Source organism: Rhagoletis zephyria, unplaced genomic scaffold (genome assembly GCF_001687245.7).
Source record: "Rhagoletis zephyria isolate East Lansing unplaced genomic scaffold, Rhagoletis_zephyria_1.1 Rzeph_scaffold_00104, whole genome shotgun sequence".
NCBI classification, from domain to species: Eukaryota; Metazoa; Arthropoda; class Insecta; order Diptera; family Tephritidae; genus Rhagoletis; species Rhagoletis zephyria.
In genome coordinates, this window is record NW_016157188.1 from 459556 (window position 1) to 514093 (window position 54538).

The 54538-nt window shown below is 34.0% G+C and overlaps 9 protein-coding genes and 1 long non-coding RNA gene across 11 annotated transcripts in view; 6 read left to right on the plus strand and 4 right to left on the minus strand.

Moving 5' to 3' along the window:
• Positions 1–7469: 7469 nt before the first annotated feature.
• Mo25 (calcium binding protein Mo25) lies at positions 7470–10044 on the plus strand. The gene has a single exon (XM_017633436.1). The coding sequence runs from the start codon at positions 7956–7958 to the stop codon at positions 8976–8978; it is 1023 nt and encodes a 340-aa protein (XP_017488925.1). The 5' UTR covers positions 7470–7955; the 3' UTR covers positions 8979–10044.
• Positions 10045–10863: 819 nt separating this feature from the next.
• Positions 10864–11835, minus strand: Prosbeta6 (proteasome beta6 subunit). Its single transcript, XM_017633444.1, has 2 exons — positions 11618–11835; positions 10864–11564 (listed from the first exon to the last, which is right to left on the minus strand). The coding sequence occupies exons 1-2, from the start codon at positions 11698–11700 to the stop codon at positions 10952–10954; spliced, it is 696 nt and encodes a 231-aa protein (XP_017488933.1). The 5' UTR covers positions 11701–11835; the 3' UTR covers positions 10864–10951.
• Positions 11836–12080: 245 nt separating this feature from the next.
• Positions 12081–13717, minus strand: Su(P) (prostaglandin E synthase Su(P)). The gene is made up of 3 exons (XM_017633428.1): positions 12867–13717; positions 12380–12786; positions 12081–12313 (listed from the first exon to the last, which is right to left on the minus strand). Exons 1-3 carry the CDS (start codon positions 13592–13594, stop codon positions 12225–12227), a joined length of 1224 nt encoding a protein of 407 aa, XP_017488917.1. The 5' UTR covers positions 13595–13717; the 3' UTR covers positions 12081–12224.
• Positions 13718–13804: 87 nt separating this feature from the next.
• On the plus strand, positions 13805–15296 carry LOC108377213 (parkin coregulated gene protein homolog). The gene is made up of 6 exons (XM_017633473.1): positions 13805–13905; positions 13985–14117; positions 14177–14247; positions 14312–14494; positions 14565–14755; positions 14821–15296. Exons 2-6 carry the CDS (start codon positions 14064–14066, stop codon positions 15096–15098), a joined length of 777 nt encoding a protein of 258 aa, XP_017488962.1. The 5' UTR covers positions 13805–13905; positions 13985–14063; the 3' UTR covers positions 15099–15296.
• Positions 15297–15946: 650 nt separating this feature from the next.
• Positions 15947–17467, plus strand: LOC108377221 (protein anon-73B1). 2 transcript variants are annotated; one of them, XM_017633492.1, is made up of 4 exons: positions 15947–16222; positions 16305–16364; positions 17018–17176; positions 17230–17467. In XM_017633492.1, the coding sequence occupies exons 1-3, from the start codon at positions 16043–16045 to the stop codon at positions 17075–17077; spliced, it is 300 nt and encodes a 99-aa protein (XP_017488981.1). In that variant the 5' UTR covers positions 15947–16042; the 3' UTR covers positions 17078–17176; positions 17230–17467. The 2 variants fall into 2 exon arrangements, with proteins under 2 accessions (XP_017488981.1, XP_017488973.1); XM_017633484.1 differs by lacking the exons at positions 15947–16222; positions 16305–16364 and adding an exon at positions 16802–16948.
• A 2172-nt stretch (positions 17468–19639) lies between these two features.
• LOC108377015 (uncharacterized) lies at positions 19640–20293 on the plus strand. The gene is made up of 3 exons (XM_017633276.1): positions 19640–19679; positions 19769–19996; positions 20082–20293. The coding sequence occupies exons 1-3, from the start codon at positions 19640–19642 to the stop codon at positions 20201–20203; spliced, it is 390 nt and encodes a 129-aa protein (XP_017488765.1). The 3' UTR covers positions 20204–20293.
• A 2722-nt stretch (positions 20294–23015) lies between these two features.
• On the plus strand, positions 23016–23650 carry LOC108377236 (uncharacterized). The gene is made up of 2 exons (XM_017633502.1): positions 23016–23155; positions 23225–23650. The coding sequence occupies exons 1-2, from the start codon at positions 23116–23118 to the stop codon at positions 23533–23535; spliced, it is 351 nt and encodes a 116-aa protein (XP_017488991.1). The 5' UTR covers positions 23016–23115; the 3' UTR covers positions 23536–23650.
• A 1407-nt stretch (positions 23651–25057) lies between these two features.
• LOC108377244 (turripeptide Pal9.2) lies at positions 25058–29093 on the minus strand. Its single transcript, XM_017633511.1, has 3 exons — positions 28865–29093; positions 28620–28787; positions 25058–25320 (listed from the first exon to the last, which is right to left on the minus strand). The coding sequence occupies exons 1-3, from the start codon at positions 28908–28910 to the stop codon at positions 25247–25249; spliced, it is 288 nt and encodes a 95-aa protein (XP_017489000.1). The 5' UTR covers positions 28911–29093; the 3' UTR covers positions 25058–25246.
• A 5646-nt stretch (positions 29094–34739) lies between these two features.
• Positions 34740–35711, minus strand: LOC108377255 (uncharacterized). The gene is made up of 2 exons (XR_001849313.1): positions 35345–35711; positions 34740–35030 (listed from the first exon to the last, which is right to left on the minus strand). It is a non-coding gene; the product is annotated as an uncharacterized LOC108377255 (long non-coding RNA).
• A 13331-nt stretch (positions 35712–49042) lies between these two features.
• Positions 49043–54538, plus strand: part of LOC108377025 (laminin subunit alpha) — a gene marked incomplete at its 3' end in the record, with an annotated part of 18562 nt that continues 13066 nt past the window's right edge. Inside the window, exons 1-2 of the mRNA XM_017633284.1 lie at positions 49043–49578; positions 52361–52507. Coding sequence (XP_017488773.1) covers positions 49321–49578; positions 52361–52507 — 405 coding nt within the window. The remainder of the gene's footprint in view (positions 49579–52360; positions 52508–54538) is intronic.

A 54538-nucleotide genomic window follows, 5' to 3' on the forward strand; every position in this document is an offset into this window, starting at 1 on the left:
GAAATGTCAAAGCATACTGAGCATCTTTCTCTTTGACACCATGTCTGAAATCCCACGTGATCTGTCAAATACTAATGCATGAAAATCCTAACCTCAAAAAAATCACCCGTTATATACATTCATACATATGTATGTACATATGTACGTCACATATTTAGTGCGTTGTGTTAAATTCACTTTTTTTTTCTTACATTCTAATTCTATCACATTCAAGTGCCAAAGATTCACAAAAGTTGATGCCTAAACTGAAACTGCCTAGGGAAATCCAAAAAAGTTATGACTTCGTCGGTTCTTGTAAGAGCATACAACATTGCCCATCAACTGCTAGAGTCACAGTGATCTTCTCCATGACATACCTACATACATATATTCTAAAGTAATTTCGCAATAAAATAAACATTTATCAAACCTACGCTAAGCAAGTCTGCTTTTATGCATAAAGTTTGGTATCTACTTCGCTACAATTTATTTTAAAGGCGAAACACTTTGGTAAGACCTTGCCTAAAAATTATTCCAGCACACGCATTTATCATCTCTCATTTTCACTGAAGAATAACTTTATTTTGTCTGTGATACATACTTTCTGGCATTATTTTCTTCTAAAATTTGCAATCAAATTGTTGGAATGTCAAACTTTGCTTTTAAGATAGTTATTCTTAGAAGAAAGACTTAGAATGTTTACATATCGTTTAGAGAAATGTAGAAAGGGGCATAACTGACATTTTGTATAACATCACTTTTAAGGCTGTAACCTAGTCGGCAAAATGGGAAGCGCTTCTAAACGCGTTCAGGCGGGGCTTGAATGATCTCCAAAAGCCCTTCCATTCGAAGGCGGGTCTGTGTTTCCAAAACAACGGATGTCAAATAAAGGAAATAATCGCAGTAGGCATGTCGCTGAAGCAAAGTAAATGTGCGCTGTGCCAATATTATTTGGTGCAAGTTTTCCCTGCTAAGAGAAGTTGAATCAAAAGACGTGAGACCCTGGTCTTAAAATAAATAAATATTTGGCGCTTCTACTTTTGCTAAGTATTTGGCCGAGCTTCTCCTTCACCTTCGGTGTGTGTCTTGATGTTACGCCGCCTCCGGATGGCAAATGGTTGCTTCTATGAGAAGCTTTTTCAATGCAACCGCTGTTAGAAAAAGACATTTTCTAATTTTAAATGGTGTTCCTACTAAGGATCGAATCCAGGCCCTACGGAGTGGTAGTACGCATCTCTATCCACTCAACTACAGGCTAAAGAATCGAGCACTGAAGCTAAGGACTCGTAGAAGACCTCCTTTTCCCTAATTTACATTTTTCGCTTTTTCTATAAAAAACGGAAATTCTCAGATAGGTCATTTTCCATTTCAACAACAACATGTAATTGCTATTATTATCAAAAATATGTCAATATTTTCTTATATTATTATGTATTTTTGTATATTTTAGTAAAATAAATAATTGGCTAAGAGCTCTTGGTGGCTTTTCTTGAAATTTTTAAATGTGAAAGTAAAAGGTGTTTTAATATTAACTACATAATTTTTTATGGAAATTCGAAATTAAAATAACAAAAAAATATTTTATCATAGATTGCATCATAAAAATTCAAGATCCTTTGAACGTGAAATTGTACATACATATATAGAATGTTTGTTTAAATTTACTTGTAAGAGAAAAAATCACATTTGTATATAAATCCTTTTAACTATGAAAAACAAAATCCAGCAATTTTCTCTTATTTCTAATTAAATCATCACAATGCAAAGACAATGGGCGTCTATAAATTGATTTAAAATATACAGGGTAATCCACATTCTCGATGGAAATTAAAGTTGAAAAAATCACGCTGAATATTTAAGTTTCGATGGCATTTTTATTTCATAATAAAGTTGGGAGATGCCATTATGCATGCATACATACATACATAAGCCCGTGAAAAATCATATCATTCAACGGTCCTCTATTTTCAGGACCTTTTGATATAATTTTCGACAACTGTTTCATACAATTCAGTCAATAACTCGGCTTTAACTTGACGCATATTGCTTCTCACTTGTGTCAAAGTTCTGGAATTTACAGCTTTTTTTGTCATGCAATTAAGATAGCTGCAACAACACATGTAGTCCTCACTCTAGGCGCAAATATATTTTCTATTACTGTTGTGAGAGCATGTTACCACCCAACTGCAGGTGTTGGAGGTTGTGTTTAGGTGATACGACTTTTATCGAGTATTTGACCTTCCTTTTTAATTTCCGACTGCATTTATTCTAGTTTACATTGATATAAAAACGCTTTGACTGTTGGGGTATTCACATCGCTGTGAATCTCTCATGTGTATCGAGTACATACACGCATACATATAGTCACCTGAAATGCAAAAAGACGTAACAACATCGTAAATGAAATGGAAAAAGTCGTGATTCTTCATAAAAGTATGTGGGGAATCAAAAAGTGAATTTTGAATTTTTTATTGGTTATGACTTTTTGCATTTCAACGATGATGTTTGTTACGTATTTTTGCATTTCAGGTGACGATATGTATTTATGTACTTGTTTTATATTCTTAAAAATATGCTCTAAAACGCATAGAAAACTTTCTCACTCACACAGCAATTAATGCGCGTGACTAACTTTGGCAACCCTTAAAATTAACATTTCCCTTCAGATATTTCCTCTTTTTTGTTAATTTAGTACTATTTTTTACAAATACTAGTTCTAAAATTTTTCGCTTAAAAATTATCTAATAAAAGAAAATACCCAAAGATATTTTTTAAATACTAAGGATGTACGCATGTCTACGATATTTAGTTTGAAAGCATACCTCGTAAGTTTGTAGGATAAAGTTAATTATTAGAGCTGAGTACGCTTAGTCTAGGTTGCATATGTAGTATGTTTATGTGAATCTAATTTAAACCCGCTTTTCTAGCAGAGCCTATAATGAAAAATTATGAAGACAATTATTAAAGGGCGAACATTTTTAATTCGAAAATAATCAACGATAATGTTACAATGATATATAAATGCATACATATGTATATGAATAGCTACATACAAATATGTGCTCCATATTTAATTTTAGATATTTTTATACAATTATAAAGTGTATGTATGAAAAATTATTTAAATTAGCAGCCGCAAAACTATTTATGTATTTATTTTTGTTGCTAGTTTGTCGCTATTTTTAAGTAAACGCTTTTAAAATTAAAAATAAAGTCAAAAAATTAGGTAAACACATATACACACTACATACATACATACATACATATAAATGTACATATATGTACTATGTATTAGACAAACAAAAAGTGAAGTAATAAAGTCATCATAGGTGGAACTACTAAAGCAAAAAACCAAATAAGTATTTTAAACAAAACAAAAAATAAAAATAAACAGTCTAAAAACCAGCGTATGTTAAATATTTAATTGAAAAATTATGTATAACAAAATCTTATAAGCGAATAAAAAATACATAAATTATATCTTACAAATCATCATATTTATGTGTGTGTGTATTATTGACGTACGTAATGCTCAAATCAAATTGATATACCAAGTACATACTTACATACATGCATATGCAGCTAGCATATAAAATTTAATTACGAATACGTTTCCCAAAACTACATACATACATACATACATAATTTTGTAATCATTAAAAGCAACCAAATGTGTTGATACACATGTGGTGAATTTGGTAATGGTAAAGTGTTTATTTTATTTTTTTAATTACTTATAGACTAGTAGCATTATTAGCATTTAGAATAACATCTTAATCTTAACTCATATGAATATGCAACTACATAATAAAGTATCGCAATAATATCTAATTATACGCAAAAATATTACAAAAACAAAAAACTATGATAAAGAAAAAATAATTTATGCGTATATTATATTATCTACAATTACATTCATATACAATACATTTACACATATACAAGCATCGTAAAAATATACATACATGCATACATAAAAGAAGTTACGCAATATTTCTCTACATTATACTGGAAATAATAATAAAATTAATTAACTAAAGTAAAATATAAACCATATTTTATCGTATTGTATGTTATAATGGTCATGCATATGATTATAATTTAAAAAGTTCATTGAAATAAAACAAAAAAAAAGAAATAATTTTGTCATACCAAAATACTATACATCATAATACTGTTTCATTGAGTTAATTTCAAGGTAAGCACTGTTGTAACAGAGTAACAGTTTTTTTGGGGAATCATGCTGGAGTGACAGTCCTTGACCAAATAAGAATCTTGGTCCTTCCTGTTGTTGTTGTAGCGGAACTACTAAGCCCCGCCTGGGTCGATTTGCCCATCAAGCGTTGTCGTCAAGTTAAAGTATGATGGGGTCGTACTAAAGGGAGAGATTTAGATTGAGCTGACATGTGAAGGGGTGGTTGGTGTCATGCGGAGAGTGTCCACATGCCGGACACTCATTGGGGATATCGGGGGTCGAGTCGGGACAAGCTATACAGCCCAACTCATAATATTCCCGAGGAGTTTATTCTCCGGGAATTTGTTTCTGCCCGAGAAAGAAATCCTCCAATAATTAACATCCAGGGAGTAGCATTTTCCCTGAACATTTGGAAGGTGGAAATTTGAACTTCGAAAAAGCTGTTCGACATTTTTTTGACAGCTCATTTCCGCCATTTAATAGGTTCGTTCGCGTAGCTGTTAATTGTTCATGTTTAACCAAAACTTACAAGTTTTNTGGTTTGGAAGATAAAAATTACAAAATGCGACTAATTAAACTTGTAAGAAATAAGTAGTTATTTGTTTAATCAATAAACTGTGTCAGTATAACACTTTGCGATGACTTTTCGTACGTTTTAAATTTTACACTTTTGTATGTAAACAAAAATTATATCAGCTGTTCGTCTAACTTGCAAGTTTCTGCAAATTTTCTGTTCTCGTACTATTTTGGATATTTCTCTCTTGTGAGAGACCAGATGACATTTCGCCGGAATTTTGACAGATGGTTGGTTTCTGCTGGAGATTTTAAACGAACGCACCTAATATAAAAAATCCTCTGGAAATGTTTATTCATGATAGGAGGAAAGGGAAAAGAGAAAAGAGAGAAAACTCCCGGGGAGTTTCTGTTCAGATTCAGCCTGATATTATCCTGACCGTAATTTGGCCAGAGTAGCGTGGGTCTCTCGGGGCAGTCTCAGTTTCAGAGTCTGCAATATTAAGGTGGTGATTGGGCTCCGATCACGACATTCATAGCTCGAGAGTCATGCTAGGTGGTGACCGGCTCTCTATGAATGCAGTTTATCACTCGTCGGTACGTCGTAGTGCGTAGTGGTTGGTCGATGTAAGTCTGGAACGCGTCCATGTACCCGGAAAGAGGCCTTATGACGAAAGCGGCTTTGAAGACGAGAAATAGGTGGTGGGTTTCGATCCTTTTCGAAGATTTGCCGTATTGTGATACCTGGTCTATGGTCGATTTTCCAGGTCTGAAGCTACTCTGATAAGGCCCAATCAGTTCGTTGAGGTTGGGCTTCATTCTTTCACACAATACGCTCGATAAGACCTTGTAACCTATGCTTAGAATGCTGATCCCGCGGTAATTGGCACGAATGGCGGGGTCGCACTTACGTAATGTGTCTGCCAGGTTTGAACCGGTAGCTGTACCACTTTGCGGAATGTACGTCTTCCAACTCGAACGTTCGTGGAAATAGGAAGGGTGGAAAGGTGTTGTCCGTGAAGTTCACAATGCCGGCCCATTTGCTTTGTTAATGTTTATGTATGTGTGGACTTGAGGTGTTCCGTCAATACGATGTCTGCAGGTTTGTCGATAGAGAAAATGATGGTTGTAGTTGTTGTATGTAGCAGCGGTACCCAGCCCCCCGGTGTTTCGCCATGAATCATCCTCTGACGCTGCAAGCCTGAGGCCAAAAAAGCAGGCGAAGTCGATAAGCGTGGTCCTTAGTGCTTCTGGTGCCACGGTCTTAGGGTTAGACGTGCGTGCGGAGAGATTTCGGGCGTTGTGTCGACCCTTCCTCCATGCTAAGCTGGTGTCTGCACGTCTGAGTTCAGCCGGGAGAGATAGCTGTTTATCGTTTACCACCACCCTTGATGGAGTTGAGCTAGGGTGCATCTGGTCCCTCCGGCAGTTCTGCTTCTTCAATGGAGATGAGCGAGGGGCGACCACCTGAGACGAACATGTCGCCTCCGGGTGCTGAGAGTCTACCGGACTATTGTTGACCGCCGCCCGGTATTTTGCTGCGTCGGATGGATGGTTTATGTATGGCTCGTTGTCGGGTTTGCGATCGTGCAGAGGTCGTCTGACGTATAAGGGGCGAATAGTTTAGAAACAGGGTGTTATAAGGGGGTTTGCACGATGGGAGGAACTGCTTCGATAGCAAGGTGTTTTGTTCTTTTACCGCCAGTATGTGGCTTTCTTTGTGAACGTTATGCTCGGACGACAGGAGATGGCAGCCTGTATCCATGCGTACAGCTGGATTCTGGCAGTTTTTTATGTTTCTCCACTGCGTATCGTCCATACCTATCTACCACACTGGCGCTGCGTAATTGGCCACTGACCGGCCTATCGCTTTATATGTTGTGAGCAGGGTGTCTTTGCTGGCTCTCCAGGTACTCCCGGCTAATGACTCGAGGATTTTGTTTCTGGAAAATGCTGTCGAACGTTACTCCCAAGATTTTGTCATGGTTGACCGTCAGCATGCTGCTGCCATCGACGTGGACGTAAAGTTCCAGAATAATCTATTTAGTCTACGTGGTGAGAAGTGAAATACCAGTTCTTGGTCGGAAGGCCCCACGTTGACAGATCTTGGACTTGTTGCGGGCCTTGTGATGAGGAACAGTTCGTTCCCACGACAGCCGGGTCTACATAACCGGAACGAGCTATATTTATATGGTGTCAAAAGCTGTCGCCTCAGAAATATTCCCCTAAAACGGCTTGGTCAAATTTCATGCTCTTAGAGCAACAACAACATGAGGAATATTTAAAAAATGGTTGTTGCGCGAGGAATCCAAAACGGTGCAAATATGTATGGCAACGCTTGTTCTTATATATTTCGACATTCGCAATCTCTGTCAGACTGGCAACTCTTATATGACAGCTGAAGGTGAAATTAGGCAAGAACGCAGAACTTATACTTAAACGCAGTCTGTATACGCAGAAATTCGTCGATTACTGGAGCCCTCAGTGTTGATTACTAGAGTATTGCCTTTTCATAAACTTACCCTTTCAACTACAATTTTTCATGCTATATTAGATGCTAGCTAAATATAAACTACTTATTTTTCAACAAAAAACCTTATTCGATAGCAAATTTCTAATATTTTTAACGTATTTAGAATAGGAACTTATAACTAGTTTACCATCTGTAAAACTGACGAAGTGGCAACCATCTATAGAAGGAAGAAATCAGCTGACACGGAAAAATCTATATTCCGCAGATTTCTGCGCTGGTAAGACACATCGTATCAGCTGACTCGGGTTTACGTACCGGTAGGTTTACGTTCTTGACTAATTTCACCTTAAAGATAAAAGTCAAAAGAAAACGAAAACTTTCCTTTTATTCAACTACACCCAAGAACGACAAAAGTAGAAAATTAACAGAATAAAAACTGGTAAAACCGATAAACCACACGTTCGGAGAGTAATTCCATTAAATTTGCAGAGCTGAAGAACAAATCGAACAACACAAACAACTTGCCCAGAATTGTGCGATTATTCCGGCAATAGTACAGCGAATAGCAATTAGTCGCGGAACGCGACGAGCCAATTACAACAACAGCAACAGCGAAAAGACACATCTACCATAGGAACAGTGGCAGCAGTAGTAAAACCGCAGTGCAGTTTCATAGCCAAACAGTTTTCGAGGAGCACAAGCGCACGCAACAGTCAAATAGTCAGGTGTGTCATTGCGAGAATATAAGGTGTGTGCAGTAAACCGGGTGTGAGCTATCAGTAAAGTGCCAACGTAATGCCCTTGTTTGGAAAATCACAAAAGACCCCCGCCGAATTGGTGCGGTCGCTCAAGGAGGCAATCAATGCCCTCGAAACGGGTGGGGATCGGAAGGCAGAAAAGGCACAAGAGGATGTTAGTAAAAATCTTGTTTCAATAAAGAATATGCTGTATGGCAGTAGTGACTCAGAACCGCCAGCTGATTATGTTGTTGCCCAGTTGTCACAAGAGCTTTACAATAGCAATCTGCTGTTGTTGCTCATACAGAATCTGCATCGCATAGATTTTGAAGGGAAAAAGCACGTTGCTCTTATATTCAATAATGTGTTGCGAAGACAGATTGGTACACGCTCGCCCACGGTGGAGTACATTTGTACAAAGCCCGAAATCCTATTTACGTTAATGGCTGGCTATGAGGACGCACATCCAGAAATCGCACTAAACTCCGGTACTATGTTGCGTGAGTGTGCACGATATGAAGCATTGGCTAAGATAATGCTACACTCAGATGAGTTCTTCAAGTTCTTCCGCTATGTAGAGGTGTCAACCTTCGATATTGCGTCAGATGCATTCTCCACTTTCAAGGAATTGCTGACACGCCACAAGCTGCTATGTGCTGAATTCCTCGAGGCCAACTATGACAAGTTCTTCACGCAACATTATCAACGATTGTTAAATTCGGAAAACTACGTAACTAGGCGACAAAGCCTGAAACTATTAGGCGAACTATTGCTTGATCGCCACAATTTCACCGTGATGACACGATACATATCGGAGCCGGAAAACCTGAAGCTCATGATGAATATGCTAAAAGAAAAGTCACGTAATATACAATTCGAGGCCTTCCACGTCTTCAAAGTGTTTGTAGCCAATCCGAATAAGCCCAAGCCCATATTAGATATCTTGCTCCGTAACCAATCTAAATTGGTTGACTTTCTGACCAATTTCCATACGGATCGTTCAGAAGATGAACAATTCAACGATGAAAAGGCGTATCTGATTAAACAGATAAAGGAACTGAAACCGCTGCCTGAAGCTTAGTAGCATAGAAGTCATCAAGGCCGAATCGCCAACCAGCATGTACAGCAACAAGAAAAACAGCTAAAACACAATTTCCAACAACTTCAGCAATCCCAAAGTTACCATCACCTTCACCGCCATTATCGGTGCTACCAACTTCATCCGTTCTGCCAATATAGAAATTATGAACAAACCATGATCAGCGGGTACTGAAAGATGATTTTAACTACAATTCAGCACGGCAGTAGGGTTTATATGAAGCATGAATGGATGAATGATTGATAATATAGCGGCATCAGTGGTAAACGAGCAGTGTGTGTTTTAAATAAAGAAAGAAAGTAGTCATTAGTCAACACCTAAAAACATAGTTATCTAGGACAGAAGTAAATATGCAAATTAAATTCAATGATTTTCATATACATACATATTTTATTTCAAAAAATTATACCTCGGCTAAGATAAAACAACAAATCGATTATCCACACTAACCGAATCTTGCTGCGTTATTTGCGAGCAATAAGTGTATGTCCGCTTGACCAAATTTTCAAGGATAAGGTGTACTACTACGAACCCTTTAACTCTCCTGACTTTGGAAAAGTTGGTGGCATAAAACAATATAGTAGGTACATACTTTTAAATAAAGTTTAAAATAATTAGAAATGCAATAGCGTGCTTGGTATAAAATATTTGGGCTTGATTGAAGTAAAAAATAATAATAATCGTGGATAAAAACAAACAAAATATACATTTATAAAAAATCAAATTATTAAATAGGATAATGATAAAAACACAATACGACTTACATACAGACATATGTGAAAGCAACTTTATAAAGCGGCTTACGATTGACACTTTTGTTTTTGTTCTTTGTCATTGTTTTGTATGTTTGTTCATTTTACTATGTTTAGGAATGCAATTCAAATAAAACTAGTTATAAACTGCGAAAAAGTTATATATATTGCCTTCTTTTAAATTTTTCGACCTTAAAATAAGAGTAGAGGAGCAGCTGAGTGGGGTGAGCGAGTGCGGGACATGATTGCAACATGTCTATGCCGCCCTAAATAACATAATCAAATGCATAATACAGCAAAGAAAATAATATGAAAAAAATTTAAACACACACGACACACATACGCATGAAATATACAACGTACATACACCTAAGCATACATACATATATAAATATATAGTATATAACGATTACAACCCTACATGCATATACTATTACTATTATAATAAACAAAAAAAATTATTTATATTATGCCTAAAACTGAATGAAAAATTAAACAAAAACTCTAAATAAACAATGCGGTTAGCAGAAAACCCTCAAATGTTTTTTTTTACTCTTTTACCAATCAACGCATATTGAAACTTAATAGTTGGAATCACGTAATACGGCAAGTCCAAAGACGATAAGAGAATCGACCAAATATATGCAAATATGTATGTATGTACATATATGCATACGTGGTTATACATACATGCATACAAACATATTTAAGTAGAAGATAGCTTATATCTTTTGCGATGGCAGAAGTTGACTAATTCAGGGGTATGTAAACGCCGATATGTGATTCTTGGTTGTTGTTAAACGAATGGGGAAAAAGCAAAAACTAAAAACTGCTACCGGACTTCCATAGTGCTTGAGTGCACATTAGTATTACGATCAGGATTGAAATGGAGTATTGTGAAACGTTTAGAGAAGAATAAACATAAATACTCAAACCCTTTCGGAAAGCATCACTAGAAAAGAAATAACAGCTGAATAGCCTCCTCACGGCAGTCGGATTTACGCTACCAGTGGGAATCAAATCAGTTTCTCCCCTCAGCAGTATTCCGCAAGATTTGATTTTTGATATTAGATCACTTCAAAAGAGCAGCAACACAAAATAAATTTAAGTTTCCTATTTAAATAAATGTTTGTATTCAAAATTATAGATTTATTATTAATTAAAAAGTTTTGAGAAACAAAAATTACCAAACCCTTTACTAATTTAATCTTTACGTAACTGCACTTCCTCTTCGATAACACCATCTTTGGTGATGACTTTTAAAAGTACCGAATCGCCAGTGTATATATCACGTTCTGCTGCTGAAATAAAAGCATCCTTAGCTACTTCCTTGGCTTTCTCCAACGACACTTTGGGTTTGTTTTTTACATCCTTATCTTTACCGCCGATTTGATTATCCAACACTGGCTGCAGTAGGGTGCCAGCTGAACCACCGGCACGATATGTGGTGCGCTCGCAGTGTCCAATAGGATCATATGAATAAACTACACCCTTGCCTTCGGTGTCTAGCCCAGCCAATACATTCGATACATAGTATGGGAAGAAGCGTCTGTTGTACATGAGAATGGACAACATTTGGGCAACGGCTTCTGTAGACATGGTTTTCAAGTGTAGATGTTCGTACATTTGCATACGAGCATTTACCAAACTGGTAAGCGCCAAGGTATCGCACCAACATCCCGTTGAAGCGAGTACAGTTTTCTCAGACAATTGAAATAATTTGTTTTGTTTGCGTGTGTGGATGGTGTATCCACTGCTTAAGCGAGTATCTGCAGCAATCACTACATAGTCCTCGCCGGCAATGGCCACAATAGATCTGAAATTGACAATGCGCTTCAGCGTGAATTTTGGAAATGTTTCTATACATACCCTCCATTCGATTCGTAAGGTGAAAAATCTTGATGCTGTGCGCCGGGCACTTGATATTCAGGAAACGATTGAATTTTATGCATGATTAGTCAAAGCAAAATACGTATTTTCGTTGTTTCCAAAAATGTTGTTTCGCCAAGTGATTTGCAGAAATTCTCCGTAGAATGACGTTTATTAAATTTATTTGACAGCTCTTGTGCAATGCTGCCACATTTTTTATTTGCACCAGCCAGCGGCAGACCGTCGATGTTACCAGAGTAAAATAATGTATTTTTAAGAACGTAATTTTGAATTTAGTAAAGGGCGAAGCTACAGTAAATAACGGGTCTAATTAGAAATTAATAAAAACTGCTTTAAAATTAAATAGTAGTGTTGTCCATGGACTTAAAGTATAGGCGGTCTTACTGGGAAATAGTAGCATTGGGTATGATGCATCAACATTTTCTTTACCCTCTCCAAACTCATTTTGAAAGAAAATCGTATTTAAGCTTTAAAATTTGTATACTGACTTGAAATATTTAATATATACACGTTCAAATGTTATAGGTACTTTTAAAAAATAATTAACAAACAAAATAATTTAAGATTTTAAGAAGCGCCTGTAGTACTAAGCATGGAGTGGAACCAAATCTGTTCGTCTTATTAAATCGCCGCGATTTTTATCAACCAATTCTCTTACATTTGTGTACCAAACGCCTGCAGATAAAAAATAAACGAAATTTTAATAATAACGACTCTAGTTAGCATTAACGAATATCTTACCAATTTTAGTATTTTTCATGCAATCCCCAAAAGCTTCACATCCTTCCATACTGTTAAGTACTCCGAAAACTGCTAGATCTGCAAGATTTGGCTGCTTACCTCCCATAAATTTTTGCTTGCGCTTCTCCAGCTCGTTAGTCCACTTATTTAGTGCGTCATATATATGTGATCGCACATCGTCGGAAAGGCCATGTCGGCGCTTCAACATCTTACTTATACCCCACATTGCAACAGCACCTACGTTAACCATTAAGTTACGTTCCCATTTGGGAAAGTAAATATCCCATTCTCCAGCCTTCGAGAACCATTCAAAGGTTTCACGGGCTTCGGCTAAAGTGCGGTAGCAATTGGGCGATATTAGATGCACGAGGTGGGAATCCGCCCATGTGCGCCATTTACGCTCGTTTCTAAAACAAGAATGCAAATTAGTTAAATAGATAAATTGTAGTTATTCCCCTTGACTTAGTTATCGCATCTAGATACTTACTCCTGCATGTCTTGAGTTACATTCTTTGGAGTTTTATCTTGATACATTAGGAAATATTTGTTTAGTATGTCAAGCCGTTTTTTAGAGTCGTCATCGAAAAAGGATATTGCAGGGTAGAAACTTGCAAGATATCCTATATCGGTATCCTTGTCATTTAAGTAAGAAGCCAATAGCGAGATGATAGCGCTGGAGTCTGTCATCTGTATATAACGTCCATCGCCTTGTTGCACCAATATCATAGGAACTTTCTTTTGGTCGGACCATTTGATATCTTGTCGCAATACTGCATCCACTTCAACCACTGAATACGATATGCCCATGTAATCGAGGAAAGCTCGTACCTTGCAACAGAACGGACACGTTTGGTATTGAAATAGTATTATATTCAAATCGGAATCATCAAGTGGATTAACGTATTTCTTGGTTATCCTGACATCGGGTAGCTTCCTTAGAACTTTCGGCGGTATGCGTTCATGTTCCATATGCGAATTCTTGTCCCTCCAATTTCCATATATTGAATATGCCGTACCAGAAGCAGCACCAATGCCTGCACCAATAAGTGCTAACTTAAATGTACTTGTGCCTTGTGATTTCGGCGTAACAGGCGAGCCATAATGTCTGCAGGGTGGCCCAAATGAGCGATATAAAGGCAACGTGTTCCTGACGTTTGGGCGCGATCCACAATGTGTCCCCAAGTGCCGACTAATTGCAGCTCGTAGAGTTGACATTGTTGTTGATTTTATCACCACAATGTGTTACTTAATACCCGGCGGAAAGATTTGCTGAAACCACAATTAATCTCGAACTGGCCTTCCCATCGATCAGCTGCTCTACGGCCCTTGGTGATGCCACTGCAGTTATGTCAATCGGTGACATTTAAAGAAAAACTCATTCACCATAATTTGGAGGTATTTGAAGTTTATTTAATTTACAATTTTGGAATTAAAATTAAAATAATTGCCAAAAAGAAGCAGTAACGTTTATTTTTCCATTTATTCCAGTTAGCTCTTATTTTAGACAGTAAATACACACTTCCAGTGTCAGTAACAAAATTTTCTAAGGGCATTTATCTTAAATTTTCTAACACAACAGTTTCGGCATTTTTTTTTTAATTTCAGTAAGAAAATAACGTAGGGAAATCCAAATAAAGCATCGACGGGCTGATCAAGACTTATATTCATTAAGGACACGCAAAAAATGCACATATCAGGAAAGGAATGTCGTAACTTTTTGTATCGTGGAAAAAAGTTTGTAAGGATTATAAATAGTATCAAATTCAATCTTTAATTTTTTAAACATTTATTTCCAAGCCCCCACGTGCGGTTCCTGCCTTTACATATCAGGCGCTGCAAAAAAATACCATAGTGGAATCACCACCAAGGTGAGCTTGATCGGTTCTACATAACTTATGAAATGCAAATTCTTTTCGTTTAATGTTCGCAAAGGATATATTTATATAAAAAAAGGCCTGTAAAAGAGACACTTTTCAAAATGTATTTTCGTCGTGGTGATATACCAGTAGCCAAAGGGATTAAGGGCAGTGGAAAGGGTACTTCAGGAACAGTCAAATGGTTTTGTGATCCAAAGGAACTCGATTACTGTTACTATTTGCCAATATTTGTAGATGGGTATGTAATGGCTCATAATAAAGATATATATATTTTTTTAAGATTTTATAATTATATATTTTAAATTTAGTTTAGCAGATATTGATGTCGACATACGTTTATTGGCACAAGAAGCTGCCATGGATTTAATACTGAAAGCACCACACAAAATATTACCGGTACTACCAAAGCTTATTCTTCCATTGAAAAGGGCATTCAATACGCGTGATAAGCGAATTATTATATCAGCTCTAAAAGTACTACAGACTATGGTTTTAGTTGGTAGGTTAAGCACTTTAGAACAACAATATAACCGAAAATGTTTAAACAAATTTTATTCATTATAGGACCATGTGTTGGACAAGCTCTTGTGCCATACTATCGCCAACTTTTAGCTGTTTGTAATTTGTATAAGAACATTAATGTTAATCTTGGCTCAGGTGTGGACCCTGACCGTAGTCGCCGCATTGGAGATGTAATTGAAGATACGCTTTCATTGCTAGAAACTTGTGGCGGACCAAACGCATTTATCAACATTAAATACATGATTCCAACTTACGAGAGTAGTACCCATCCGATATGTGACAAGTCGGCAGATAAATCTGGTGTTGAGGCAACCATATGAAATAGGCTTGAATTGAGTATTAGTAGTAATAGAGGTTTACCATCAAGCCGGAACTTATAAAGTTTAACCTCTACGTACAAACTTATACACGTTCATAAGTATCTTCAAATACATTACAAATTTAAGTAATAATATTTTCGAAATTTAGCAGCTGTTGTATTCTTCATTACTACAATGGATGTAAAATTTAAGGGACAGTTTAAATTTCAGTCCTGCTTGTTTTAGGCTGATTAAAATAGATTAGTAGTTTGACATTATATATTATTTACATATACACATATATTTGATGCTCTTATTGCCAGGCATAACTGTAATGTATCGAAAAACAGACAAATTCAAAATTAAGAACCGTTAAGTATTCAGATTTTTATTTCGATAAATAAGCTTTTGCAAGTTTGTTGTAAAAAGTAGACTTTTGAAAACAAGACTTAATTTATATTAATTTAATAAAAATGCTTGACCGGATACGCATGTAAACAAAATTATGGCTACCAAATCGTGAATGCTCCGGTTTGGACCTGAGATGGGTTAAACTGACCGGAAGCCCTTTTGTTTTTTAAATGGGACTATGCCTTTATGGGACTATGCAGATTTGGATTCTGGTTCGAACTTCCGGTCAGTTTAATCCATTTGCGGTCGAAACCGGAAACCGGAAGAAAAAACATTTCCCTCCATATTAGAAGGTGTGGACGGGTGGTAAGGGACACCCTATATAATTTGATTACTCAGAGCTCAATATATAAAAAGTGCTAAAAACATTTAAGAGATTTTGAAAAAAAAACACATTTATGTTTATCTCGCTTCAACCCTATACCCATGGGTTAATGAAAACTATTGTAGTTGATTTGCTTGCATCAAGTAAGAAGAAGCACGCTATGTATTAAAAAATTTCGCTTGTATACAAACAAATTTGTAAATAACTAAACAAGTATTAATTTTCAACAATGAGCACAAATACTTTCGGAAATGGTTTAGGATTAGACAAATATAGTAGTGAAGATTTCTTCAATATGCTTTTGCGTTATGGATTATTTGCAGGAGCTATATTTCAGCTTTTTTGCATCGGAGCATCGATTTTCCTACCGCCAACTTGCGAAGAGTCAATTTGTGCAGAGGCAAATGTGGTATAGAATCAAAAGTGCATTAATAAAATGCTATTTATGTATGTACGTACAAATAAATTATAACTTTTACTTTTTACCAAAGGACTGCAAGGTTCACGGCGAAACGGCCAATAATATACGACAACAACAACGGTTGCACAAAGTACGCAAGCAGGAAAAAAAGAAAAGGCGCTGATTTCAGCTTCTCCAACATACCTACATATATATATACAAACATGCACAAATATGCTGTTAAATAATATAATTATTTAGATTAATAACATGTCAATATGCTTCGAATTATTTAATATGTATATTTAATTAGAGTATAGATTTATTTGCTGATTATATGCTTGACATATTTGCTGATCATGCAAATTAAAATGCTGCATTTACCTGTTCAATACGCTAATAATATTCCAGTATGTATTTACACGTGTAAGCTTCTTATCTGCATTTGTTAATAAACTAACCGTACACAGTAGAATGCAACTGATTCATTAAACAAATTACTGGTACTGTGGGACCGACGCCAATTTCATTAGTTGACGAAAACGGCGTCAAGCGTATGTTTATTGCTTATTAGCAAACGACACAACAAAAATATAATTTTAGCTCATTTTGTAAATTACCACTTTTAAGAAAACGAGTTTAGTGTTTTTATGTTCATCGCACGTACTAGTTTTATTTCAAATATGCGCTTCTTTGCACTGTTATTACTAATATTAAAAGGAGATGCATCGATTTGTAGGTCAAATTAAAATGTATATATATAAACAAATATATATGTATGTACATATTCCTTCTTTTTTGAAGTTATTGCTTGCAACGATGAACAAACCACTGATTGCGGTATCGTATCTGATTGTGTGGTAGAAAACACAAAAATTTGCGCAATGGGCAAGCAAACTGTTTGCTTCAGATATTTTGAATCTATGTGTCATCTAAAGTATGAGGAATGCAAAAAACAACAAGGTTTGTATCTCATTTTAATCGTGTTTTTAATGAAAGTTAATCCTCATTTACAGAGTACATCGTTTTTTTGGACGTATACTGTGACAACCCAGCTTTTATGTGTAGTAAAGAAGATGAAGATTTTGATTGAGTGATTAAAAGGAGCTCAAATATATTTATATGTATCTACATGTATCTACTTCGTTAGTGTATAAGCGCACCGCTCAAGAATTTTTGTAACTGCATATGTATGTGTGTTTGTATATGCACACAAGTAATTTATGCAAATAAACACGTTTTGAGATAATCTTATCTGATGCGGATATGAATTCGTGGGAGCCCTTTAATTTCTACATATGTTCTATATTTATTGTTGGCAAACAAGGAGATCACTTAAAAAAAAGAATACAAAAAAATAGTGGTAATTGTACGAAGTCCACCAATACTAAATCTCTTCTTAAACTATATGTAATGACTTTTCGTATTTTCTACCATAAAAAATTTGCATGAAAAAGGTCTTACCAATTGAAGTTCCAAGAATCTCTGCCACTAGGAAAACGTACTCGCACACAAACTGGCAGTCTCAATCATATTCGTGAAAACATGGCTTGTACTGATTTAAAGTACAGTCTATTTCATAGATTTGATCTCTATTAACAACTGCTTTTTTCTCCAGATTTCTTCTTTTTTATTCTACTAGTTTTTAATTTAAAAATCATCTACAAAAACAAAAAAAAAAAAAAAATAGGGTCACATTAGAATCTTGCATGAATTCAAAATTTATAATTTTTACTAGGATTCTGTATGTACATATGTCGATATTCCCTTTGAATAAATTAGCTTCAGTATTTCGTATTTTTCTAAATTACCGTTACATGGGATGTGGGCGTGGTTATTGTCCGATTGTAAAAATTTTCAGCCGTTTGGTTTGTTGTACCAAGGTCAACAACTGTGCCAAGTTTGGGAGAAATTGGAGGAGCGGCTACCGAGATATACACACGTAATCATAGGTGGGCGTGGCTCATTTTCCAAAAATTTATAATATTCTTATTTCTCCTCTCAAAACCATTGTAAAATCAATTTTGAGTGAATAATCTCCAGTACCGTTATATGGGAGGTAGGCGTGGTTATTGTCCGATTTTGCTCATTTTCAAAACCATCCGTCCTACGCTGAAAAGAAGTACACATACCAAGTTTTGTTAAGATATCTAAATTTTTACTCGAGTTATCGTGTGCACAGACGGGCAGACGGACGGACAGACAGTCACCGCTTAATCGATTAATTTTTCCATCCTGATCATTTATGTGTAAATTTCTCTATATCTATCTCGACTCGTTTCGCCTGTTACAAACAACCGTTATGTGAAAAAATCTATAATACCCTTGTGCACAAGTGCGCTCGGGTATAAAAAGTCTCTCAGTGCAAAAGTCCCTATTTGATAGTTTTTCGGATATGTGAATTTTCACATTTTCTCTTAGATACACCATTATACTAAAGTTCAAAACTATGTCTTAAAACGGCGGGTGTTTTTAGCATTCTTAAAAAGCTCAGTTAGCATTTTCTTTAAAAGTTCTAATGGGGCTTTTTGCTTTACTGGTGACGATTTGTAGGTATATTGAATATCACTTCTTACATTAGGACGGATCAAATTTTTTTTGTACTTTGTTTCGGCGATTGACGTATTCTACTGGCAATTCTGAATAAAAAAGTTCCGGTAAATTTAGTTTTAAAACGTATTTTGAGCCTTCTTATTTCTAATTTTAGTTATTAGTTATTACTATTTAAGAATAAATTAAGAATTTGAGGGGGTTAGAAGAACTTTGAAAACAGTTTCGTGAATTATTCGGCCAGCTCTACGACCTGTAGATACTAGGTCACTTAAAAAGTTCATGAATTTTTTTATTTAGTGACACTGTGTTATTTTAAATTTATCGCAAAGGTGGTATCTCAATGAAAATCCCATACGGATTTGGTTTAGTTGCGATCATTGGATCATGAACAAATTATCGGTACTGCTAAATTTGTATATGAACATTGGAGTCGGTTGAATTTCTTGCTTAAAAATTACTTGTTTATGAATAAGCCCATAACCCTTTTCCACTTTGCTTAACAACTATAACAAGAAAGACTTGGACAAAAAAAAATAATAGGAAGCCAACCAAGGCCTGATGATAGCTCTGTCCTCTGGTTAACATGTTTTGATTATGTTTGTATCAGTTTTCAGCAATTATTATTCTTTGTTTAAGGAAAAATAGCTGACAAATAACTTTGACGTTATGACAGGAAATGGGCGATATTTAAATTTTTTTCCCGTGTATGATAACTGATAACGATAATAGGTGAGACATCGGTTAGCAGCGTAATTAAAATAATTTTTGAATGTAGTTATTATTCAGCCGCGCTCCAAAGCCTACGTTCATATACACACATACACATGCACATACTTACAAAACTAAGTGCAATAGTTTAACAGAACCTCGAAGATGGTCTCACTGGCAAATGGATTTTTTCTGCTATTAGTTTGTTTGTAAAATAAATTTACATATTTAATTGCTTCTAATTTTTTTGTTAGAAATCAAACTAAATTGGTACATGAAATTTCTAACTTATAGGCTCGCTCAACAGTTGCGTGGAGTTTTGCGCCAACGCTGCCAATATACCACAACCGCCTGCAAAAAAGGTTACTTCGCCTATTGAACCGCAACCTTGCGAAGCAGTGAGCAAATGCGGTGTGGATGCAAATACCGAGCCTGTATGCCGTTATGATGACAATGAGGGCTGCGTACGGAAATATGAGTCATTATGCCATTTGAAAATAGCAGCTTGTAAAGCTAAAAAGGGTAAGTAAAGCACAGTTTATCTCGTTTACACGTTGCGATAAACACGTAAAAATATTTGGATGTTTATATGTATGTATGTATACAGATTATACAGATTACAGCAACATCTACTGTTCAATGGAGACTTATTTGTGTGAAGAGGGTTACGGGCGTTGGACGATATTTTTTGGATATGAAAAAATTGTGGAAAACTTGAAGATAAAATAAATTAGCTGCTTAACGGTTATTAGTGCAGCAGCAATATGAGTGAGTGATAACGTGCAAATATATATACTTGTACATATGTATATAGACAGGTGTACGTAAGTACATACATATATAGTTGTCCATATTTTGTAATAGGTAATGTTTGCAATAAAAAAAAAATACTTAATTTATTTAAGAAAAATTCTTACTCATATGCAATTGTATGTATGTATGCTAAATACCCAAGAACTGAGGAAAACTTTTACACGGGTGAATAAACAATTGTTTGATATTATTTACGATCTAAATTTTATTTTGTTGATACAAGTAGTAACGGGTGATTTTTTTGAGGTTAGGATTTTCATGCATTAGTATTTGACAGATCACGTGGGATTTCAGACATGGTGTCAAAGAGAAAGATGCTCAGTATGCTTTGACATTTCATCATGAATAGACTTACTAACGAGCAACGCTTGCAAATCATTGAATTTTATTACCAAAATCAGTGTTCGGTTCGAAATGTGTTTCGCAAACCCAATTGCTGCGAACGGCGACGAATCGACATTTCACGGTCTTCAGCAACACTCTCAGAAACAGACGCAATATTCTCTTCTGTACGCACTGTACGCATTCGTGTGGTTGGTTTAATGTCCAATAAAGTAAACTGAGTGCGAAACTTGGTCACAATCGCATTAATTGTTTGCTCACTTGGTCGATTATGTAGACCATAAATCGGACGTAAAGCGAACCGAACACTGATTTTGGTAATAAAATTCAATGATTTGCAAGCGTTGCTCGTTAGTAAGTCTATTCATGATGAAATGTCAAAGCATACTGAGCATCTTTCTCTTTGACACCATGTCTGAAATCCCACGTGATCTGTCAAATACTAATGCATGAAAATCCTAACCTCAAAAAAATCACCCGTTAGTTTTTGGGCATGTTGTAGCCTAGATCATAAGCACACAATTTATATTTTAATTGTTAGGCTGCTTAGATATTCTGGTTCTCTATAATTGCAAAATCAGAGACCATAACTATTGTCAGGGCTATAATAAAAATGATGATGTAATGGGACGTATGCTTGCTTTGCTACGAATCGTACAGGATAGTACTATACAGAATTTCTAATTTTCGAATTAAACACCATGAGCCCTAATAACGTGAGCGAATTTTTTTTTACGGTTAAGGCTCGTTATATGTATATATGTATGTATACATATGTATATAGGTCAATCCATGTCATATCGACCAATGGTTGAAATGGAATTGATTTGGATTAATTTTGGTAAGAACTTTTCTTTTATCATATAAGTAACATAGTTTTGTCAAAGGAAAAAAATAATAATTTTTTTTTTTTAATATCTTAAAAACTATTATAGTTACAAATATAGTTTCAAAGCTGATATTTAGCGCCACAAAGAAAAAATAACAAAAAACTTGGAAAAATAAAAAATTACAAAGTTTCGAAGTGAAAAAATCGTTAAAGCAAAAACTTATAAAAATTTTTGGCACTACTTTTTCATGTTATTTTAAGAGAACTGAACTTTCAAACAAAAAATTTAAAGCAATGAATTTTTCAACTTTGAACAAATTTTTTTCATTAAAAATTGGAAAAATAAAAATATACAAAATTTCGAAGTAAAAAAATCGTAAAAGCAAGAACTTATAAAAATTTTTGGCACTACTTTTTTATGTTATTTTAAAGGAACTGAATTTTCAAACAAAAAATTTAAAGCAATGAATTTTTCAACTTTGAAACAATTTTTTTCATTAATTTCATTGAAATGTATTTTTAATGTAATGTTAGAAATAATTTGTTTTTTCAAAGTTCAAAAATTCATATAAAAAACCCCTTCTTGGAAATTTTAGGCAATAATTGATGTACAATGACTTACGCAAGTGTTCACGCGTTGATTTTTTTAAATATTCACAACGTTTTTCAAGTTAATTTTTTGTGGTTATTTTTCTATAAAAATATTGTCTAAGGTTTAGCCAAAACCAAACAAATCAGAGTTTGAAACTTTATACAAAATTTAGGAAAATTCAACAAATTTTGATCCAAATTTCGAGCCTTTTAATCCGAAGCTTTATAATATTTCTGAGTATGCTGTTTTATAGCCCAAATATATAGCAAATGTTGTAAAGATGCAGATTAAAAAGCTCGAAATTTTGATGAAAAATTGCGGAACTTTCCTAACTTTTGTATAAAGTTTGAAACTCTGATTTATATGGTTTTGGGCAAAACCTTGGACACTAACAAAAAAAATTTTAATTCAAATTCTATATATATATTTTTTTTTTCAAGTACCCTGGTTGCTATACTAAACCAACACCAAATGTAATTCTTACTGTAGAGAAAATATGTGAAATAAAACCGGGTTATTCGGCTTTTTCTTAATTTGAAAATGGAAAACATTGCCATTTTTCGAATGATTCGAAACCCGGTTTTCGAAAAAGGCGAATAATCGAACACCCTAGTAATTACAGGGAAAAAATATACTTTTTAGAGGAATGTATTTTAAACGTGATCCAGCTTCAAAATGTTGTGGTGGGAGTCATAAAATACGCTAAATTTTGTAATAAGCTTTAAATAATTGCAATTTTTTTTGGGAGGCATTGCTATTGTACATATGTATGTACTCATATAAATGCATTCTATGTACATATGCATATATACATTAAAAATGTTAATGGTAAATTATATTTAAATGGTTTTAGAACGTGCCCATCGGATAAGCTATTTATGAGAAAAATGCATTTCGTAGCATTCAAATCTAATATTTGTCACGTAGATAACATTAATAAAAATCACCACAAAGCAAAATTGCTTCTCATTTAGTAGCAGTGCGCCAGTTAGCGAGCTTTCACTTCCATATCAAATATCAACAAGTTCAGCTTACAAAATACTATTTTTGTGCTAGTAAGAAGAAATGCAGAGTCTTAAAATTTTCATTTGGTTATTGGTCGCATGTAAGCAACAAATAAAATGCTAAAGTGCTGTGCTTAACTACTAAATACTCTCTTAAAAAACATTTGCAGATTCAATAACATTAATAAACGCGCGCGCCATTGATGATGACTTGGCTGCACGCCTCGATGAGCTCGCTTCAAATTCTGAAAATGATGAGCGCTTCAATGAGATCAGCGATTTCGAGGACATTAATGAAGTTTACTTTCCCAAGCGACGACAAAAGTCGCAAAAAATTATTACACGCAACTGGGATGTGTCAACTAAAAGGCCGGCTGATGTTGAAGAATTGACCACGGAAATTGAGAAAGGCTTTGTCCATCCAATGGTTTCTACGATGTTCAGTTTTATGCGTGATGTCATGCGACAAGTTTTTCATTGATAATTCATAATTACGGGTTATCATCAGTGTATTAAGATGCCTAGATGAATTTATGATTATGTGTTAATTGTTGTGTTTGCGTAGCTCGTGAGTTAAGCTATTTTGTGATAGTGTGTTAAATACAAAAAAAAAAAACTACCGATTAGTTATTTAAAAGATAAACCGGAAATGAACACAATATTTTTATTTTAAGGAGGCTAAGTGTGCGGCGAGAGTCCTTATTAAGCTTTGGTGTACGATGGCTTTACAAAATTTTATTTTTAGGTGTACTCGGAAAAAATTTCGCACAGAATAAAAATATTCAGAAGTACATTTTCATCAAAATAAAAATTTTCTATCTCTCAATTTGACCGAAAATATTTTTAATCGAGTAAAAACTACTGACAACTCCCGCATCGTTACGCAGATATATACAAATGTATCAAAATATTTTACTACTACAAGAATTACTTCACGGTGATTTCAAAAATTGAATAGTTTTTTACCGGTTACCAATTAAAAAAACCGGTTTTATGTACTGGTTACCAGTTTAGAGAAAATCAAGTTTTTTTGGTAATGTCAAAAAAGAAATCAGTTTTTTTGTACCGGTTACCAATTTTGTAAAAACCGAAAATATTTTTTTTTTTATTGTTTAAAGAACGAAAACGTGTTCAAAATTTTACTAAACAAGTATTATTATTGTATTGTTCATGTTTTTTAAATACCGAATGATGAAATGGAGAAATCGGACATAAACCAAACCATTCTCATATAACGGTATTTATGAAAAAAAACGGCTAAAACTTCTGTACTTCGGCAATCACTAAATCAAAGTTGTCAAATTTTTATATGCACATGTATGTACATATGTATAAATTAATATTTCAGCAAGAAACTTGGTTTCATAAAAATTTGGAAAATGATCGTAGTAGATTCTTTCTATCTCAAAAAATCATAAAAAAATCTCTTCAAAACCTAGCACACATATTGTTTGTCGTATTTCTAAGAAAAGTGTAGGAAAATTTTGAAATCGCCGATAATATTAAAAAAAAAATGGGCGTGACCACTTCGCGTTTTACGAAATCGGTAACTGGTACCAAAACAACCGATTTAATTTTTGGGTAACCATAATAAAAAACTAGCCATGATCACTCCGCTTTTCTCAAAATGGGTAATCGGTACAAAAAATCCGGGTTATACGAAATTGGTAACCGGTACTTAAGCCTATTTCATTTTTTAAATCGCCGTGAAGTAATCCTTGTTTCAACAAATTATGACCACTTGTATTTTTCCACATTTATATTTTCGAATGCTTTGAATTTAGTTCTCTATAACTATGTAAATAGTTGCGTTACAGGGCGCTATGCATATTTTGATTCTTAAATCAAGGAATTTCTAGAGCAACTAATTGATTTATAGATTTCCTTGTTTATTGTTTTTTCTCTTTGTCATTCGATTAATATAATAGGTGGCGATGGCACAGTCATCAATAAACTGTTAAACAAAGAAGAAGGGAAGTACTCAGAGAAATGATATAAAAAAATTTAATTTCAGAATTTTATTTGACAAACAGTAATTAGAGTTATTTTAAAGAGTCAAGTCCATATAGATTTGTTAATATTTTCGGCAAGAAATCGACTTAATTCTACGTATACATATTGCTTTACAGTTAGATGGCATGGCATTTAAAATAATTTATTAAAATACATATTATTGTATGGTTGTCGAATTCTTAGCAAAGTTTATAATCTGGATGAGTTCTTCGTTCAGCTAAATCACATAGTGACATATCCACCGTCTCAAGATCTGAAATGAAAAAAAAATAAAAAATAGTTATTGGGGTTATCATAATTATGAATTGCTACTTAAATATATCTAATTTGATTTTGTTCCGTGCTTGGAGCCCGTCACGTAAAATGAAGTAGTCGCACATTATACTTATAAACAGCACCATATAAATCAACATTTTCAAACTTGTACAAAAATTAAAAAAAGCTCAACAAACTTTACCAATTACTCGCAAGAATTTCAAACTTTTTTCAGTAGGATAAAGTGCGAATTTCAAGACTGCATACCTAAAAGTTTTCTAAAGATTCTGAATAAAAAGTTTGAAATTTTTTTACGGTGTTGTGAACCCTTTTCCATATAAACAAAATTTCGCACATACTATATTTTGTATGGAAGAAAAAAATTTTCAACAAAAATCAATGAGATTTTCAAGAATTTTTAAACCTGCATATTATTAAACTAAAATTGAATAGGCAATAAAACTACATACCCAAAAAGTTTCTAAAATTTCTAAATAAAAAGTTGAAAATTTTTATGAAATTTGTTAAATTTTCCTGAATTGGGCACACAACTCTAAACTTTCACTTAAATGATTTATGTTATAGAATCTGCTATTTTTTCATAAAAAATGAACGAAAAATATGTAAAAATAAAACATTCTGGATATTGTGAAAAATATATGTGTGCTATTTACGTGAGCGTGGAGGCAAATGCTACCGCCCTAAAAGTACGCGATGTGCTACCCACTGATTGTGGTAGAGAAAGTGGAAGAGCAACCTATAGCATATTGATTTAGGTTTAGAGTACTCAATAAACTATTCTAAAAGTCTTGTAAACAGTTACTAATTTGGTAAAGGTCTATTATCAGTTAACACTTAGTATCTCAGGCTGCCACCAATTGCCCCCCTTTCTGCATATCATTCGGAAACAGTGGCCGGTTTTGATAATGGACCCTTCTACGTTGCGAAATGAAATTCGATCTTCTAAAAGTACAACTAACCAGCTTAGCATTACACTTGGATCATTTTAATTACAAATCACCTACCTCGTAGCTAGCGTTACAGTAGCGGTATTCACCAAATTGAGCAAGTGGCCTGGCACTCTGGCAAAATATGTACTACTAATGCTTTCAGTTTTAAAACTTTTTTTCGTCCAGTTAAAAAACAACTATCCTTATACATAATTATATAATTTGCAGACAATTGGTATCATATTTCCTGCGGAGACAGACCTACATTCACTCTGTGTTACTATTTGGCGCCAGCAGAAGAAGGAACGACAGGCGTGCTATGTTGAAGTCGGCCAATTTTGTTGAGATAAAAAATATGTATGCATGTGGCACTCATGCATTGCGCCAAGAATTGAATCGAGTCTTGATGTATTCAGAACGGCAGATATTTTTTTATGAAAAGTTTTTTTTTTTGTGGCCGCTATGGCTACGGTGACCATTCGTCCCTTATTTTAAAGAACAGTCCTTTATTTTAACACCCTGTCCTTTATAATTTTTTTCCAAAATAAAAGACGCATTTTGTTATTTATTTCTTAAACTGTATTTTAAATCAACCCTGCATTTTTCAGAGGTAAACTTTTAAACACAGAATATGAAAAATAAAAATATCTGTCATAAAATATAATGAAAACCCTAGCCAGTTTGTTTCGTATACCCCACTTAAGGGTTTCTATTTAATAGGTAATCTTTGTACAATCTATAAAGCACAGGGAAAGTTGTGCCCAGGATCGTGTTGAACGCTGAGTTTCCAGTTCCACTGAAAGAGAACAATAAAAATCCTGCTGCACAGTGGTTCAAAACTGGCACTTAGTGTTCGTAATTCAGTGCAGCCTTAATTTTTCACTTAGTTTGATTATTAAAATTTTTTATTTTATGAAATCTTACAATATTTGGAAGAGACCAGTTGAGCCTGATTTGTGAACTTTTACTTGATTATATTAAATTTTTTATTCAAAAATTTTTAAGAGCTCGAGGCCTTTTTCAGTGAAAACTTATTGTGGAAAAGCAACAATAATTTGAAAAAATGGTAGAAGTGATAGCTATTTCGGAAATCACCACATTTCCTCATCAGACTTCTTTCAGTAGGATTCGAACCGACGATCACCACTGACTCAGCCAGTTGCCTACGCACTGTGCTAAGTTTTTAAATTTTTTAGTGCAAATTACAGAAAAAGTAGTAATTTTGAAGAAAATTTATTCTCCTGCTCCAGTTAATAAGTGTTACATAGCAAAAACTAGTTGAAAACAATTGTATGGTTTTCTCAAAACGAAAAAAAATTACACAAAAATTTGAAATTTTATAGAAAATGTTTACCAAAATAAATGAGGCTTGTTCTGGTGTTCGTACGAATTGAAAATTTGAAATGTTTGTATAGAAAATGATAGGAAAAATTCAATATTTTCGAATTGTACGAAAACAAGAATACGCCCAATATTTTTTTTTGGTTTTTCGTAAAAATTGGTTGAAAAATTAAGGCTCCGGTGGATTATGAACATTCAATTCCAATTTTGAACCACTGTGTGTTGGCTTCGTCGTGCAGTATGAATTATGGTAAACGCATTTTGGAAGCAAAGGATGGCGAAGTCCTTGAAAAGGATATAATTATCTGGTAAATATTTGATTTAAATTACGATATGGGTAAGGTACTTTTATCATACAAGTTGTATGTACGTATTCCCAAATCATTTTGAAAAAATTACTTTATTTTACTTTGGTTATTATGGTCACCGTAGCTATGGCTGACAACAAACAACAAATTCGATGAGGAGCTCGGCCAAACACTTAGCAAAAGTGCAAGCGCCAAAATATTTTTTAATATTATTTTTTGTGTAAAAAATACACACTGACGTTTATTGTTATTGCCTGCCGAGCTATGATTGTAATTAGATAAAAACTTGTTCTATCACAAGACGATTCAGCAATCCAGGCATTGAACCTGGTTTATAGAGATTAGTATTGGTGCGCGCCTCTAACGACTGGGCTACGGCGGCTGCCAGATGAAAAAGCTCTTTCAAATATCTGCCGATGCCAAGAAGCGTCGCTCATTAGTACATATTATTTACGTTATTTTTATTATATTGCATCACCTTTCAAATCTGATGAAAAAAAAATACTCAATGCTGAATTTGTTAAGCTTTTAAAAATTTCTACTAAGCGCAATTTGAAACTCTCGCGTCTCAGGCTTAATTCTGTCGGTGATTAGCAGCTTAATTTAAATACATAATTTTAAGATCTACATTCATATGTATATGTTTATAACAAACTTTCACTATGTATATAGTAAGTAGTTAATTTAAGTAAACTTACTGTGTTTCTTTGAGCATTTTAGTTGATCATACTGGCATTTGTTGGGGAATCTAGCATAACAATTGCTGTCATAACCACAAACGGGATCGAATATTGCCGGACATATTTCGTTGCATTGCTTCGGTTCAGATTGCGGAGCTGACGTTGTCAAAGCGACAGTGACGAGCACTAATATGAATAATTAATTTAGAAGTTCAGATTTTAATCCACAACACAAAATTTATTGCACAAATATTTTTACTTACCAATCAATAAGTAGAATATAGCCACTTTTTCAGTTTTATTTTGCATATTGATTTAAAAAAAAAAAGTATAACAAATTATTTTTCAAATTATTCTAATAAATTTCTCTGCACTTTTGCAAAATTCTGCTGGCGTTGCAATCTGTCTATGACGGGATCTCTTATTCGACTGGCTGCGCTGCGTCGCCTAGAGCGTTCTCAGTGGCGAAGCGCATTTCTATCCCAGTTTCCGTTATAAAGTTGGATTTTGCATAGACATACATATCTACAGACATACAGTGGACTCCCAGCAATCTAACTAATCAATGTATATCGAATGGGAATTAATACTAGGCTTGTTGCACTTGAAGTGTATAAAAAAAAAAACTATATTTTTTTTTGAGTTTGCGTTGGAAAGTTAGGTGGAGAGGCACTTGGCTTCTCTCGGAGTTTTTATGTAAGGACTGATGTGCTATGTTGAACTCGACCAAAATCGTTTAAGCGGCTATAGAGGCAATCAAGAAGAAGATTGATAACAAAATTTTAAACCTAATCAATCGCAATTTACCAAGATTACATAAGTGTAGGGTTGCGTGATTTAAAAAACCTTTTTGATTCAAAATCTGCTTTTAATTAGAAATTTGATTTGATACATCAACCAAATAAAAAATAAATTTTATTTTTCAGTTGATTCGTTGGACAAATAAAAAATAAAATTTATTTGTGATTTGATTGCCGGACAAATAAAAAAAAAATTTGTGTTTCGATTCCTTTAACAAATAAAAAATTAATTTTATTTGTAATTTGCTACGTATTGAAAAAGCTCAAAAGCCGTGGTTACATAAAAAAAAATAATTTATTTGTTAGGAAATCACAAATAAAATTGATTTGCTCGACAATTCAAATCACAATTAAAAATTGTTTTTTACTGGTTGAAGAATCAAATCTTTTTGTTTTTACTTTTCCGATTTCGATGTAAAAGGTATTTAAATAATATTTCAAATTTTCGTTCCAATATTTAAGGTCTCACTGTATTTGGGGCGACAATTTGCTGAGATTATCATTTAAAACGCCTGATACATATTACGCGGCTGAGCTTATTAGTACATATGTATGCACATGTTCACGTCATTGCAAATACAAACAACAAAAATTTCCCTGATAATTTCAACAAATATGTATTGGAATAGCAAAAATTCAGACTAAGTCTGGGTTATCATAACTGTATATATATATATGTATGCACAAGTAAGAGTATTAAACATTTCTACAGTTGATATTTAAAACATATAAGGGGCGTCTTTGAATGTTGTGTACGTGGCTCGTGGTCGAAACGATTGCGAGATAACAAATGCAAATATGTACATACATACTATACATATGTATGTATGTATGTTCGGAGTATGTAAATATATTTACTTATATGCATTTGGTGAATGATTTTGAAAATATGTTTACTATAAAGACGTTAAGGCAATTTTATTTTATGTATATGTACATACGTACATACAGATGTACATTTGTGAGCTAGGGTGACATTTGCTGCATACAATAAAAAATCGTCAATTTAAACTTGGTTTATTTTATCAATCCAGCTTAAATATTTATTATGATTTCGAAGCCAGTCGTGGGATGGGATATGCTTTTTATAATTTAAAAAATAGTTTCATAAAAAAAATAAAATATTCTAAGCATTGTAATACTTTTTCCGGTAAATACTCTTTAAGAATAATAAACATCTTAAAAAATTTTTTTTTATGAAGTTTTCAAAAATTTCGTCGCGATTTTCAAAATAATTCTATGATTCATGTACTTTGTGTAAAAATAACTAATTATAGTCTTTATTTTTCTTCATTTCTACTGTATCTTTAAAAATTTTTTTTTTTTTTTTTAATTTGAGCACCCGAAAAGTTCATACGTTTAATGATTTTTGTAGAATTTTAATCGACTGGTAGCGTTGAGTGGTATGTACGTTAGGGTGGCAGGAACTGAGATTTGATGGATAAGTACCAGAACGGGCTACTTGGGGCCAATGAACTTTGGAACAAAAAAAAAACTCCTAGAGAAAAGAACATCCACATATGCTACTTTAAGATCTGACTGTAAATGTCGAAGATACGGCGAAAAATTTTAAAAAGACGACGCCCATAAATATTCAGCAAAAAATTAAAATGTTTTTTCAAAATTGCCTCACAAAAATACTTTCGACTCAGGGGTGTACGGCCAAATTTTTTATTCCGGTACGATCTAATATACATACACATTCGTAAAAAAAACAAAAAAAAATACTCTGCTTAGTTTTTAAACCCCCACTCTCGAGTCACTAAGCTCACCAGTGCTTTTAACACATACATATAGCGGCGCATTTTCGGCGTTGTGAGATAAGACTCCAATGGAACTGCTGCGGTTTTAATTTGCAAATATTTGTATGTACATATTTTATAGATTAAATATTTGAAATCATGTAAATATATACTTGGAAAAATATTTCATCATAGTCATACACATAGAATATTGAAATGCTCAGTACTGTTCCTGCCTAATTTGTTGCCGGTAGTTTAAATTTGAACTCACTTATTTTTCTCAGTTGACAGTTAGCTGGAATATAGGGCGTTTAGTAAACACAGGGCATTGCTTGCACGTTTATATGTATGTATGTATCGACATATGGATTCCATTCACACAGTATTCGTAAATTTGTATTCATTGCTAAATGAGCGCCGTTGTAATGTGGCTGTAAGCTCTTTTTTAATTACGCTTCTAAAAATAAATCCACTCGAGTTATATTTAGATGAAGAAGGAAGAATAATTCAATGGAAAAAATTATCGGGAAATGCAAATCTACTTACGTTTTATAAATATACATACCACATATGTACGTACGTATAAATAGTTTACTCATAGACTTGTATGAGGATGGTTCACTTTTCTTAGAGTAAAATTATTCAACCATTTTTCGCACTTGTATTGGAGAGAGAGTAAGAACCAGGATAGTTGCATACACTTCCAGGTACATACATATAAACAAATTTTATTTTTAACTTAAAGAAGGTAAGCATTTGGTATTATTCTGGCAATGCTGGTTTTAAGGATTTATATTTCGAACTCGCAGGAGTATAAATACACATCAAAAAAATTCTTCCGAAAAAAACTTTGCGTTCATTTATTTTTAAGAAATACAAAAACGAAAATCTGGCAAGCCTAATGCTCTCACCGTTCCTAATGTCCGCAAGGGCGTAGCTTAAGAATCTAAAATCTGCTTTTATGCCTCTTCCAGGAGGTCTGCGAATATCGTTATTGAAAGCCGTTTCGATGTAAACAGTTGGACTAAACGGAGAAGGGTGCTAGCTGAGCGAGTTTAAAAGGGTAGGTGAAGAGCCGAAAATACAAATGTTGTTGGTTTGCCCAGCTTGAGTCTGAATAAGTAAGAGTTAAGCCTGCTACTGCATTAAGACTTAATCATCACCAAATCTCTCAAGCCAGCTGAAGATATTCATTTGCGATGGGTAGTAGAGACTTTGTACATTCGTTGATTGTCGCTTATGGCTTGTCGGGTCCAATGATTACGCGATCTTGGCTATGCTCCCAAAGCGTGTCTGTTCGAATATTGCCTGCACCATCAGCCAAGCAGAAATTTTGCTAACTGACGCACAGTGCGGCCGAAAGGCAAAAGTGTGGCCAAAATTGAAAAAAAAGTTTCTAGATAGGGCTTTTTCATCAAAAAATTGGCTAAAGGGATCTTCTAAGAATCGAAAACCGTTCACAGCAACGGCCTGTACCCCAAGTCCCCTCTTTATTTTCAGTCGGAATGTCATCTTCGCCCGAGCGCAACATTATGGCAGATTCAAAATTTTTTTCGAAGTGCAAATCTCAAGGCATTATGTTTTTCATTTCTCATTTTCTTCATATCATCGAACATCTTCCGTATGGAAGAAAATTTGCCAAAAATCAACGGTAGGTTCCAGCTACCTCAAACTTATACTTTGAGACAATAGAATTGAGTGGGCTATAAAACTGCATACTCAGAATCTTTCTTGGAAATCTAATTCAAAAGCTCTAAATTTACCAGACGCCATACTGGATCCGCCATTTTGAATTTTGCAATTCTGACAGCGGATTCGTATATAGAGTTACTGAAAACCCCTAGAACGAAATTCCGAATTATTTATTTAAAGCTTCGAATTTTGGCCGCACTGGTACACCGCATAGCATTTCGTATCTTGAACTTTTTTCAACGGACATTCGTGGGTATGTGCATTAGTGCGGGTCAATTTTTATGGGAGATTTTTTCAACTATGCGCTCATAGCATAGGAGGTTTCTACAAATAACTCTAAGCAAATTTCCAGAAGAAACTATGGGTCTAAAACAATTCGGAGTTTGCGAAGATAAGTTTCTCTTATTTGACAGTTTGCTGTAGTGTTGTAAAGAAGTGCTTAATTTTTGTATAAAAATTGCTACCAGGGGTTTTTGGCAGAGAAATCTATTTCTGGACTTACCTTATACCTAAAACATCCGCCAGAGGGCGCAATAGTGAAAATTTTCACATTTTCTTACGAGATAAAATAAAACGTATATTTAACATTTTCATTCAAACTAAAATTTTTACTACGAGAATTTTAAAACTGTTAAACTTTGCACATTATTATGCTAAAATTGAATGGACTATAAATTTGCAATTTTTAATGAAATTTTGAAGAATTCATCTAATTTTCGTACATTTTTCGGAACCTAGATTTATATGACGTTTGTTAAAATATAAGCCGTATTTTAAAAAAAATTTAACAAGAAACTATTGTGAATATTTAAATAAAAATCACAGGATACTAAATATTGTGAGTGGCTTTAATTAATTTAAAAAAAAAAAAATTTTATTAAAAAAAATATATGTAAAAAATATTTTTTCTTATACATATGTATGTATTATAGAGTACACCACTCCCCATAAAAAAACTCATAGTTATTTCCCATTGGAATCGTTGAATTTACTATATTCTGAAGGTTTGCAATTTTTAATGAAATTTCGTAGAATTCTTCTAATTTTTGTACATTTTTCGGAACCTAGATTTATATGACGTTTGTTAAAATATAAGCCGTATTTTAATAAAAAATTAACAAGAAATTTCGTGAAAACTATTGTGAATATTTAAAAAAAATCACAGGATACTAAATATTGTGAGTGGCTTTAATTAATTTAAAAAAAATTTTATTTAAAAAAAAATATGTAAAAAATATTTTTTCTTATATGTGCACATATGTATTATAGAGTGCACCACTCCCCATAAAAAACTCGTAGTTATTTCTCATTGGAATCGTTGAATTTACTATATTCTGAAGCTTCCGCCAAAATAATTAGGCAAAATACGAAGATTTACGTGAGCTGGACCGATTTAAAAATGCCTTCAAAAATCGATTTTTTTTGTATAAATATAATTTGTTTTTAAAAATATTTTTTCTAAAAAATCACCCCGGATGATAGCAGAGTTTAAGATTAAAGGGTCTGCATAAAAATATTTGAAAATTTTATCAACCGAAACAAAATAATGAAATTTTTTGAGGTATTTTCAAGTGGGTCCAGTTAACGAAAATCTTAATATTTTTCCGAAATATTTTGACGGAAGTAGAATACCCTATGCTATACGCGCATATTAAAAAAAAAATGACCCGCGCTAATGTGCATTCTAGAACTCAGTTAAAACTACTACTCTGACAAAGAAAATGAAAAAGGGAACTTTTTCTACCTCTACGCAAAATCCTATTTATGTATATCTGGTTAAAAATTAGTTTTGGATAGCGACGAGTGTAGATAATTAGATAATTTAATGACAATTACTGATATATAATGACCTACATGAGATATAATGACCTATACAATATCCAAAATAAAACTCATATTTTTCATATAAAAATATTTATTTATCATTAACAATTTATTATCTGTTACAGTTAGTTTCATTTTCCAAAACAAAAGACTTAAGTTACGAACTTCAACACTGCCACAGTGCCATCATAAATCTTCGAATAGATTCAGCAGATCGTCATCGACAAGTAGTGGTACACTAAGTAGAATTTCTTGACGCCAGCCGCCTTGCGCCCTCAACAGTCAACTCTCATGATGCAACACCCGATATTTGAGCATTTTCCATGACAGAATATTCTGGTTGAGCTCCTCACAAAGACGCACAACGCAACCTTTGCAAAAAGAAAACACAAAAACGAAAACAAATAAATAAATAAATAATTATTTCTTTTCTTGTTTGTATGCAAGTATAAACAGGTTTAAATTTTAAAACACTTGCACTTAAAAAACCTAATTAAGTTCAGAGGCATCAGAAGCTTTTTTCAGCTGTTCTTTTTTTTAATCGATCACATGTTGTATGCCAAAAAGCGCGCAATGCACACACAAACAAAAACTCATAACCGACACACTCGAGTAAAGCGAAAGCGTGTCGAAGCAAAAGTCAATTACAATTCAATTTGCAATTAATTCTCTTTCAGACACTAACCCACAAGATATTTTATAACGCGCAGCAAAACCATTGCAAAGAATCTAAATACAAAATGTTTTCGAATCGTAATATTTGCTTTTATTGTTGTAATAATGTTGTATAGCAAATTATGTAACTTTTAACTGCGAAATTGTGCTGCTGCCGAACAAACGCGCCTTTTCTTTATCCGTTTACGTTGTTTACTCGCCAACGATTAGAACGTAATTGAACGCAGAATTGAATTGCATCGTTGATCTTAAACAAAAAATATCCAGCAACAACAACAATATGCAGCGCGTTAGCGTTTGAGCGTTGTTGACTATTTGCTACAGCTGATTGCTGTTGTTGCGTTGCAAGTTTGCTTGCTGTTGGCTGACAGTGGCAGTGGTAACGGTTAGTTGCATTTATTTGCACGTTCGCTTAGAAGATTGTAGGTCGTGGCTTTGTGCAGCTAAGTGTGCATATATGTATGTATGTGTGCATGTGTGTAACTTCGCTGCATGCACAGCGCTTGCATTGAATGCATGTGGTATTCACGGTTGCCACTGTTGGTTGTTTTTCTTTTATTTTTGAAGTGAAACTTCTTGAGCGGCGGTTGGTTGGTTGGGAGTAAATTGGCAAATCCAACGGAAATGATGCAACGGAAATGGTGCAACGGAAATGGTTGGGATGGAAACAAGTACTTCTTGATTGTATGCACGCGGTAAAGAATGATACTTAGAAAAAGACCAGTACAAGAATGAAAGTAAAGGTGGGTAAGTACATAGATAAAGAAAAGGATAAAGACAAAGGCAAAAATAAAAACAAACACAAAGATGCGTAGAGATAAAGGCAAAAATGAAGACCAAGGTAAATTTAAACACTTTACTTATGTATATGAGGGCAAAGATGAAGGGAAATATGTGTTTAGATGAAGAAAATGATAAACATAAAAGTAAAAACAAAGATAAATATAAAGAAAAAGATGAGGATGAGGATACCAATAAAAGTAAAGATGAAGATAGAGGAAAAAAATTAAAATAAAGGCTATTATAGAGAAAAGGATATATGTATATTGAGACACAGAGACTCAATCTGGGAACTAATTTGGGTTTTAGAGATTTTCGGGATTCTCGGGACTTATCGATATAATAATCGATATTTTTATCGGGTTTGCTATCGATATTTTTATCGAATTTTTTTATCAAATTGGTTCCGAAATTGTTTTATCGATATTGTTACCGATTTTGCTAACGATGTTTTCGGAACTTGTCGATACAATAATCGATATTTTTAGCAATTTTGTTATCGATATTTTTATCGATTTGGTAATCGATATTTTAAATGATTTTGTTATCGATGTTGTTTTTGGTTTTTTAACGATATTTTTATCGAATTTGTTATCGATTTTGTTATCGATCATTTATCGGTTTTGTTATCAATTATTTCTCGATTTTGTTATCGATATTTGTATCGATTTTGATATTAACATTTTTATCGATTATGCGATGGATATTTTTGTTTCCGATATTTTTATCGGTTTTGTTATTAATATTTTGTTGGATGTTACTATCGATTTTGTTATCGATTAAGTATAAAGATAAAAATCAAGATAAAGAAAAACAGAATAAATGCAATTAGAACGAACAGGGGTAGAGGTAGGGATCTAGATTGAAAAAAGAGAAAAAATATAACCTTAAGCAAAAGCAAATTTCTATTTTTTAATGTAACATGCTTAATATGCACACATGAAAAGTAAATATGTATGTGATTGAACGCACAAGTATTTCATTTTATTTTGTTTTCCGAAATAGCAGATATAACTTCTTCCAAAATGTAAATTAATGTTGTGTTTCTACAAAATTTTCATTAAAAAACGAGGCCTCAATCTCAATAAAATTGTCAAATTTTTGTTTNCGCGATCCAGAAAATTCTTCTATCATTCTTGCCACAAATGTATGTTTTCTTCGAAAATACTCAAGTACTACCAGTAGAGTACTCTACTGTCAAATACCTTTTACTCGCAGTAGTTGCGGAAGGCAAAGTAAATACTCTACGCGTGTTGCTATTGATCGGTAGTTTACGTACGCTTGCTGAAACTGGTTTATGCTTACTCATACTTGACCCGAACGATGAAAGTAGGGGATGGAAAGTATTTGCGCGGCGATCGGATGTCTTGTTGGGCCGTTTAAATGGAATTGCGCTGGAGTCTAATACATACATATATAAGTGGATAACAAATTTGCTTGTTTTTTTTTCAATTTGGCTGTTTTTTCCACAGATTTTGGTTGGTTATTTTTATAGCAAGTGGCAACCGTGCATGTACTCACACACATACATATTTAGTGGATATGTATTTATATTTTACATATCATTGCATATTTGTTGACTGCTAACTGCGAACGTGGCCATGTTCTATGCTTCTTTGAGTAGTCGAGTGCTCATGAAGGCCTGAAACGTGGCAGAGAGCGCGCTAAATATTTACAAATTTACATGGTAAGCACTTAGAACTTTTTTATATTAATTACGCAATATGTGTGATGCAGTTTTTTGAGATATCAAAATTTACTATATATATGTATAGAGAAATAATTAATGACTATAATTGAAAATTACCAAATGCGGTCGCAGCTGGAAAATTTTGATAGCGTAAGTTTTTTTTAAGAATTAACAAATTCAGTTTTATAGATATTTCGCACTAGCTTAAAGATTAAATTATCATATTTGTAATAATGTGGTTATTATAAAGCTATATGATGAAATGAATAATTTATGAATCGGTCAATATAATTTACAGTTCAACAGAGCTCCTTTAAACAAACTGATCAACATCAAAATTTTCATATCGAAAAAATGCTGACTAATTGCCTTTGGGAATTCTTCTTCTTCTTCACTAAAACTGATTGTCAGTTTGGGCTCTGACCAAAAAGCTTCTCCAATTGCCTCTCTCGTTTGTGTATTTGCGCCAATTGTTCATTCCAAGTGTGGACAGTACATTCTGCACTTGGTCCTTCCATTGTGTCTGAGTAGGTGTGGAGTCGAAGGATTGTTCGACTCGCCTTACTGCTGTTCCGGTCGGTCAATTACCTTGTATATTACCAGAAATGTTTACTTGCCTTTGCAACAGGTGCTGCCGGCTCGCGAGTTGAGGACCTTGTTGCGGCTCTGTACTCTATTGACAATTGCGGCGATTGTATGCGCCGAGAAGGACAGCAGAATTTATAAGGTAACTCTGAGAATTTTTGGGGTTTTCAACGTCGGAATTGGTTTACCATCGACGTGAATTACCAGCTGTAGTCTGACCTCCTTCGTCAAGGTGGTAAAAAGGCTTGCCAAGGATTTTGTAGAAGAGAGTTTGTGCCTCCTTATAGTGAAGAAGCGAGGAAGCTCGGAGCGTTAACCGTTTACTTTCGAGCCTAAGTCATCAATTCCATTCCCGGACGCCATTATCAAGCAGTCATCGGCATACAAGACAAAAGAGACTCGCTCTGGTGGTTGAGGGAGCTTTAAAATTCGATCATTAAACAGCAGCGGGGAAAGGCCAACAGCCTGTGGAAGCTCCTGTTTAATTTTCCTTGGTTTGCTAGTTTTGTCTCAGAAAATTACTGACCACCGTTTGAGTACCTGTGGGAAAGAAGAAGCCTCAATGTCTTCTAGTTGCGGTATCAAACACTTTTGACAGCTAAAAAACATCCAGCGCTTTTCTCTCACAGGGGCGCTTACGCTTCAGGCCACGAGTTAGCTTAGTGTTTATAGCCTTAAATGCTGTTATTGTGCTGTGCATTTTGTGGAATCTATGCTGTTGCCTCGCTGGCATCAGGTGGTTCGTGTGTTCACATAATAAATTATTTTCGATAACAACAAAACTTATTGATTAATTATGATGTTCGCCTACGTGTTGCGCCAATGGCTTGGATTCTTTACTTAACTTAAGTTAACTAATATGCAAAAGCTCAAAGTGCTTAGAACTTGTTTGCGGTTGGCATGCTAATGTGTAATTCGTATAGCTGCAGCTGCTGCAACTTATTTTGCGATTACACAATTCGGGTCACTTTGCCACAATTTTTAAAATTTTATTTACCAATTTTTATTTCAGCAATTTTTTAAGTAAGTACCCTAAAAAGTTTAAACAAAAAATAAATTTTCTGTTATCCAAATTCGGCTAATTAATTTAGTCATTGCTTGCTGCGAATGTAGCGTGCTCTGCTGGTTAAAGAAAAACGAACCGCTCACTGCTTCATACAAAGAGAGACATACAATTTTCCGCCCGATCGCTATGTTGTGCTGTGTTGTGCTGTGTTGTGTTGTAGGCGCTTGCAACATTTCAGTAATTGCCGCCGCTCAACCTTCAGCGGTCACCAACGATACACACACCCAAGTGGCAGTGTGTTGGTGATCGTGAATTTGAACAACTTGGCGCAGGCTACTTGCCATTTAATTACATACATACAGCCATGCACATAAAGTGGCAAAAGTATACTTCCATGTCTGTTGCTAAGAAATTTTCTTGTAAACTTGTAAAAAATTTTCTAGACAAATACTCACTTTACTGTTAGTTATCGAGTTAGTTTGTTGACTTTTGCGAGTAAACAGTTGGATTCGATTGATTGAGGCTAGTTATTGCGAGAGGATTGGCTGTTCATGTTAGACGTCTTGCGCAATTTGGTAGCAATAAACTTCAAGTTGGCCATTTTTGGCAATTTTCATGTTAATTTTCAAAGTTTCCATTCCTTTTGCGCTAGCACTCAAATATGAATACATACTTATTTACACACACAAACTCGTTCGTGTTTTGTAGAAAACTCAGTTGTCGTAGACATAAGATATTTCGATTATGCAATACTAGTTGCAACCAATCGAGTCGTTTACCTTCACGCAGTCACACATTTGATTTTTTTTTTATTTGGTTACTTTGTCGTTTTGTCTTCATTGCTATTGGCGAGCAAAAGTTTTGGTTCAATTGGTTCTACCATTGCAAGCACACTGGGGTGGTCCAAAAAGAAAATATAATTTGTCGTTTGGTTTTTGATTGCTGTTGGCGAGCAAATGTTTTGGTTTAGTTGGTTTTATTGTTGCAAGCACACTAGGGTGGTCCAAAAATGCATGTGAAAATGTAATGTCGGAATTTTAGTGCTCTCACCCCCTAGGATTGTTCAGCTTTAGGCGGTGAGAGCTCTAAAATTCCGACTGAGCTTTGGTTTGGACCACCCTAATGCACACACATTACTAAATATGTACCATAAGTACGTATGTAGTTTGATGTGTGCCAATTGCTTAATAGAATTATGCGGTTTTGGAAAAAGTTTCGCTATTATCGTCAACTTTTTATTGCAGCGATTAGCGGCAGTTAAAGTTTAACTATCCAAATTTAGGAAATAATCGCTTAAACTACATACAATATTTTTATAGATGGACAGATTAATTAGATACTATGCTTAAACACTACATAAGCACATGGCAAACGATTTTAAGTCAGAGAGATAAGCAATGAATTACAAAATTTTCTTCTTGATTACCCGAAAGGATTTTATGTATGTAGATCAATTTACAACACAATGTGCATACATTGGGCACGTTCAGAAGGCGCAACAGCTCAGTAGCTGTTGGGATTGCACCTTCTGAACGCGTTGTTGTGTACTTCTGATCAACTGAACAGCTGTATGTTAGATGATCGTAATATTTTTCTGATCATTTGAGACAACTTGTTGGTGTGCACCTCTGAGAGTTGAATTTGACAGCTAATGTATCAAGCCGTTCAGAAGACGCATACCAACAACTGGTATTTTAGCAACGGTTGCGCACAACTGCTGCGCCTTCTGAACCTATCCCTTTTGGTCGCGGAACAATTTCGGGAATGGTCGGGTAATTTTGGTACGGCGTAAGCAGTGATAACTAGAATGCAAGTACGAAAACGATTAAAATAGAGATATGAATGAGACAGCAAAATAATAAACCCCTAAAATAAAAAGAAAATTAGATTTAAAAAATATATACATTTTAAAACAATAAGATTCAAAAAATAAATAAATATATAGAAAAATTAAATAAGCTTCCATAAATTAACTAAAATTAAAAAAAAATCTAATTAAAATTAATAAATTAACAAAATAAGTTTCTAAAAATTTAATGATACGTTTCTTTTTAAATCTATAATATTTTAAAACAAAAATAAAAAATAAAATAAAAAAGGTTGCTAAAACTTAGCTATGTAAATGCAAAAACAAATTTTTCTTTTAAAACAAAAAAAGGCAAAATATGTTTCTGTTTAAAACTTTAAAATCTAAAATCTAAAAAACCCAAAGAAAATAAAATAAAATTATTAAAAAAAGTTGCTATAAATTAATAAAAAAAAAATATTTTCTCTTAAAATAATAAAATATCAAACAACAGACAATTTAATTGAAATTAAAACCAAAATATTTTCTTAATACAAAACTAAATAAAATAAGATAAACTGCATTTAAAAAAATATGTCTCTTTGTAAAACAATAACAAAAAAAAAAATTATAACAAAATTAAATTGAAAGTAAAGAAAGAAATAAAAATTAAATCAAATTAATAATAGTAATAATAATATCCCAACGGTTTTTACCCTCCATTCCCGCCCATCCGCACGAGTGGCGCAGTCCGCATGACGTACGGAACCAATATTTTAAATCTTTGTGCCGAGTCACGATAGGCAGGAGTTTGTTAAGTGTCGAGATCTAAAACTGTTCAGCTACAGAACTAAATTCATCAGCTGATTCTATGTATTTATGTCAATAATTCACTTATTGAGAGAGGAGAGTATCGCTTTCTTAATGCTGAAAAGCGGATCTGATATATCAAACGTGCTGGAATGAGAGTTAAAATCCTGGCATAAGCAACGGAGTGGGTCGTGCAATTCAAAATTGGTTTTACAAGCTTTCAGAAATATGGGACAAAAGTGTCTTGATACGCGTGAGGGAACATTAAAGCTTACATCAGCCAGAAGAGACGGACTTGAAATTGAGCCTGTCAGTAATTTAACCATAAAAATTATACCAAGCATTTCCCTGCGACTGGCAAGTGTAGGAAGGTTAATAAGTTTTAAGCGACTCGTATAAGGTGGAAGACTATATTGAGAATCCCATCGGAAATTTCTTAAAGCAAAAAGTAGGAATTGTTTTTGAATTGATTCTATCTTGTCTGAGTAAATTTGATACCTTGGATTCCAAACCACCGAGCCGTATTCCAGAATCGGCCTAACTAATGTTGTAAACAGGGTTTTAGTGATATAAGGGTCACTAAATTCTTTTGACCATCGTTTCACAAATGCAAGTACACCTTTAGCCTTGTTGACTGTCACATTAATGTGAAGATTAAAATTAAGCTTAGGATCCATTGTGATACCAAGGTCCACAAAATTGTATACCTGTTCCAGGTTATGGTTACCTATTATATAAGAAACTGGCAGAACAGCTCTTCGCGAGAAGCACATTACTTTACATTTCTTAAGATTTAGAGGCATAAGATTTACTTTACACCAGTAAGCCATGCTGTTTAAGTCTGATTGTAGCAAAGACCTTTCTTTAATTGAAACGTACGATTTATAAAGCTTTACATCATCTGCATACATTAAAATTTTGGAGAATTTTATATCTGTAGAAATATCGTTTATAAAAAGCAAGAACAGAATCGGGCCTAGGTGGCTACCCTGAGGGACTCCTGAAGTAACATCAATGACGTCAGAGATAGTATTTTTAAACAATACCCTTTGTGATCTATCATAGAGGTATGAAGAGATCCAACGTAGAAAATTAGGTGGAAGACCAAGAAGATCAAGTTTATAGATGAGCAACGAGTGGCACACTTTGTCAAATGCTTTACTGAAATCAGTATATATAACATCAACAGTTTTGCTCTCACTAAATGCTTTTGAGATATAGGATGTTAATTCAAGTAAATTTGTAGAAGTTGATTTGCCCTTGCAAAATCCATGTTGAATGTATGAAATGCTTGAAGTGATAGAATTGCAAAATAACTTTTTTTTTTTAAACAATAAAATCGAAAAATTAAAACAAAATTAAATTACATTAAATAAGTTTCTAAAAACTAAATGAAATTAAAAAATATTTTCATTTTTAAAGCAATATAATGTAAAGAAGAAATTAAAAAAGAAAGAAAAAAATTAAATATAAAAGAAAAAAATATATATATATATATATTAAGTTTCTAAAAATTTAATTTTAAAACAATAAAATCTAAAAAATAAAAAATGAAATAACAAAATATTGTGTAGTTCATTTCCATTAAAACTTCACTGTAGTTTATTCCTTTTCAAAAAGCAGAATACAATTGGAAGGGGTAATTCCCCATATTAAGTACAAGCAAACGAAGGTTAAACAATAAATAGTAAGAAATAAATACCCTGCAGAAAAAATGTATGAATTGATTAAAATAACCAACTTCTAGTTAGCTTTTTTGTGGGATGTCGATAAATAACTAATTTGTAATTCGTTATGACAAAACTAACTGTAAGGGTCTCCACCATCCAGTGCGTAGGTAAGTCTTTCGATGTAAGTTAAATATCTAGCACTGTGTTTCTTTAGAGCGTCCAATTTGAATGGAGCCAATTTTAGGACCAAACATAGCGGGAACATTCGGGTACATGAAGAATTTTGTTACGAAGTTGCTCAGAAGCGCTCTGTCGCAGTTTAAAAAAAGTAGGAGCGTAGTAATATTTTTTTCGGATTTTTTCTCCTATTAAAATATGTATATGATGCAATAAAAAAACTTCAGAGCTTAAATATGGCTTCAATCGTAGTTCAAACTAATAAAAACCACTCACAACAAACAAAAATGTAATACACCATTAAATGAGTTAAAGGTTTGTAGCCAAAGTCTTTTGTTTCCAACAGTGCACCAAAGGACAAATTAAAAAAGTTAGTTTCTACCAGGGCTTCTGAGTAAAGGTTTTTTTTCATCGCTTCGCTTGATCATTGTGCGTTGTCGCTGAATGGTTAGGATCGATCCCTTGTCCGAGCAACATTTAAATTAGAAAAGGTTTTTTCTAACAGCGTTCGCTCCTCGGCTGGCAAGCACAAAACCGATAGAAAGCCCAATATCTCAAGAAATATTGATGTTAGCGATTTTGTGTTCTGAAACTTTTTTGTAGAAAATTGAAATTCCTACAAATTCGTCATTTACACTTTTTCTGTAGTTCTTGTTATTTTCGAGATAGGGGCAAGAAAAAAAGAATTTAATGAAAAAATTGGGAATAGTGATCCGTACAACCTCGCTGGAAGCAGCTAGGATTACATCGCAATGGATACTTTTGTAGAGCATTCAATTCTGAAGAAAACCTACCATTGACCAAGATTATACCATAAAATACCTCTGAGCTGTAGACTTTTTAAGAAAAAAAAAACTCAAAGTTTACGTATATTTTATGGGAAATCTTTGCACGCCTTGGGCGAGTACTTAATGTTAATATTAAGGGTTCAAATTTTCAGGGAGCTTTTTTTTAGGTATTTTCCACAAAATTTTGAGGTAGGAGTGAAAAAAAATAGTCGCAAAAAAATCGCCCTAATGTACATGCTTATGTGCGAGAGAAATGTTTGAAAGAAATTGCGCGGGTATTATGTTAGCCTGTTAGGCAATTTATATAAAGCAAAGAAAGTTTTTTGAAATAAGTTTTTCCAAATTTGCTTGTGTTCTGAAGATCTTCGTAACTATGTGCATGTAAGCCTCTTAATAAATGTACACAATACAACAAAAATTTAATAACCTTTTCCATTGCTTCTCTTTCCTCTGCTTTCAAATACTAGATTGTTAAAACTGCTGAACAAAATTTCTACAATATGTAAAATTACATAAAATTAACATTGAAAGAAGTTGGCTAAAGACAACTGGAAATTACTAAGAAATTAAATAAAATAAATTCACTTCGATAAATTGGAATTAAATGCGTTGAGTGAAAAATAAATAACAAACGCCTAAATGTATGCTTGGTAATTTAAATATTTTCTCTTAATTCTGTTAGTCGTGCATAGTGTTGCCAGATCGTTTGAGTGAAAAACCCTTTGTTGCATTCACGAAAATCTTTTGGATAAGAAAATTGACCACACACTTACAAAAACCTCTTGGTAAAGCATAGCGAGTAGCATTTGTTTTTACTATTGGTTTGGTTATTGATTGTTGTACGCATGGGCGTAGCCAGGTTGACACTTCCAAGATTTCCATATACATATGTATATATGAAAAATGGTACCCTTAAATGCTGGCTTAATGGAGTCGAGCCCCAAAGCTATAACGAATATTAATTGGTCCATGTTTTTATGTGGAATTCATTAAAATTAAATGCAAGTAAGAAACAACGCAAATCCAAAAGAAAAAAAAAAAACAAACAAAGCAAGAATTCGTAGGTACATAAAAATTAATAATTAGTCTAGCAAAAAAGTAGTTCGAGAATAATTTATGTGTAATTGTATATCACAACAAAAAAAGTTGGTTATATTTATTTCTAAATTACTTTATTTTTGTTTTGCTTTATGCCATTCCAATTCGTTCCATACCACACCGGCCGGCCGGCTCAGAGTTTATTATGAATGGCCAGAAGAAGTACAAAGAGAATCAGAAATAGCTTGAGCATGTGTGCGAGAGAGTCAAATCGACACGATTTTTATACGCTTGCATTTTCTAAAAAGCAAATGAGAGTTATTGTAAACAAAGCAAAAGTGTTAATAATATGAATATATCTTTGGATTAGTGCATGCACAAGTTATACATACACATGCACTGAGTACAAACATTCATATGTAAACGTAAATAACCATCGCTGAGGCATAAATGGCAGAAAATATTATAATCATTAAAGTTGCGACTTTGGATATGCGGTATATATGTACAAATGTATGTACATACATACATAAAGCGATAAGCGTACACTGAGCATTCCGAATGGAACTAAATTTTTCAGATTTTCATCTTTAAACGCATCTGCTTATACTGGGAAACCATGATACCCATCGCAAATCCTAGTGAACATGGACGTAGCCAGGTAGGGTAGGGTAACTTTCAAATTTTCTTTATATATATATAAAATAGTACCCTGAAATACCAGCTTAATAGGGTCGAGCCCCCCCTAAATTTCATTCTGGCTACGCTGATGCTAATGAAGCCAAGTTCTTTTCAAGCATTTCTTATTTATTTATTTATATTTATAAAATATTAGTGAACTGAACAATATATTTTTACTGACTACTGAACGAGTTTACTTAGAGAGAGAGTAGTAAAGTAGTTAAATAAGAGGGTACGAACTGTTGCATGGGATAGTGATGGATCATGGTTGGGAACATTATTTAACTCTATGAGGGCTCTTGAGAGAGGAGAAAATTTAGAATAATTATACTAAGAAAATTCCACGTAGAACAACTAAACACGGCGTAGGTTCCGAAAAGCGACAATGAACGCTACTTTTTCTAAGAGGGTAGCGCAATCGGCGGAGCTGTTCAAAAGATTTGCAACGAAAGAGCAAGCGAGAAAAGCAAACCTGTGATATAGGGGCTTTAAAGACAAAATCTAACATCGAGATTCGTATGGTGGTATAGGTTTACTAAATTTCAGTCAGCGATAAGCAGATTTGATGAAATTTTTTGAATTCATTCTTTTCGGCTTATATGCGAGGAAATAAGTGGTCTCCAAATAAAACAGGCATACTCAAGCCTAGATCTTACTAGAGAAGTGTATAGCAACTTCATTGTATACGGGTCCGGGTACGCAGAGCTGTGACGCCGGATAGAATCCAACATAGCGTATGATTTCGAAACAATTACATTGCGTGGCTGAAGCTGAAGGCAATATGATCTAGAATAGTGAAATCGGGAATTATATGGAGATGTCGCACCACGCTGGCGTCACTGAGCCGTATTAACGTCACTCTATGCTGGGTTCGCGGACATATCAATATTGAAGGGAATCGAGTCGGCTGATAAGATGGCTAGATGCTGCTCAGAGATGCCAATAGAAGAAGCGAGTAGCTCCGTACTACCACCCTTTAGTGATCACGTTAGGAAAATTAATGAGTACAGGGTGGCCGTGACGAATGACTTGTGGAACAAACGAGAAGACTGTGAGACCATAAGATTATAATGGCCGCGGCTGAGTAGCGAAGTGATAGGGGATATACTGACACTCTAATCGATCTGCAGTAATAGTCCTTACTGGCACCAATGTTCCAACGGGGGCGAATACCAAGGAGTACTCTCTGCGGAGGCTGCCAGGATGAGGATGAGGAAGAGTCAATTTACCACTATCTGCATCGATGTCCAGATCTACAGACGAAGCGAATCAAGTACTTGTTCACGCTTTTTCAACAGTCTAGGCGAAGTAGCAGAGGTGGAACTGTTGGATCTCCTCGGTTTCATCAGGGATAGTAATTGGTTCAGTTAAATAATGACTTAAAAATACTCTTTCGATATAGGTACGTGTCTCCTCCTGACACTCACTAAAAGAAGGCATTCACAATGGACAATTCTGTCTCCGAGTGAAAGTAAGGATTATTCCACACACGCCCTCTTAACCTAATCTAACATACCCAAAAGTCCTTAACCTCACTAACATATTTGAGTGAAACCCCAGAGATATGATAGCACGTAGAGATGGGAATTTGCTTTATCCTAAAGAAAGAGTGAGAACATTTATTAACATTCAAGTTAAGATGACAGCGAACGCACCAAGACACAAGATCAAGCGTTAATGTCTTAAAAAACCCAATGGTTTCAGGGGCGAAAGAGAGTGACTTCTTTTGATCGTGAGGTTTCCGTCCATGTATGTATGTGCGGTTACGTTCGAAGACAATGGAGCTAATTCGCTCGCAAAATGCAATGGGCGCCAGTCTCTACTACGTGTCTTAAAATTGTCTTTGGTAGAGTGATTAGCTTACTAAATAACCTGGAATCGTAACTTTCTACAAAATTTTTGTTTTAGCGCTCCTTTTAACTGGTATGCGAATTTTTTTGTATATTTCAGGATTTTTTAATAATTTTCCTTTCAAGTCTAAAAATCATTTTAAATCTTTACTTTACATTTCATAAATGCCAAACACACGAAAAGCAAATATTAAAGATTATTCTCTGCAAATTTTCTGCTCTTATTTTTGCCCTGAAAAATAACAAAAAGTAAAAAATAATCCTTCCTCAAGACAATAAAATTAAAAAGTTAACTAAAAGTCGTTGCTTTAAAAAAGTAGTCGCTTATCTGTAAACACATTTCACTACTCGCATGTAACTATATACAAACACAAAGATTAATAACTTCTACATTCTTACATACACGCGTACGCACATAAGCAAATTCATTACACACTCTTCAAGAAGTGCAACATAAAATGAAGTATGTACTTACGTTTAAACACTCATCGAAGCAACTAACTCTTATCAGTAACATAATTTTTTATGCAACAAATACCAACTTGACTTTTAGCCTTTGCGCCCATCCAACCGGCCGTATGTTGTGTGTTGCACCAATAATGCGTGCTGTCCGTCGCCACTGCAGTATAATAAACAGCTGAGATTGCAGATAAGCGAAAGCCGCTCGCACAAAGTCATTACAAATACATATATACATATGTAGTACATACAAACCACAAATATGTGTGCACATATAAATACATTTTCATGCTCACAGTGCGATCAACATCTCATCGTCTCATCGATCGACACTCTGTGCCGAAGTCAGAAGGAAAAGATTTGAAAAATTTGAATTCAGTTGCTCGCGGAAGGGCCATCCAGACGGTTGGATAAATGGATGGGCTCCAATAAGAAAAGTGAAAAGTGAAAAGTGAAGAAAAAAGTGCTGGAAGAAAAATGTCTGAAAAGTGAAATTGAAAAAAAAAGATTTATAGAGAAAAGGAAATCAAGTGGATTAGTGCTGATATTAAAGGATATACGCTTAAGAGCGTGGGCGTGTGTGTGTGTGTGAAGTTCCTTCGCTTCAGCTTCAGCCGGAAGGATAAGCTCATTCATAAGCAAAACGAACGAAAATTCAGTGAAAATATGGCATTGCCACAATGGTGGCGTAGCGGCGGCGGTGGCAGCGTGGGTGTGGCACTTTCCTGTGCTCTACTCTTCGCTTGCTGCGGCAGCCTAGTGTTGGCCGAACTAACACCACCATACTTCAATTTGGCTACAGGACGTAAGGTCTATGCATCGGCCACATGTGGTGTGGGTACTGATGGACCGGAATTGTATTGTAAATTGGTGGGCGCTAATACGGAGAATGATCACGTCGATTATTCGGTTATTCAGGGACAGGTAAGAGAAAGAAACCAGGGTATAAAAACTGATTGATTTGTGTACTCTTGGATGAGTGTGATGGTATGGGCAAGAGTGTGTGTGTGTGCGCGATATTTTTGAACCGGAAGCACATACATATGTATATACATATGAAGCCTTATCGTGCCGACTTGTGCCCATAAAAAAAAATTACTTGCTACTTTTTGTATATTTTTCGTAGAACGTTTGGAAATAAAAAGTGTAAAATCATTTTAGACTTAAAGCAATGAGTTAATACTAGCCTTATGTGCAGGTATATTTGTATACCTAAAAATGTATGTATATACATACATTCTTAAATGTACAACTTTTTGTTTATCTAGATGCGCACATTTGTGTTTGTATATCTTTTTTTATTTCTAAATTTTTTTAATGAAGTTGATGCTAATCTAACTGGTTGAGCAAATTTTATTTTGAGTTTTGTTTGTCTAAGGCATTTAGTGTCTACTTATGTGTGTACATATGTATAAGCCCCATGTGTATTTAAGTAGGTACAAACAAAAAGTAAAAAATGAGGCGCACACATTAGCAACATGTGTTTGACTTAAAGATAATTTCCAGAGTATTTTTTGGTTTTAAAATAGAAAATGGTGTGTATCTTGTACATATATAATAAATGCATGTATGTACATGGCTGGAAAATTTCATTATAAACATTGAGTAAATGTGGGTATACATACAGATGTATATGTATAGGGAAAATAAAAAATATTTTAAACGTGCTGTAGAAGTGGAAAAAGGTTCTATTTACAGAACTGTATTGATAACTCTTCATCGAAAAAGGCAAACCAAAGATTTTAATGTATTTTTGTAGCTGAAAGTTCAAGAAAAATCGTGAAAAGTCTTGAAACCCGCCCAAAAATCCAGCAAAGATTACCGAAAAATCCTGGCACAAGCCGAGAAGCAACGGTAAAATCCAGACAAGTTTCGAAAAACCACAAAATTCCACAAAAAATCCCCAAAGATATCTTGAAGTACCCCAAAAAGTCACGTAAATTATGAAAAATCCCAAAGGTTTCCCAAAAAAGTACCAAAAATTAACACATGAAGAATCCCGAAAGGAAAACAAATTACTGCTAATTTGAAAGCATTCAAGAAAATCTCGCAATCTGCCAAAATTTCAGAAAAAATTCTAAAAAGTAAGACACGAAGAATCCTTAAACTTTCCAAAAAAATGGCCGAAAAAAATAAAACTAAATCCCGAAAAAACACGAAGTATCCCGAAAATATCAAGAAAACTTTCAAAAACTCCTAAAAGTGCCCGAAAAAATTTCGAAAAGTACATAAAACAGAAAGAATATCGAAATGGAATGAAAAGCGGTCTCGAAAAATCCAAAAACTTTCGGTAAAAATATCGAAAAGTAAAGCAAGAAAAACCCATAAAAGTCCCGAAAATTATGAAGCATCTCATTTTATTATCAACGCCTAAAAAAAAGCAAACATTTATTAAAAAGTTTTGAATAAATCTCGAAAATCCTGAAAGAACTCCAAAAAGCACCAAGTATTCCGAAAAGTCCTGCCAAAATCCAAAAAAGTCTCGTAAAATCTATAAAAAGGTCGCGAAATTTTAGAAGGTGGGATCCCGTAATGGAAGAACAATTAATAATTCCTAACAAGCCAATAAAATGCCTGGGAATATTCGAAAATTTCCAAAAAGGTTTTGCGAGATCCCAAGAAAATCCCGCTAAGTCACAAAATAATTTTATTATCGGTGTCTAAAAAATAAAATGCAAAAAATCCCGAAAATCCTGAGAAAATATGAAAAGATCTCAAAAGTTTTCAGAAATTCTAAAAAAAAGTTTTCCAAAAAATTTCGAAAAGGAAAAAAGGACTAATAACTAATTCGAAACAATTAAAAACAATCTAGAAAAATCCTCAATACTTTCCGAAATATACCGAAAAATAAGATACTAGGAATCCCGAATGAAAACTACATAACAATAAAAAAAAAAAATTATTTTTATTTATTTTTGCTCTAGGAATATTGTATTTGTTGTAGAAAATGTAATAATAAAGGACATGTCATACGGCACAGAGCAGATTTGAGAACAAAGCTCAACATTCCTTATAGTACCGTAGTCCGTAAAATTCCTACAACTTGGGAACAGCCATGTTCGTACGCCTTAATCAATTCACTCTAGCGAGATTTAGCCACAATCAGCATATCCGCCTGAATTTGCGTCGTCCAGCTTCCAGTTGTCACGTTCTCCGCAAACCTCCTTGCGTGGAATAACGTTGAACTGAGATATGGCGATCAATAGGTCCGATAAAGAGGTCTTTCTCCGATTGGTCAAATTGTTAGATGACCGAAAGATGACATAGGATCATTAAATGAAACGAAGAATATTTCATTGATTTATTTTCGATCCTTTCTATAAATAAACGGTATACAAAACATGAGCAAGGACTTTTTGATCCACCCAATAAGTGAATTACTTTGAGCTTTCTAATTTTTGTTCCATTCAGTATTAATATCTCTGAAAAAGCCTTTTAGACCAATTTTAACCAATCATAAAAGAAATTTGTATGTTATCAGAAGTCAGACCCCATTGGATCCCAGGTTCCATAAATGGTTGCAAATACAAATTTCTTTCCAAATTTTAACTACCGAGACTGTAGTAATATTCAGAATAGAATTTAGTGCTACATGTGTATAAAATTACTACTACATATATACATATATGTGCCTACTTTCTTTATTTTTATATTAAACACCTCTACAAAATATAATTAAAAATTTTATATCATTTTAAAATTACAGGTTTGCGACTATTGTGATCCCAATATACCAGAAAAGAATCATGCAGCTGAATATGCCATCGACGGCACGGAAGCATGGTGGCAGAGCCCGCCACTGTCTCGTGGCATGAAATACAATGAAGTTAATCTGACCATCGATTTTGGACAGGTAAGTTGATGCAAGGAAAAAATACATATATACATACATAAAACATAAGTCAGGCGGTGGCAACAAAACAGACAAAGAATGGCCAGTAGAATGTAGAAAAAAAAATCCATGAAGAAAAAATGTTTTTTTTTTTTTTTTTGACAATCGAGGCGTTCATTTGAAATGCACAATCACGCACGCGATGAGCTGACGAACTTACAACAACAACAAAAAAGAAGACCACTAAAGGCAGATATTTATTCAAGGTATGCAGAGGGGCAGACAGTTATGGAAGAAAAACAAGCAGCCGTGTTGGCGCGTTTCATGACATCAGCCCCAACAGAAAAAAGCGCACATCAATAAGTCGCATAAGAATGTCGAGTATGCGCGGCTGCACAAGGAAAAAACGCATTACAATACCTTCAGCCACAAATACATACATACATATGTATGTATGGGGCTACACAACCTGTATAGTTGGAGCATAAAAATTGGGCCAGTTTGTTGTTGTGTGCGAGATTGTTTTTGTTGACCTTTTTTTTTAATGCGATGCGCATTCTTTAGTTCTTTTCTCTTTTTATTATTATTTTTTTTATACCAACGCGTCAAGCAGATGATACTCATGAAGGATTCTGTTTAAGAAAAAAAAAAACAAAAACACGAATGAAAGTAAAATAAATGCTTGCTGAGCAAAAGTCCAACGAAAGCGTTAACGTGCGCGTCGAAAGAGTAACAAAATGCTTTTGTCTGTGAGCCCTTGCCACAAGCGCATCAAATTTCCCGCCAACCTGTTCACTGATGCGCATGTGCAACGGTCAGCTTTGCTCTGTTTTGTAGTACATTAGTTAAATGCCAGACTGTCATCAGATACCGATGTACATACTGGATTTGAGAAACTTTTGTTGTGGGTAAGCATATATGTGCATCTTTAAAATGTGTGCGAATGTATATTTTTTCACACGGGCAAAGGTAGTGAAAACTTGCTGAGGAAGCAAAATTTTTGCAAAATGTTCCATGGTTGCAGGGATTGTGTATATGTATAAGGCTGGATTTCATGAATGCTGTTGTACAGAATTTTGAATTTGAATTATTCTTATTTTTCTATTGAAAGTAATAAAAATTGTATTTTTTTTCTTCGTAATTATCTATAGAGGTCATCTGGTAAGTAAAGCCCTCTTTGTTAGTGCTTTTAAATTTCAATTCTAATTTAATTTTTTGTCTGACTTCATTTGAAAATGTTGAAAATTTTTAATGCTTTAAAAATTGCTTTCACGCACAATTGCATGAGTTCTCAGTGCTGCCTTCTCCACTAGAATTTGATAAGCCTAACCCGATTCAATATACTCTTAGGTTTACGCATACAAACGCACTTCCGCAATGTTTGCTTTGCCTTTATTGCTTTCCTTACAATAATCCATCCAGACCCAGCAGGAAATAGTCGCTTCCACTAGTGACAGACAATTTTATATGAATAGAATATTTGTACCTACTCGTACAAAAAAAAAAATGTTTCTTTTAAAACAATAAAATCCAAAAACTAATTTGAAAAAGAAAAAAAATTAATATAATAAGCTCCAAAAAGTCAAATAAAATTAAAAAAAAAACATTTTTATTTCTAAAATAGAATTTGTATGTAGATAGCCTAAAAATCAACAAAGGAAATGAATTTGTTCCCAAAAATTAAATTAAATTAAAAAAATACTTTTCTTTTTAAAACAATAAAATCTAAAAGTTCAAAGAAAATTAAAATAAAAAGAGATATTTTTTTTTATTTTTAAAACAGTATAACGTAAAAATCAAAAGAGAAAAAAATTAGTTCCTGAAAATTATATGAAACTTAAAAAATATCTTCTTCTTTTCGAAACAATTAAATCTAAAAATTAAAAGAAAATTAATTAAAGAAGAAAAAAATATAAGTTCCTAAAAATTAAATGAAATTAAAACAATAAAATCGGAAAATTATATTTAATAAAAGAAAAAAATTAATAAATATTTGTTTCTACTCGTACATAACGGGTGATTTTTTTGAGGTTAGGATTTTCATGCATTAGT

Excerpts from the sequence above, each read along its gene's own strand:
- LOC108377236 (XM_017633502.1), top strand. The coding sequence starts at position 23,116 with ATGCAGAGTCTTAAAATTTTCATTTGGTTATTGGTCGCAT. Across the intron at positions 23,156-23,224 it reads CATTTGGTTATTGGTCGCAT|ATTCAATAACATTAATAAAC; the intron begins GTAAGCAACAAA and ends AAACATTTGCAG.
- LOC108377221 (XM_017633484.1), top strand. The coding sequence starts at position 16,864 with ATGTTCATCGCACGTACTAGTTTTATTTCAAATATGCGCTTCTTTGCA. Across the intron at positions 16,949-17,017 it reads AAAAGGAGATGCATCGATTT|TTATTGCTTGCAACGATGAA; the intron begins GTAGGTCAAATT and ends TCTTTTTTGAAG. Across the intron at positions 17,177-17,229 it reads GGAATGCAAAAAACAACAAG|AGTACATCGTTTTTTTGGAC; the intron begins GTTTGTATCTCA and ends CCTCATTTACAG.
- LOC108377244 (XM_017633511.1), bottom strand. The coding sequence starts at position 28,910 with ATGCAAAATAAAACTGAAAAAGTGGCTATATTCTACTTATTGATTG. Across the intron at positions 28,788-28,864 it reads TATATTCTACTTATTGATTG|TGCTCGTCACTGTCGCTTTG; the intron begins GTAAGTAAAAAT and ends TATTCATATTAG. Across the intron at positions 25,321-28,619 it reads AAAATGCTCAAAGAAACACA|ATCTTGAGACGGTGGATATG; the intron begins GTAAGTTTACTT and ends TTTTCATTTCAG.
- Mo25 (XM_017633436.1), top strand. The coding sequence starts at position 7,956 with ATGCCCTTGTTTGGAAAATCACAAAAGACCCCCGCCGAATTGGTGCGG.
- Prosbeta6 (XM_017633444.1), bottom strand. The coding sequence starts at position 11,700 with ATGCATAAAATTCAATCGTTTCCTGAATATCAAGTGCCCGGCGCACAG. Across the intron at positions 11,565-11,617 it reads CCTTACGAATCGAATGGAGG|ATCTATTGTGGCCATTGCCG; the intron begins GTATGTATAGAA and ends TGTCAATTTCAG.
- LOC108377015 (XM_017633276.1), top strand. The coding sequence starts at position 19,640 with ATGGTCTCACTGGCAAATGGATTTTTTCTGCTATTAGTTT. Across the intron at positions 19,680-19,768 it reads ATTTTTTCTGCTATTAGTTT|GCTCGCTCAACAGTTGCGTG; the intron begins GTTTGTAAAATA and ends TCTAACTTATAG. Across the intron at positions 19,997-20,081 it reads AGCTTGTAAAGCTAAAAAGG|ATTATACAGATTACAGCAAC; the intron begins GTAAGTAAAGCA and ends GTATGTATACAG.
- LOC108377213 (XM_017633473.1), top strand. The coding sequence starts at position 14,064 with ATGCACATATCAGGAAAGGAATGTCGTAACTTTTTGTATCGTGGAAAA. Across the intron at positions 14,248-14,311 it reads ATAGTGGAATCACCACCAAG|GATATATTTATATAAAAAAA; the intron begins GTGAGCTTGATC and ends ATGTTCGCAAAG. Across the intron at positions 14,756-14,820 it reads ACAGACTATGGTTTTAGTTG|GACCATGTGTTGGACAAGCT; the intron begins GTAGGTTAAGCA and ends TATTCATTATAG.